Source organism: Mauremys mutica, chromosome 12 (genome assembly GCF_020497125.1).
Source record: "Mauremys mutica isolate MM-2020 ecotype Southern chromosome 12, ASM2049712v1, whole genome shotgun sequence".
NCBI lineage: Eukaryota > Metazoa > Chordata > Testudines > Geoemydidae > Mauremys > Mauremys mutica.
Genome location: NC_059083.1, coordinates 52,396,057 through 52,467,957, shown reverse-complemented (window position 1 = coordinate 52,467,957; position 71,901 = coordinate 52,396,057). Strand labels below are relative to the sequence as shown.

General features: G+C 44.7%; 3 protein-coding genes across 4 annotated transcripts; 2 read left to right on the top strand and 1 right to left on the bottom strand.

The window, feature by feature from the left end:
- The first annotated feature begins 20,824 nt into the window (after positions 1-20,824).
- Positions 20,825-21,772, top strand: LOC123346936 (olfactory receptor 14A16-like). The gene has a single exon (XM_044984374.1). The coding sequence runs from the start codon at positions 20,834-20,836 to the stop codon at positions 21,770-21,772; it is 939 nt and encodes a 312-aa protein (XP_044840309.1). The 5' UTR covers positions 20,825-20,833.
- A 17,519-nt stretch (positions 21,773-39,291) lies between these two features.
- Positions 39,292-40,245, top strand: LOC123346935 (olfactory receptor 14A16-like). Its single transcript, XM_044984373.1, has one exon. The coding sequence runs from the start codon at positions 39,292-39,294 to the stop codon at positions 40,243-40,245; it is 954 nt and encodes a 317-aa protein (XP_044840308.1).
- A 4,352-nt stretch (positions 40,246-44,597) lies between these two features.
- LOC123345328 (olfactory receptor 14A16-like) lies at positions 44,598-49,956 on the bottom strand. 2 transcript variants are annotated; one of them, XM_044982119.1, is made up of 3 exons: positions 49,490-49,956; positions 47,179-47,230; positions 44,598-45,670 (listed from the first exon to the last, which is right to left on the bottom strand). In XM_044982119.1, exon 3 carries the CDS (start codon positions 45,641-45,643, stop codon positions 44,681-44,683), a length of 963 nt encoding a protein of 320 aa, XP_044838054.1. In that variant the 5' UTR covers positions 45,644-45,670; positions 47,179-47,230; positions 49,490-49,956; the 3' UTR covers positions 44,598-44,680. The 2 variants fall into 2 exon arrangements, with proteins under 2 accessions (XP_044838054.1, XP_044838053.1); XM_044982118.1 differs by lacking the exon at positions 47,179-47,230.
- Between the last annotated feature and the right edge of the window lie 21,945 nt (positions 49,957-71,901).

The following is a 71,901-nucleotide window of genomic DNA, read 5'->3' as shown; positions in this document are numbered from 1 at the left end:
TAATATTGTGACAGGGTCAGACCAGACAGCTACAGGAGAGTGCAGGAAGGAAGATATGTTAGATTCAACCTGTTCGGATCCTGGAAGTGGGCGGGCTCTTAATGACCTTCCCCAGCCTAAAGGGAGGATCCACAAGGTCTTGGATCTCAATTAATTACGGGGAACAACTAAAGATATAACAGGCACAGGAGTGAGGTCACAGAGCTAAATGAAGGGAACCTGACAGGGACACCGAGGAGAGAACCCCAGACAGCTCCCACTGCTCCTCAAAGTCATTACGGGAGCCAGTAGACGCTGCCCAGAGGAACTCTGCCTGGATGCGTGAGGCCAGGGAGGAGTGGAAATAGGCCCCACAGTGGCAGAGCACCCCCTCATCCAGCATCTTCCTCCTGGTGTTGTAGATGGCTATTTTGGGTAGGGCCAGGAGGAGGTTGACAAGGAGGTCTCACGACTTAGTGGGGCCATGGATAGGGTGTGCAAAAATAAACAAATGTGGGGAAAAATGAAGCCAGAACCTCAGCAAGAGGTTCTGGAGGAGCAAGAATAGGGGCTGCAACCTGGTGCACTCCAGATACTCATGCGCCAGGGTCTCCTTCACGCCTCATAAGGGGCAGGTGTCCGGGATGGGGGTGAACTGTGCCAAGAACACTCCTGTGCTCAGGGCTCCGTGAAGGAGCCACCAACAGATATCCCCAGCGGACTTCAGCACCAGGGTGGAGTATAGGCTGGCCCACCATGGTTCCTCAACCTCTAGAGGTGGTAGGAGGTCCCACCACTTCCTGACGGGGCTGGACGTGAGGATAAGGGTGTGAAGGATGTGGAGCATGAGCGTGTACAGATGTTTCCTGTAGTGTACAGATGTTTCCTACAGGAGGTTGGACTAGATGACCTCCTGAGGTCCCTTCCAAACCTGAGATTCTATGATTCTATGATTCCTTGGCATGATCTGGAAATGAGCCGGCTTCAATTTGTCCAGCTGGCTCACGGTAAAGTGGTGGAATGGCTGGGTGGGTCCCTATTGGAGGAGCCCAATGAAAAGTTCCGGAGGGTCTGAAGGGACAATTAATAGTAGTATTTATGTATATCACGGCTGTGATTTCATGCCCTATTCAAGATCCCAGCCTTATTGTGCTCGCCAGGGCTTGCACACACAGGATGAGATGCTCCTGACTCAATGGCATTACAGTCTAAAGACATAAAGGAATCAAAAAGTGGGAAGAGAAACCAAGGCACAGAGAAGTGAGGTAATTTCCCCAGGCCACACAGTAGGTACATGGCAGACTGAGGTCACAAATCTACATCTCCAGTTCCTGATCCACCAGACCTTGCTGCCTCAGGCTAGGAAGGAAGGAGAACAGAGCAGCTATACTATCTAAATGCAGCTGCATGGCTGAACAGGGTCCCTGAGGAGAACTTAGCATGTATATTGTACTGGATGATTAATATGCAGTGAGAAAGAAGCAGCTACATTGTATAAAGGGGAAAGAAGTCAGCAGAACTTCTGCAGCTGCAAAGGGGCAGCCATACACTATAAAGACCTCTAGGTGGCTGCAGAATACAAGGGATAGAAAAGGAGCAGCGACAGGGTTAGATTCTCAGTTCTAGTGAGCTGATGTAGCTCTGATAATTTCAATGGGGCTACTACACCCATTTCCCGCAGCTGGGGATCTGGCCCTTTGACTCCAGTGGAGCTATGGCTGATTCCCAGCAGCTGGGTCTGCCCCACTGATCCAATGGAGCTACATCAATTTACACCAGAGGAGAATGTGGCCCACTTACTCCACTGGAGCTAGGTCAGTTTAAACCAGATGGCAATCCGGTCCGTTATCTTCAATGGAGCAACCTTATTTTACACCAGTGGAGAACGTAGCCAATTATGTTTTATTGGGGAGCAAAGGGAAAGGTTGATAAATGGGCGGAGCATATTAGCCAGTAGATATCAGCAGATGATACCTAATGTGAAAGAGAGATTTGCAGTAACCTCTAAATGGCAGCATTGTGTCCAGAACGAGTCATGGACTGCTAGTTCTTGAAAAAAAGGACGACTATTGTGCATTGTAATGGACCATTATCCCTCAGAAAGGTAAACTATGCTTCATCACAACGGGAATCATTTCCCCCCAGAGACTCATGAGGCTGTTTCACTAAATGCAATTACATTTGGGTAAAAACAACTCAAGTCACACCAGGCATTGGTAAGAGCAGAGCTCTGGAGACACAAAATTGTCCATAATAATAATGGGTTGGGTTTAAAAGCTTGGGACTCATTTGTACTTATGAAAATCTTTGTACTGGACAGGGAATAACAATCTCCCAGAATAAAGAAGATGTGGCTACACTTATTCTTTCCCCAAAACATCATATTATTCAGATCAGAGTGGGACAGCTTTCCTCAGAAAACTTACTGATGGAAATGCTTCCCTGTGGGAACCAGATGTGGACAATATACTGTGATGCATAATTGCAATAGACTATGTAGTTGCTCCTTTTGTATCCCTTGTTTTCTATAGACTATGCCAGGATGTTTACATTAATTGATGTGTGTACACACACAAATGTGCATGTGTATCCTTCAGCACAAACCACTGTTCTCTTCTGCCTGGTTTCAGAGGTTCTGAATTTGCTCTTTTTTACATTGTGTAGAACAGGTTTTCTTCAGCTCAAGTGATGGCCAGTACTTCCAAAGCCACTATAGAGTTGTCATCTGGCAACCAGGAAGGCTGGGGAAGGAAGCGAAGGGAAATAAGCACCCAAATCACAGTTGGACGTGGATGCCTAACTCCCTTAATCTCCTTTGAAAATCTCAGCCAGACTTCATATTTGGTCAAGGTTTAGTTCCAACCTTAGAGCCTCAGCTATGCAGTGTAATGATATTTCAGACTGAGAAGAGGGACTCAGTTCAAATATGTCTTCACAGATGCTTTACCCTCCCTCCAACCTTGAACACTTGGTCATGCACAAAGTTTTTTTCTGAGTGGTCTGCATTTTGGGAGGGGCTCTCTGCAGATAAAGCCGGGGGAACTATGGGAGAGGAGCATTCCATTTTGCAACCATGCCAAAAGTCTTCAAACACAGTTTGACAATAAGGGCCCCAATGATAAAAGTCCCTTCTCAAACTTCCTGCCTCTAACTTCAGAGGAATTTTTTCAGGCCCAGTGTTGTGAAATCCTGAGTGACGGTGGGGAAGAAGACAGGCCCAGGGAAAGAGATCGTTAATAAATCCAGTTAAGATTGTAGGCGATCTTCATAATTCTGTTGAGATCTGGGCTAAGTTATTTAAAGTGGCCTAAAGAAATTAGGCACTAATCTGCCAATGGGAGTTGGGTGCCAGATTTCCATAGACCCTACGTCCATTGCAATCACTTGGGCTTCTCTGATTTGTGAGAAGACACGTTGGCCAGACGGTGTGTGTTGTGAGTTTGATGTTTAATTCCTGGTTCTGCTGCAGACCCACTGGATGAAATTGGCCCCATTCACTTCTCCCTGAGTGCTTCACTCCGTGCATTGTCCTGTTACAAGCAGTACCGAGGCAAGAAATCTGGGACACCAAACCTTCTACCTCTTAAGCCCACATCATGAGAAGGGCCTTTTCTTTACAGATATTTCCTACCTGAACAGTGCCCAGAGCAATCGCTCAGGCACCCAATCCCCTTCTTTTGAAGCAAGGGGTATTAGGCCACATCTCATCTTTCATGACTTGAAATTGTTCCCCAGGATCCTTGTTGTTTGGAGCTGCAGTAGTTTCCTGATAGGTGACACTGTCATATGGCCATGCCAAAGGTAGAACTGGTTATGGGCTAGAGAAACCTCTGCCAACTCTCTGGTCTCTCTGTAAGCACCCACCTCAGGTGCTGAGCCTCTTGCCCTCATCAGTCTCAGGGAAGACTCTCACGCTCCTTCTACTCTCAGACCAGGATCTTGTTACTCTATCCCACATACCAACCACTTATCACCCTGCAGCTCCAACTTTGCTTCAGGCACCAGTGACCAGTGACGTTGACCAACACTCACCTTAAAACAAAATGTATTTTTTTAGCAATTGGAACAAACATTTAAAAGCAACAAACAAACAACGTACACATATCTAATCAAAGGACTTCAACTGGTTGCCTTCAACAAGGAGGATGGATGAGAACATCACTTGCACTCCAAACAATTTTATACTTCTTCCCAAAGCCACATAGTCTGCAGTGATCTGCTCAAGGTCATTCTTGGCAGTATTGTTGGTGCCCATGTGGATAAGTAGGAAGGAGTAGCAGACCAAGGGCTTGAGGAGTCTTGCCAGACTCTCAGTCACATCCTGAATTCTAGCTCCAGGCAAGCAGCACACTTCTCGGAATTCCTGGTCCAGATGGCAGATGGATGACTCTGTTCCCTTTAGGAAGGAGTCCCTGACCATCACCACCCTTCTCCTCCTCTTGGGAGTGGTGGTCATGGAACCCCCACCCTTAGGACAATGCATCAATGCCTTGTGGTCGACGGGGTCTCCTTCTGATCCCGTCCCTCAGATGACTTGGGAGGAGGGAGTTTGAGTTGGTAAACCCAGAGGCTGTCTCCAAAAGACAGAGAAGGAGAGTAGGAAGGAGTCCAGGAAAATATCTGCTCATTGTGGGAGCAAGCATACTATAGTTGCAGGCCTCAGTGTCCCTGGGCTGGAACCCAGAGTAGTGGGCAGGCCCGAGTTCCCCAACCAACTGCTGGTAAAGTGGCACAGGACCTGGCCTTGGAGGAGAAGACTGTCTGGATTGATATGGGGTAATTGATCCATTGGGACATTGATACCCTGGAAGAGATGGACTGTGCGGGGCCCTGGCCGAAGGGCTGAGTCACAGAGAATCCTGCAGAGTGAGGGAGGACATGCTGTGAGCAACCGTCAGAAGCAGGGTGTCAGACCTGAGTGGAGCTAATCCAAGACATAGCCACAAAGAGACACCCAGTGGTGAGTAATCCCCTTGACAGATGGGTTTCTCTCTTGTGTTACAAGAGAAGAAGCGACCCCACCCAACTCACAATCTCTCAGAAAGCCAAGAAGCTCCTGGGACCTCGCCTGCTCTCAGTTTCTCTCCATGACTCTGTCTCCCTCTCCCAGGGAAAAATGGGGGTTTTGAATGCTCCCACCCTCCCTGCATGTTCCCAATTACCACATTGTTCATGGTGTCTTTCAGATAGGACCCATCTGTGAAATCTTCCTTCTGTCTCAGTCTATTTTTCCCAGTTGGCCAGTGCATTTGGCCAGGCCATGTATGCCCCCCAGCTTGAATGCCCCATTTTTTGGCTGCTTGGACCCATTCATCTTTAATACCTTGCAATCAGTGGTTTTGTGACTGTCTGCAGCCTGTGGGTGAGGATGTTGGAACTGTCTGGAACAAACTTAACACACAAATTACATTTTGGCATACCGATTCATAACTATTACACACACGCACGCATGCACCAACATTCATGACAGCTGGAATATGGGGGATTTTCTGTGGAAAACTTCAATTTTTGTCAAGAAACTAAAAACAATAAAACTTGTTTTCTTTCGGTTTTTGACACGCAAAAACCAAAGATATTCATCTGAAAACCAAATAGTTTTGGATAAAAACCAAACTTTTTTATTGAAAACAAAAATAATAAATTGATGTGTTTTTTTTTAATTTTCAGTCAAAAAATATCTTTGTGTGTGTTTACAACAGACGTGCTGGCTGATTTACACATTTCACTGGACGATCTTAAACCAGGAGGCAGACCTGACTAATTGACTTCTGCTGGGAACCGGATTATGAGAATCCACACTGCTGTTGCAAAGGACTGGAAGGAGGACTCAGCAATGGACATATTTTATTTTATTTTATTTTATTTTATTTTATTTTTTCAAGAGGGTTGAGATGAGCCAGACTTTTTAATTAGACTGTGTATCTTTGGTTAGGAGAATACGACCAGTTGGGGAACTGGAACTCTTAGGACTTGGCTTCACTTGTAAGTTACAGTGCATTAAAGTAACCCTGGGTGCTCTAACTCCCTATGTGTCCACACTGGCAAGGCATGTAGAACGCCTGGGCTCTGCAGCTGGAGCGCTCCTGGTAATCCATCTCCATGAGAAGTATAAAACTTGCTGTGCCCCACCTAAAATGCCCCATGCACTGTGATTGGCCTCCGGAAACATCCCATAATCCCCTTAAGTCAAGTGACCATTCTTCTCATTGTTTTGTTATCGGCTGCAGGAATGTGGATATCTCCTTTGAAAGCTCTGTGTCTGACAGCCGGCTGCTTATCTGCTCCAGGACAAAGCAACCATTACTGTGAAATGCTGCTTGCTGTGAATGTGTGTGAGAGAGTGCTGGGGGTGAGGGTAGTCTGCTGCTGTCTGGACTTACAAGATAGCATGCTGACATGCTCCCAGCAACACAAAATACCCACACACAACACACTCCCTGTTACACTCTGCCCCACGCTACCCTTTCCCCCAGGGAATCATTTATGTCCTTGGTCCTCAGACTCTAATAATTGTGGAACCACAGAACAGAACAGAACAAGGCAGCCAGCAGGGCCTGATACAGTGAGGCTATTGAGGTGGGCCCCAAGTGGGTGTACATCATGGGGCTCATAGGAGTGGGGCCCAAACTGGGATGTTGGTGTCAAGATTCAATTGTGGCTCAAAGTCCCATCTTCCTCCCAGTTCAAGGGAGGGATAATGGAGTCTTGGGTTTTAGGTCCATAACCTGTCCCCATATAAGAGAAGCCCAATTCCTAAGCTCTTCCCCATTGACAATTCTGTGGCTCCGCAGTTCCCACCACTGCAATGACTGAAAGGAGCCACAGACAGACAAAACCTTCATTGCAAGTGAAACCCACTTGCCAGTGTGTGTAGAGCATCCCCCTCTGTCCTCCATCCCTGGAGGTTATGAACCTGGTACAGGGAGTACTAAAGGGCATTGTCCCTTTAGCTTAAGCTGGAGAAGCTCATGTGTTTACATCTGGAGGTTTCCTGTTTTGGGCCTTGGTATGTCAACCAAGATGGTGGCCATCAAATAAAGATACTGAGGAGTGGGTCGGGATAGTTTCTGAGAAGGGAAGGATCTTCTCTCCAATTCTAAATAATACATCTAATTAATATGAGTGAGGAGGAGGAGCTGTGTGGTTATACCTGAGTTTGACACTCCTTCTCCTTATAAAGAGGTGGATGTAGCTCGAGAGCCCAGGCTGACGACAGCTGTGTGTCAGTAAGGAATGGATCAGAGGCAGTGTCTCAGGTGGGCCAGGCTCAGGCCATGTCAGCTTTATAGGTCATACCTACAGCAGTGCAAATAAGAAACGTCTCAGTTCGGTGGCTGAACCAAAAGATTTAAAAAAAAAAGTCTTAGGTCAAACAGAAGGTTTTGCTTCTCTCAAAATGCAATTTAACAAAGAAAAGAAAATCGACGCAAAATTCAAAACCAAAAGTCATTTCAAATGTACAAATTAAACATTTTGTTTAGAAAATGTCATTTTTTCCCAGCTTAAACAATTCAGCAAATTTGACACAAATTAGCAACATTTTTTAACAACCTTAACATGCATTTTTTGGGAAAGGGAAGTTTTGTCTGCAAAATTTTGGCCAGCTTTATTCAGAACCAACTCCTTAAACCTTACCGTGAGACCGCTGGATGCTTTAGACCAAGAGCCATCATTTTAGAAATGATTGGTGAGAACTTCAGAACTGCTGGAGGGATTTGGATGCTCAGTTCCTATTACAATCAATAGGACTTGGGTGCTGAACTCTCCGAGGCAGCTCTGAAAATCCCAAGCCTGAAGATTTAATAAAGTTTCAACCACTTGGGAAGGATTCCAGGATCAGATTCTGTTCTCATTGGCCCCCTGCCATGCAAACCTGCAAGTCACTAAATTGAGTTTGGCCATTACATATATTCAAGGCTAATCTCACCCCCTGATCTGGGCCAGGCAGGTGACTTTGGTTCAGAGTTGGCTCTAACCTGTACAGGACAGGAGCAGACTCTTGCACGGTTCAGCACAAGTTAAACAGAGCTGAGCAGGGTGGGAAGTGCTGAAGATTTTGATCCTGCTTTAATAACAGGCTGCTTCATGGCTCCCTAAGCATCTCCATCCTAGCAGTAGGGGTGAGGCCTGGGAAGGAAGCACAAAACTAAGCATCTCACATCTATGATGTGCATGATGATGACCAGGGAAGCCAGGAACTGACAGATTATTGGACTCACAATGAACACACCGACACAGCACAATGTAATAGACATAGAGACACCTTCAGTGTTGAGGAAACACACAGATCCTCTGCACATGGTGATCCTGGCTCCCAGCCATGAGCTCAGCCAATGAAGTCTCCCTGTCTCACTTGAGTTTTATGAAACAGCAGAAACTCCCAGAGAAGTTAACTTTTGCCTTTGAGCCTCCGCTTCTGAGCCTGAACAGGGCTCAGGGGAGTGACTCACCAACCATCCTTAGAGAACAGACATGGATAAATCTTCTGCCCACAGCAGTGAGCAAGAGGTCTGTGTTTATTGATATCCAATCTCAGTGAGAACAATGAAAGGGCTCTTCAGTAGCTGAGCATTTGGCATCCAGATACTACAGTGATTTGGGCCTTAGTTGTAGACAGATAGATTAGACAGAAGCTTCAATGATCATTCCTTTTGCAACTAGGAGTTTCCTGAAGTTGGAAAGCAAACACAACATCAATTGGGTGAAAGCCACACTTCACAGCACAGTAAGTTGACTGCTGTCATTAAATCCCTGAGCTTTTTAAGGGTTTGAATTTAACCATTTAAATGTGAATGAAAATGTCATATTTTACTGTGAATTAAATCAGCCCGGTATAACTAATTTCATTGTACCCAGAGACAAACTCATTTTGATAATTTGTACCTTTTTTACATAATGAGAAAGGTGGGATCTGAATGAAGAGCTTGGTCCCACTTTCTGCACTGCCAATGTCTTGCTCTGTGACTTTCGGCAAGTGACCGAAAGTCCCATGTCCCTCCATGGGATCCATGTCCCTCCATTCCCCAGTTTGTAGAATGGGTGTAAAGCAGGAACAAGCTCAGGGAGTTGGTGGGATTGGGCTGGTGTCAGTGAGGTCAGATTTTGTCTCTCGCAGACACTTAGGGACAGTTTTTGAAAAGTATTTAGGCACCTAGTGGGATTCTCTAAAGAACCTATGGCACCTAAAACCCATTAAAATCAATGGATGTTAGGCACCTATATGCTTTTGAAAATCCCATTTGTCACCTTTTGCCTTTAAAAACCTGGCTTTCATTTTTAATCCACCACATGGTCCAGTGAAAGGAAGAACTTAGCTCCAGTTAGAGCTGGTTAGGAATTTGTCAGTGAAATGCTTTTTGGTCAGAAAATGCAAATTGTCAAAACCAAAGCGTTTTGCCAAAATGTATCATTTTCAATGCAACTTTCATCGGGAAGGTTTTTCATGCCAGGGTGGAATTTCTGCTCAGAATAAGAGAGCGATCTACCCCAGAATTGCCCAGCGGTTAAAGCTCTCAGCTAGGATGTGAGAGAACCAACTTCATGTCTCTCCTCTCAATCAGGCAGATCAGGAACACAAAGGCTATGTCTGCACAGTGTTAAAAGCCCCATGGAATGGCCATGGCTGGTACTGCAGGTTTTTTATTGCTGTGTAGACATATCCAAACTGCCCACATCCCAGGTGAGTTCCATGGCTATCAGATGATTGGCTATTATGCAGCAAGCGGGTCAATAGGTCTCTCTCTTTTTTTGTTTTGTGGAAAAAAACAAAAGGTCTCATTTTCATTGCACATCTCAACCAAATCAAAGTTTGGGATTCTCATTTTCTGGGCAGCCCTAGCTCTGCCATGTCAGGATGTTGTCTAACTATAGGCACATCAGTTCATGTCTTTGTGCCTCACCATTCACAGAAAACACAAACAAAAACGAGGATTACTTGTGGCACCTTAGAGACTAACACATAGACTCATAGACTTTAAGGTCAGAAGGGACCATTATAATCATCTAGTCTGACCTCCTACACAATGCAGGCCACAGAATCTCACCCACCCACTCCTGTAACAAACCCCTAAACTATATCTGAGTTATTGAAGACCTCAGATCGTGGTTTGAAGACCTCAAGGAGCAGAGAATCCTCCAGCAAGTGACCCGTGCCCCACACTGCAGAGGAAGGTGAAAAACCTCCAGGGCCTCTGCCAATCTGCCCTGGAGGAAAAATTCCTTCCCAACTCCAAATATGGTGATCAGCCAAACCCTGAGCATGTGGGCAAGACTCACCAGCCAGCACCCAGGAAAGAATTCTCTGTAGTAACTCAGATCCCAGCCCATCTAACATCCCATCACAAACCACTGGGCATATTTACCTGCTAATAATAAAAAATGAATTAATTGCCAAAATTATACATCATCATACCATCCCCTCCATAAACTTGTCAAGCTTAGTCTTAAAGCCAGATATGTCTTTTGCCCCCACTACTCCCCTTGAAAGGCTGTTCCAGAACTTCATTCCTCTAATGGTTAGAAACCTTTGTCTAATTTCAAATCTAAACTTCCTGGTGTCCAGTTTATATCCATTTGTTTTTGTGTCCACATTGGTGCTAAGCTTAAATAATTGCTCTCCCTCTATGATATTTATCCCTCTGATATATTTATAGAGAGAAATCATATCTCCCCTCAGCCTGCTTTTGGTTAGGCTAAACAAGCCAAGCTCTTGGCACATTTATTTGGGCATAAGCTTTTGTGGACTAAAACCCACTTGATTGGATGTGTGCAGTGGGGAATACAGTAGGAAGATATATATACACAGAGAACATAAAAAAATGGGTGTTGCCATACTATCTCTAATGAGACTAGTCAATTAAGGTGAGCTATTATCAGCAGGAGAAAAAAAAACTTCTGTAGTGATAATCAGGATGGCCTGTTTCAAACAGTTGACCACAAGGTTTTGCTTTGCAAACAGGGGCTGCTAACAGGGAGTTTTGCAAGGGAGTTCTCCAGGTGAAGGAGGAGCAAATACAGCATCCTAGGGGTAAGTGACTGTCTGTAGGTTGTGTTTGTTTGTGGTTGGGGGTTACTTGCTATGTGCTGAGCATGTGTTTGTCAGTCTGTTTGTTTGGTTGGTTGTTTGAAGGACTGTGTGCTGTGGCTGGCAGTTGGAGGCTGTGAGCTTCAAAGGAGAGTCTGAAAGCTAGAAGCCTCTAGTAATTGGCTGAGCCTTAATCAGTGGGCGGGGCATTCACACAGGCCAGGGCTTTATAAAGCCATGCACAAGCGACCAGGGGCTACTAACAGGGAGTTTTGCAATGGAGTTGGGAAGGGAGAGGGGGTCCATTGCTGGTGTTATCTGTTTCCCTTTATTCCCCTTAAAACCTAGAAACCAAACTACATTCAAAACTTCTTGCTTTAAACAACCCTATCATTAACTAGGAGACAATGCAGGCAGAAGCCAGCTGCAAAGTGAGGGCTATCCAGTTTATTGCACTGAGTGTTGCATGTATGATTACCTGCCCTGTGGGTGGGTGGCGTATGTGTGCAGTCGGTACAAGGAGCTCCTGGCCCTCAGAGACCATGTACGGACATTGGAGGCCAGGGTTGCGGAACTGGAGGCGCTAAGAGAGGCAGAGAGGTATGTTGATGAGGCTTTCTGGGACACTGTAGAATTGTCCCACCTCCGCTCAGACAGCTCCTGCTCTGTTGAGGCGGATGAAAGGCCCGGGGAAGCAGAGCAGTCAATGGGAGCAGAGGGAAACCTTCCCATAGTTGGGACCCTCCTTCCAGATGGTGCTGGGGTTGCCTCTCGCACTGAGGTTGCCTCTCTGGGGGAGACTCCAGTTGCTAGGAAAAGGCAGGTGTTAGTAATGGGAGATTCGATCATTAGAAACGTAGATAGCTGGGTTTGTGATGACCAGGAGAACCGTATGGTGACTTGCCTGCTTGGTGCGAAGGTTGCCGATCTCTCAAGGCATCTAAACAGACTTATATGTAGTGCTGGGGAGGAGCTGGTGGTCGTGGTACATGTAGGTACCAATGATATAGGGAAGGGTAGGAGAGTTGTCCTGGAGGCCAAATTTAGCCTGCTAGGGAAATCCAGTACCTCTATGATGGCATTCTCAGAAATGCTCCCAGTTCCACATGCAGGGCCAGGTAGGCAGGCAGAGCTTCAGAGTCTCAATGAGTGGATGAGACGATGGTGTAGGGAGGAGGCGTTTACATTCAATAGGAACTGGGGAAACTTTTGGGATGGGGGGAGCCTATACAGGAGAGATGGGCTCCACCTAAACCAAAGTGGAACCAGACTGCTGGCACTAAACATTAAAAAGGTTGTATAGCAGTTTTTAAACTAGGAGATGGGGGAAAGCCGACTGCTGCAGAGGAGCATGTGGATCGGACAGAGACTTCTCTTAGGGGAGAGTCTATTGATAGAGAACCTCCAGGTTATAGTCAGGAGCAGAGGAAGGAAGAGGATAATGTAAGGGCCAGATCAAATGATAAACATTCAAATAAAAAAGAATCTGGCACATCAGAAAAGGGCAGACAAATAAACAGGGACAAGTTTTTAAAGTGCTTGTACACAAATGCTAGAAGTTTAAATAATAAAATGGGTGAACTAGAGTGCCTTGTGATAAAGGAGGATACTGATATAATAGGCATCACAGAAACCTGGTGGACTGAGAGCAATCAATGGGACACAATCATGCCAGGGTACAAAATATATCGGAAGGACAGAATAGGTCGTGCAGGTGGGGGAGTAGCATTATATGTGAAAGAAAATGTAGAATCAAATGATGTAAAAATCTTAAGTGAATCCACATGTTCCATAGAATCTCTATGGATAGAAATTTCATGCTCTAATAAGAATATAACATTAGGGATCTATTATCAACCACCTGACCAGGACAGTGATAGTGATGATGAAATGCTAAGGGAAATTAGAGAGGTTATCAAAATTAAGAACTCAATAATAGTGGGGGATTTCAATTAACCCCGTATTGACTGGGAACATTTCACTTCAGGATGAAATGCAGAGATAAAATTTCTCGATACTTTAAATGACTGCTTCATGGAGCAGCTGGTACAGTAACCCACAAGGGGAGAGGCAACTCTAGATTTAGTCCTGAGTGGAGCACAGGAGCTGGTCCAAGAGGTAACTGTAGCAGGACCGCTTGGAAATAGTGACCATAATACAGTAGCATTAAACATCCCTGTGGTGGGAAGAACATCTCAACAGCCCAACACTGTGGCATTTAATTTCAAAAAGGGAACTATGCAAAAATGAGGGGATTAGTTAAACAGAAATTAAAAGGTACAGTTACTAAAGTGAAATCCCTGCAGGCTGCATGGGTGCTTTTTAAAAACACCATAATAGAGGCCCAACTTCAATGAATATCCCAAATTAAGAAACACAGTAAAAGAACTAAAAAAAAGAGCCACCGTGGATTAACCACCATGTAAAAGAAGCAGTGAGAGATAAAAAGACTTCCTTTAAAAAGTGGAAGTCAAATCCTAGTGAGGCAAATGGAAAGCAGCATAAACACTGCCAACTTAAGTGCAAGAGTGTAATAAGAAAAGCCAAAGAGGAGTTTGAAGAACGGCTAGCGAAAAACTCCAAAGTACATCAGAAGCAGGAAGCCTGCTAAACAACCAGAGGGGCCCCTTGATGATCGAGGGGCAAAAGGAGCGATTAAAAACGATAAAGTCATTGTGGAGAAACTAAATGGATTCTTTGCTTCAGTCTTCATGGCTGAGGATGTTAGGGAGATTCCCAAACCTGAGCCGGCTTTTGTAGGTGACAAATCTGAGGAACTGTCACAGATTGAAGTGTTACTAGAGGAGGTTTTGGAATTAATTGATAAACTCAACATAAACAAGTCACCGGGACCAGATGTCATTCACCCAAGAGTTCTGAAAGAACTCAAATGTGAAGTTGCAGAACTATTAACTAAGGTTTGTGACCTGTCCTTTAAATTGTCTTCTGTACCCAAAGACTGGAAGTTAGCTAATGTAACGCCAATATTTAAAAAGGGCTCTAGGGGTGATCCCGGCAATTACAGACCAGTAAGTCTCACGTCAGTACCGGGCAAATTAGTCGAAACAATAGTAAAGAATAAAATTGTCAGACACATAGAAAAACATAAACTCTTGAGCAATAGTCAACATGGTTTCTGTAAAGGGAAATCGTGTCTTACTAATCTATTAGAGTTCTTTTAATGGGTCAACAAACATGTGGACAAGGGGGATCCAGTGGACGTAGTGTACTTAGATTTCCAGAAAAGCTTTGACAAGGTCCCTCACCAAAGGCTCTTATGTAAATTAAGTTGTCATGGGATAAAAGGGAAGGCCCTTTCATGGATTGAGAAATGGTTAAAAGACAGGGAACAAAGGGTATGAATTAATGGTAAATTCTCAGAATGGAGAGGGGTAACTAGTGGTGTTCCCCAAGGGTCAGTCGTAGGACTAATCCTATTCAACTTAATCATGAATGATCTGGAGAAAGGGGTAAACAGTGAGGTGGCAAAGTTTGCAGATGATACTAAACTGCTCAAGATAGTTAAGACCAAAGCAGACTATGAAGAACTTCAAAAAGATCTCAAAAAACTAAGTGATTGGGCAACAAAATGGCAAATGAAATTTAATGTGGATAAATGTAAAGTAATGCACATTGGAAAAGATAACCCCAACTATACATACAATATGATGGGGGCTAATTTAGCTACAACGAGTCAGGAAAAAGAACTTGGAGTCATCGTGGCTTGTTCCCTGAAGATGTCCATGCAGTGTGCAGAGGCGGTCAAAAAAGCAAACAGGATGTTAGGAATCATTAAAAAGGGGATAGAGAATATGACTGAGAATATATTATTACCCTTATATAAATCGATGGCACACCCACATCTTGAATACGGCATACAGATGTGGTCTCCTCATCTCAAAAAAGATATAATGACACTAGAAAAGGTTCAGAAAATGATTAGGGGTTTGGAGAGGGTCCCATATGAGGAGAGATTAAAGAGGCTAGGACTCTTCAGCTTGGAAAAGAGGAGACTAAGGGGGGATATGATAGAGGTATATAAAATCATGAGTGATGTTGCGAAAGTGGATAAGGAAAAGTTATTTACTTATTCCCATAATACAAGAACTAGGGGTCACCAAATGAAATTAATAGACAGCAGGTTTAAAACAAATAAAAGGAAGTTCTACTTCACACAGCACACAGTAAACTTGTGGAACTCCTTACCTGAGGAGGTTGTGAAGGCTAGGACTATAACAGCGTTTAAAAGGGAATTGGATAAATTCATTGAGGTTAAGTCTATAAATGGCTATTAGCCAGGATCGGTAAGGAATGGTGTCCTTAGCCTCTGTTTGTCAGAGGATGGAGATGGCTGGCAGGAGAGAGATCACTCGATCATTACCTGTTAGGTTCACTCCCTCTGGGGCACCTGGCATTGGGCTAGATGGACCTTTGATCTGACCTGGTACGTCTGTTCTTATGTTCGTACATAAGGTGTGAGTAACAGTAGGGGGGAAGCTTTCAGAGTAGCAGCCGTGTTAGTCTGTATCCACAAAAACAACAGGAGTACTTGTGGCACCTTAGAGACTAACCAATTTATCTGAGCATAAGCTTTTGTGAGCCAATGAAAGCTTATGCTCAAAAAAAGATTGTTAGTCTCTAAGGTGCCACAAGTACTCCTGTTCTTTTAGTATGGGGAAAATTAGCATGGGGAAATAGTTTTTACTTTGTGTAATGATCCATCCACTCCCAGTCTTTATTCAAGCCTAATTTAATGGTGTCCAGTTGGAAATTAATTCCAATTCTTCAGTTTCTCATTGGAGTTTGTTTTTAAAGTTTTTTTGTTGGAGAATTGTGACCTTTAGGTCTGTAACTGAGTGACCAGGGAGGTTGAAGTATTCTACGACTGGTTTTTGAATGTTACAATTCTTGATGTCTGATTTGTGTCTTTATTCTTTTGCGTAGAGACTGTGCAGTTTGGCCAATGTACATGGCAGAGGGGCATTGCTGGCACATGATGGCATATAGCACATTAGTAGATGTACAGGTGAACAAGCCTTTGATGGTGTGGCTGATGTGATTAAGTCCTATGATGGTGTCCCTTGAATAGATATGTGGACAGAAATGGCAACAGGCTTTGTTGCAAGGATAGGTTCCTGAGTTAGTGTTTGTGGTGTGTGGTTGCTGGTGAGTATTTGCTTTAGGTTGGAGGTCTATCTGTCAGTGAGGACTGTCCTGTCTCCCAAGATCTGTGAGAGTGAGGGATCATCCTTCAGAATAGGTTGTAGATCCTTGATGATGCGCTGCAGAGGTTTTAGTTGGGGGCTGTAGGTGATGGACAGTGGTGCTCTGTTACTTTCTTTGTTGGGCCTGTCCTGTAGTAGGTGACTTCTGGGTACTCTTCTGGCTCTGTCCATCTGTTTCTTCACTTCAACAGGTGGGTATTGTAGTTTTCAGAATGCTTGATCTTGTTGGTGTTTGTCTCTGTCTGAGGGATTGTAATGCCATTTAAAAAAAAAAGGCTCCAGAGGTGATCCTGGCAATTAAAGACCAGTGAGCCTTACTTCAGTACCAGGCAATTTGGTTGAAATGGTAGTAAAGTACAGAATTATCAGACACATAGATGAACACAATACATTAGGGAAGAGTCAACATGGCTTTTGTAAAGGGAAATCATGCCTGATCAATCTATTATAATTCTTTGAGTGTGTCAACAAATATATGGACAAGGGTGATCCAGTCAATATAGTGTACTTGGACTTTCAGAAAGCCTTTGACAAGGTCCCTCACCAAAGGCAATTAAGCAACGTAGGCAGACATGGTATAAGAAAGAGGGTCTTCTCATGGAGCAGTAACTGGTTAAAATATAGGAAATAAAAGGTAGGAATAAAAAGTTAGTTTTCACAGTAGAGTGAGGTAAGTTGAGGGCCCCCCCAATGATTTGTACAGGGACCAGTGCTGTTCAACATATTCATAAATGATCCAGAAAAAGGAGTAAGCAGTTATGTGGCAAAGTTTGCCAGTGTTACAAAATTACTCAAGATTGTTAAAGCCAAAGCAGACTGTGAAGAGTTACAAGGAGAACTCACAAAACTTAATGACCAGTCAGCTTAACTTCAGTATCTGGAAAGATAATGAAGTAAATAAATAAGCAATCAATTTGCAAACATCTAGAAGAGAATAAGATGATAAGTAACAGTCAGCATGGATTTGTCAAGAGCAAATAGAGTCAAACCAACCTAATAGCTTTCTTTGACAGGGTAATAAGGATTGTGCATAGTGGGGAAGTGGTAGATGTGGTATATCTTGACTTTAGTAATGCTTTTGATGTTGTCTCGCATGATCTTCACATAAACAAACTTTGGAAATTCAACCTAGATGGAGCTACTACAAGGTGGGTGCATAACTTGTTGGAAAACCATTCCCAGAGAGTAGTTATCAGTGGCTCAAAGTCATGCTGGAAGGGGATATCAGGTGGGGTCCCACAGGGATCAGTTATGGGTCCGGTTCTGTTCAATATCATCATCAATGATTTAGATAATGGCATAGAGAGGACACTTATAAAGTTTTCGGATGATATTATGCTGGGAGGGGTTGCAAGTGATTTGGAGGATAGGATTGTAATTTAAAATGATCTGGACAAACTGGAAAAATGGTCTGAAGTAAATAGGAGGAAATTCAATAAGGACAGATGCAAAGTATTCCTCTTGGGAAGGAACAATAGGTTGCACACATAGAAAACGGGAAAGGACTGCCTTGATAGGAGTACTGCGGAAAGGGATCTGGGGGTCATAGTGGATCACAAGCTAAATATGAGTGAACAGGGTAACACTGTTTCAAAAATGCAAACATAATTCTGGGATGTATTAGCAGGAGTGTTGTAAGCAAGACACAAGAAATGATCCTTCTGCTCTACTCCGTGCTGATTAGGCCTCAGCTGGTGTATTGTGTCCAGTTCTGGGCCCCACATTTCAGGAAGGATGTGGACAAATTGGAGAAAGTCCATAAAAGCGCAATAAAAATGATTAAAGGCCAAGAAAACATGACCTATGAAGGAAGATTGAAAAAATTGGGTTTGTTCATTCTGGAGAAGAGAAGACTGAGAGGGGACATGATAACAATTTTGAAATACATAAAAGGTTGTTACAAGGAGGAGGGAGAAAAATTGTTCTTCTTAACCTCTGAGGCTAGGACAAGAAGCAATGGGCTTAAATTGCAGCAAGGGTGGTTTAGGTTGACATTTAGAAAATCTTCCTAACTGTCAGGGTAGTTAAGCACTGGAAAAAAAAATTGCATAGATTGGTTGTGAAATCTCCATCATTTTTAAGAGCAGGTTGGACAAACACCTGTCAGGGATGGTCTAGATAATACTTAGTCCTGCCATGAGTTCAGGGGATGCGACTGGATGACATCTCGCGATCCCCTCCAGTCCTATGACTTTGGCAAGAAAATGGCAGATTAAATTCATTGTTAACAAATGCAAAGTAATGCACACTGGAAAACATAATTCCAACTATTCACACAAAATGATGGGGTCTAAATAAACTGTTACCATTAACAAATAATAATCTTAAAGTCATTGTGGATAGTTCTCTGAAAACATCTGCTCAATCTGAAGCATCAGACAAAAATGCTAACAGAATGTTAGGAACCATTAGGAAAGGGATAGATAATAAAATAGAAAACATCTTAATGCCATTATATAAATCCATGACAGACCCACACCTTGAGTACTGTGCAGTTCTGGTCAGTCTATCTCAAAAAAGATATATTAGAATGGGAAAAAGTACACAGAAGGGCAACAAAAATTATTAGACTTGTGGAACAGTTTCCATATGAGGAGAGATTCAAAAGACTAGACCTGTTGAGCTTTGAAAAGAGATGAATGGGGGAGGGGTTTGATAGAGGTCTATAAAATCATGAATGGTGCGGAGAAGTGAATAGGGAAATATTATGTACCCCTTCAGAGAACACAAGAACCAGGGGTCATCCAATGAAATCAATAGGCAGCTGGTTTAAAAGAAAAGGAAGTGCTTCTTCACACAATACACACCCTATGGAACTTGTTGCTGGGCACGTCGTGAAGGTGAGAAGTATAACTGAGTTAAAAAAAGAACTGGCTAAATTGAGGGAGGATAGGTCCACTAATGGCTATTAGTCAAGATGGTCATGATGCAACCCCATACTCTGGGTGTCCCTAAGCCTCTGACTCTGCTCTGTTCTGTTCATTCCCTCTGAAGCATCTGGCACCAGCCACTGACAGGATACTGGGCTAGACGGACCATTGCTCTGACACAGTATTGCCATTCTTATGTTCTTATGTTCAAATAGACAGGTAAAATAACCTCTCTGCTCCTATTCAAGTTTCTCCTCTTTATTCATCCCAGGATCGCATTAGCTCTCTTGGCCACAGCATCACACTGGGAGCTCATGTTCAACTGACTTATTCATCACAATCCTGAAATTTTTTTAGAGTCACTGCTTCCTAGGACAGATTTTCCCATCCTATAATCATGGCCTATGCTTTTTGTTCCTAGGTGTATTTTTTTACCTTTAGCCGTATTAAAGCACATATTAATTGCTTGCACCCAGTTTACCAAGTGAGCATATCATATCTCACCTTTGTTTAAATTCACCTGAGTTAGCTCAGCTTGGAACTGGTGAAAGCCATAACCACCAGCCTATAGAGTGATTCTTGCCCTCTGTATATTTGGCCCAATTCACTTTCAACATTTTATACCCCGTGGAACAGTTTCAGCACAACAGATTGAAGACACCCTGCCTGGAATATCCCATAGCCCAGTGACTAAGGCCCTCTTCCACTTGACCAGAGACTCAACTTCCTTTTCTAGAGTGTGGAGAAGGGAGTATTGAATCCAGGCTTCCTACATCCTGAGTGAGAGCTTTAACCGCTGGGCTATACACCATGTGGGGAACCCTGTCTACCTTTGTGCTGAGTGTGTTCAGGCATGTCCTGGACTACTGGATTGGGCCTTACAGCAGAAGTGGGCAGGGTAACACCTAGTTTGAGGTCCTTCTGGGTCTGAGGCCTAAACCTGGATGCCTAGACTGAGGCAACTCCTCGGCCTTCTCACCAGCAGGTTTTTAGATGCCCAGAGGACTTTATCAGTGAAAAGTTTGGCACCAAGACCCAGATGTTTAAAGGTATTTAGGTGCCTAATGGAATTTTAAAATGCACCTGGTAGCCTAACACCCACTGAAATCAATGAATTTTACACACCTAGAGACTTTTGAAAATCCCACCCGGTGCCTAAGTACATTTCACAATCTGGCCCCAATGGACTGTAGCCATCTATGGGGTAAGGGAGCAGCTGAATGAGGGTTTTGGGATTTCCAGTGGGGCACAATTACTGGACTGAACTCCCTAAAATGACACTTAGGGGCCTAAGACCCTTTGTGAGTCAAGGCCTTAAGAACATAAGACTGGCAATATTGGGTCAGACCAATGGTCCATCTAGCTCAGTCTCCTGTTTTCCGACTGTGGCCCATGTCAGGTGTTTCAAAGAACAGGCAATCATCAGATGATCCATCCCTTGTCATCCACTCCCAGATTCTTACTCAGTAAAATAACCAGAGAGGGCTTAAAATAAACACAAGCAATAGGTCCATTGAATAAGAAGCTGCCAATAAATTAGAGCCCCATGAACCTGCATTGTAAACATTGTAATTACATAGTAATGGCAAAGAAAGGGAAGGATCTTGTTATTTTCCTGAGCTGCCACATGTGTCCTGCAGAGTAATAAATAAAACTAGTCTCCATCTATCTTCTGTTTCTCCTTCCATAACCATTGCCCACTGGTCTTCCCTCTGCAGTGTACATCTACAGAAGAAATGTCCAACCAAACCATTGTGACTGAGTTCCTTCTCCTGGGATTCTCTGACATGCAGGAAGAGCAGATTTTACACTTCCTGGTGTTTCTAGTGATTTACCTGGCAGCCATTGTGGGGAATCTTCTCCTCATCACCGTCATAGCCCTCGACCAACACCTTCACACCCCCATGTACTTTTTCCTGGGCAACTTATCCTTCCTAGACCTCTGCTACATCTCAGTCACAGTCCCCAAGTCCATGGCTGACTCTGTAACCAACAACAGACTCATCTCTTTCTCTGGATGTGTCACCCAAGTCTTTCTGGTTGTAACTTTTGCAGGAGCAGAGCTGGTCTTTCTCACGGTGATGGCGTATGATCGCTACATTGCAATCTGCCGACCTCTACATTACAAGGTGATTATGAACAGAGGTGCATGTGCCCAGATGGCAGTGAGTTCATGGATCAGCAGCATGATCTGCTCTGTATTACAAACAGCGAATACCTTTAGGTTACATTTCTGTAGGTCCAACATTATCGCTCAGTTTTTCTGTGATATCCCACAGTTGCTAAAGATCTCTTGCTCTGATACACACGCTAATGTAATTGTCTTGATTGTCCTTGTGTCCCTTGGAGATGTGGTCTGCTTTGTATTGATAATTGTGTCGTACATTCATATCTTCTCCACGGTGATGAGAATCCCCTCTGAGCAGGGCAGGTACAAAGTCTTCTCCACCTGCATCCCTCACCTAATTGTGTTTTGTTTATTTATCAGTACAGCATCATTTACATACATGAGGCCCAGGTCGATGTCTTCAACATCTCTAGACCTGATGGCTGCTGTGTTCTATTGTGTGGTGCCACCACTAATGAATCCAATCATTTACAGTCTAAGAAACAAAGAGATAAAAGGGTCTCTATGGAAAATGATAGGCAGGATATTTTTTTCTCAAGAGAAATGAACTCCTCACACTGAAGTCTTAGAGTCCACCTGGAATAAAATATTTCCATGTTGCATCTTTTATAATATCTCTGACTGACTTTGTTTGAGGACCAGCCTATGTTCATGTTAGGATCAGAACCTGACATTTTGCATTTTCTGATTTTGGCTGACATTTTTTTAAATCTGACAGAAATATGGTCTATGGCATCCTCAGGAGCCAAGTCCCATTTTGAAACAAGACTCAGGCACTTCTGAACATTTTACTCTTAGTTGCTCAACTCCCAATGAGTTTGGGCCCCTTTGAAAATCCAAGGAAGAGCTAATTGCAATTTTTACATTTTCTAGTTTGAAATATCCACTTAAAATGATTTTTTTATTTCAAAATGTCATTTCCAAATGAGTAATTCCAAAATTTTGAAAAATTGAAATATTTTGAATGGTTATTTTGAATTAAAATGTCATTTTAATGTTATTTTAAATCAAACCGACAATTCGTAATGATTATTTTCATTGTTGTTTTGTAGCCGTATCGGTCCCAGGATATGAAAGAGACAAGGTGGGTGAGGTAATATCTTTTATTGGATCAACTTCTGTTGGTGGAAGAGACAAGTTTCCAGGGTATCTGAAGAAGAACTGTGTAGCTTGAAAGCTTGTCTCTTCCATCCACAGAAGTTGGTCTAATGCATAATGATATTTTTCATTTTCAGCTGACATTTCTAAATAAAAAATTTTCATTGGAACGTCAACACATTTTATTTTGGTTAAAAAAAATAAAATAAAAATTTACATTTCCCAATCACATTTTTAAGAACTTTTCATTCAGTGAAAATTTTTGATGTTTCTATTTTCACCCTATCTAAGATGAAAACAAACATCAAAGGACCAGAATTTCTCACAAAAGTTTCTGTTTTATAACTAGCTGTAAACCCCAGGCTTTTACACACACAACATTTTCACTATGACATTACAAGGAGCAGGCTGCTGATCTCTCCACACCTCAGGAGAAAGGTCTGAGGAGGGAAAAGGGGCCAGTGGGGACAACCTGGCTGAGGCCTGCAGCTGGCCTTATTTACACCCCTGCTCTAGCACCTCATCACGCCCCACAGGGGAGGTAGGTGGTTGTCTACAGATCTCCCCAGTCTATCTATTGAGCAATGAGAATTTTTTGACTAGAGCTGGGCAGAAAATGTCTTTTATTTCTTTAGAAAATTTTGACTTCATGACAAACAACCCCTCCCCACAACTTTCAACTGAATATGTAAATTTCTATTCGGAAATACCACTGCCGTGTCTCATGGGAGTTGCAGTTCGTGTGCCTCAAACTCCCGTTCTCTATGGGACAGGTTCCATGGGTGGATATCTGCACCACAGGATTCCTTTTTCCTAAGCCACTGTGGTGCATCATGGGAGTCCCACTGCTGCAATGCAGCATGGCGGGATGTAGTCTGGCTAGAGAGTCCAGCCCATAAAGAAGAATATGATCACAAGGTAAGCAAACTGCATCTCCCATGGGACACTGAGGTGGCATTTCCAAGTAGACAGATTTTCCAGATTTTCCAGTTTTATGTGGAATAAAACTGGTTGAATTTTTTTTGTCAAATCTGTTTTTTGATGGAAAATTCAGTTTTCAACCACACAGATCTTTTTGTAAAAAATGCCTGCTACCTCTGGAAAACCAGCACCCCAACCCACAACACTTTGTCTGAAAATTTGAAACTTTCAGGTGAAAAGTGAATCTGTCTACTTGGAAATGCCACCTCAGTGTCCCATGGGAGATGCAGTTTGCTTACCTTGTGATCATATTCTTCTTTATGGGCTGGACTCTCTAGCCAGACTACATCCCGCCATGCTGCATTGCAGCAGTGGGACTCCCATGATGCACCACAGTGGCTTAGGAAAAAGGAATCCTGTGGTGCAGATATCCACCCATGGAACCTGTCCCATAGAGAACGGGAGTTTGAGGCACACGAACTGCAACTCCCATGAGACACGGCAGTGGTATTTCCGAATAGAAATTTACATATTCAGTTGAAAGTTGTGGGGAGGGGTTGTTTGTCATGAAGTCAAAATTTTCTAAAGAAATAAAAGACATTTTCTGCCCAGCCCTAGTCAAAAGATTCTCATTGCTCAATAGATAGACTGGGGAGATCTGTAGACAACCACCTACCTCCCCTGTGGGGCGTGATGAGGTGCTAGAGCAGGGGTGTAAATAAGGCCAGCTGCAGGCCTCAGCCAGGTTGTCCCCACTGGCCCCTTTTCCCTCCTCAGACCTTTCTCCTGAGGTGTGGAGAGATCAGCAGCCTGCTCCTTGTAATGTCATAGTGAAAATGTTGTGTGTGTAAAAGCCTGGGATTTACAGCTAGGTATACAGCAGCACAGAGAGACATTAACCAGAAGGTTTGGTGCTCCATTTTCTGCCTTTAGCTGGAATAGCCATGGGAAGGCATTAGTCCTCTCCCTCAGCCATGTGTCCAGAGGAGATTGGGGATTATGAAAACAAAACTCACTGGTTTCTTCTCTCGCTGATGATCAGACAGGAGCCATGGATATTGGAGAAGGGATTCTCCTGTCACCCACAGAAGGGGTTCCTGCATGGCAGGACTGGTGTACATTGGCAAGGAGCAGGAGGATGTGGAAGAAGTGTAACTAGCCACAATCTCTGCTACTACATGTTCTTTTGAAAAATAGTTTTTCAAAATAGTGTTGAGGTTTTCAAAGGATCCTAAGGGATTTAGACACCCAACTCCCACAGTGTTTCAGGGAGAGTTGAGCACTCCTGACTCCTTTGAAAAGTACAGCTCTCTACCTCTTGGGCTGCTGATCTGACTGTTTGACGAAGAAGGAAAACAGAACAGGCAGGGGAGGGGGCATGGAAGAAAGCCCTTTGTCCTCAAAAGCAGGTCATTCAGTGTTATCAGTGTATAAAATGCAGCCTATAAAATGTCTTGTTTCAGCCCTGAGTGTACAATATGCTACATACAATTTCCTCCATAAGCCCACAGAGCCAAATCCATTCCTGGTGTAACTCCCTGGAATTCAGTGGACTCTCACCAGATGAATTTGGCCCAATCTCAAGTGGTTTTCTGCTGAATCCTCTGCAATGCCCACTGAGGATAATCACAGCTCTGTGCTCCCAATGGTTGCTGTGTCCGTGGAATTCTCCACTTGGCCTGTGTGCTCTACTTCCTATTGACACCTGAATCCCTGGGCTGACGTTACAGCCTTTGCACACTCTGCAGAATTTAAACACGGGGACATGAATGGGAAGAGATTGTGCCTGAAAAAGTGTCCTGAGGAATGATGACATGTCCTGATATAAACCTCCACTGGGTAATGGAGGAGATGAGGAGTCAAATGTGGAAAACTGTCTAAAGTTTTAGGTCTTTAGACACCTAAATATTCAGCTAGGTTCCTACTGGGGTCCTCAGATGTGCCTAACTCCCATTGATTTCATGATTTCCACTCATCTGAGCTGTCAGTAATTATCTCCAACTGGGAAGTCTTCTGAAGGACCAGTCAGATAGCTCGGACCTGTGATGCCCATCTGGACAGTGCAAAGGAGAATTCAGTCTCCAGAACACATTCATGACCTGCATCTCCAAAGTGATTGTGCCAACCAGCAATGGGGACATTGTCTGCCCATCCAGCTAGTGGTGGGTTTTGTAGTGACAGGGCAGATCCAGGACCCCAGATCCAGAAGCTCCTCTCTTGAAAGTTGAGGAATTTGGGAGCTCAGCATGGATTAGAGTCTTGGTTTGGGCCCATCTCTACTTTTCTGTCATGTGGACACATTCCTACTAGGGGAATGTTTTGTCCCTCAGCCCGAGTACGCCCAGATGCTATACCCCAGCTATACCCCAATCTTCTTCCCACTGGAGTCCATTGGCTCTCCATGAGTTCTGGGTACAGCTGGTTGGGAATTCTCCACTGGAACAATTTTCTAATGTAAAATTCCCTTCACAAAATCAAACTTTTCCATGAGAATATTGAGGTGTTCAGTGATCCCTCTGTGCTGAAGGAGCCTGCAAGAGCTGTGCATCATTCTGTGTCCAGTTCCAGCTGGCTGAGCATAACAATAAGAGCTTCTCAATGTGCCTCTTCTCCCCATACTCTCCATTTGGGAAGCTCAGCCCCTATGGGCGCAGCCTCCAATACCCTCTAAAATTTCAAAATGGGAAAATACAATTGATTTTCCATCAGGAACATTGCAATGACGGCTCCCTTCCAGCCTGCCTGCCTGGAAGGCCCTTGCCAATGTTTACATTTACTCTGTAGCTAGAAAGTGTAATTAGCAAGAGCATTCCAGGTGGGCTGCTGGAGAACTCAGAAATGGCAAAACATTTCATTCTGATCAAAACTAATGTTAGTCAGAACCCAGAATTCCTGTTACATGGTATTTTCTAAGGTTTCCTCTTTATTATTATTATTACTCTGAATCAGAACAAAAAATAAATAAACACTTCAGAACATCTTCCAGAACAAAATTCTGAAATTTCATAGATAAAAAAGCCAGCCAGCCAGCCTGACTTGTTTCCTTTAAAAGTTTTAATGGAATCAACATGTTCCTATGGAACTGTTCTGTTAGAAAATTTACAATCCATTCTAGTTCCAATGTTTCAAAATGAACTATTTCATTTCATAATGTCAATTCAAAATGAAAACAGTTCATTTTCAAGTGACATTTCGACTGGGTTCTAATGCCATCAATACACTTGTTAATTGTTGGACCTTGAACAAGCCACATCCCCTTCCCGTGCCTCACTTTCTCCATCTTGAAATGGAGACAATGACACCAGCTGAAATTTGTTGGGAAATGGAATTTCCAATCCATGCAAACTCCAGAAATGACCTTTCATCCCTAATCAGAACCAAACATTAAAATTTACTGAGTTTTTTCCTAACATATTTCATTTCAGAATCATCAGAATTACCTTATTGAAACAAAACGTGTTTATAAGATTCAAATGTCTCTTGTTGCCTTTATCATTATATTACATTATGTTATACATTATAGTATAATATATGCAATATATTATACTATAATATATAATATATTATAATATAATTATATATATATATTATACTACATTATAATATAACATAAAATTCAAATGATAACTTTAAAATGAAACATTTTGACCAAATTGAAACAAATTGTTTTGCTAATTTCCTCTAAAAAAATCAATCTTTTCCCAGGAAAAGTGTTTATTTCATTGAACTTGAAGTTTCCAACTGAACACAGTTCCACTGAAAAGTTTTCAAAAAGCTGTAATATTAAGCTGCTTTGAAAAGTGCTTTCAGATCTATGTGTGTATGTATGTAAAATCGATGACCCTTTCATTTAGAATTTCGCACCTAACACCAAAATGGGGGGACACGAGGAGTTGTTCCTTAGGGCTGCATTTGCTTTTTACAGTTATGTGCCTATCATGGAAGGAGGTCACTAGAGTAAGGGCCTAGGTGAATTCCATGGAATTTATGGTGAAAAGTTTCAAAAGTGTGTAAGTGATGTAGGAGCCTAGGTCCTATTTAAGTTGGTGGGACTCTTAAATCATTTAGGGGCAGTTTTTTAAATCTATTTAGGTGCCCAGGGCCAATTTTTTTAAAGATATTTAGGCACCTCGTTGGATTTTGAAAAACATCTAGTAGTGTCAAAATGAAGCATTTTGTTTCATCCCAAGAAAATTTGGTTAAACTTTCAGGCATTTTGACAAATGCCAAAGGATTCAAAAAAGGTGGAGGAGGAACAGGTGTTCATAGTGGTGTTGCCTCCCTTTTAAGCTTTAGGCCAGTTCTCAGGGCACATTTCTACAATGTGAGAGTCCTAACCACTGAGCTAAACTTTCAAGGGACGTGGCGCCTTCTTTAGCCATTTTGTGAATTTAGTCCTCCTTCTCCTTGCTTTTGTCAAAATTCCTGAAATTCAAAACATTTGATGGGGGGCGGAACGGGCGGGTGAAAATAAAAAAAAAGTTTTATTTTGCTTCAATTTTTTTTCCTATTCAACAATTTTTTTAAAATGTTATTTCTTGTTTCACCTGAAAATCCAGTTAAGCTTGAAGCAATCATCATAATTCTATTGAGATCTGGGCTAAGTTATTCAAAGTGGCCTAAAGAAGTTAGGCATTGATCTGCCCATGGGAGTTGGATGCCAAACTTCCATAGGTTGTTCTGAAATGACAGCCTAAATCATGCCTAAATTCTGTAGCACAACTTTTCTGAAGGTCCCCTTCACCTCTTTGTTCCTCAGACTGCAGATGATAGGGTGGAAAGTTTCTGGTAGGCCCCCTTTTCCCTGTGTTTCATATTATTAAGGACTCAGCTCCTTCCCAGGGGTACATTTATTGGGCTCAGATGGTGGAGTCCCAAATGCCCTAGTGAAAGTCCCTGTGTCCATTGCAATCACTTGGGCTTCTCTGATTTATTAGAAGACTTGCTGGCTAGACCATGTGGGTCGTGAGTTCGATGTTTAATTCCTGGGTCTGCAGCAAACCCACCAGATGAAATTGGCCCCATTCACTTCTCCCTGAGTGCTTCACTCTGTGCATTGTCCTGTTACAAGCAGTACTGAGGAGAGAAATCTGGGGCACCAAACCTTCCATCTCCTAAGCCCACATCATGAGAAGGGCCTTTTCTTTCCAGACATTTCCCAGCTGAGCAATGCCTAGAGCAATCGCTTAGGTGCCCAAACTCCTCCCTTTGAAGTCAAGGGGTATTAGGCCACATCTCATCTTTCATGACTTGAAATTGTTCCCCAGAATCCTTGCTGTTAGGACCTGCAGTAGTTTCCTGATAGGTGACACTGTCATATGGCCATGCCAAGCGTAGAACTCATTATGGACTAGAGACACCTCTGCCTCCTCTCTGGTCTCTCTGTAAGCACCCACTTCAGATGTTGAGCCTCGTGCCCTCATCTGATTCAGGGAAGAATCTCATACTCTTTCCACTCTCAGACCAGGACCTAGGTACTCTATCCCGCATATATCCCACATGCCAACCGCTTATCACCCTGCAGCTCCAACTGGGCTTCAGGCACCAGTGACCAGTGACATTGACCAACACTCACCTTAAAACAAAGTCTACTTTTTTAGCAATTGGAACAACCATTAAAAAATAGATTTCAAAGCAACAAAGAACCTACACACATCTAATCAAAGGGCTTCACCTGGTTGCCTGCTGGTGATAGGTAGGACTTTTTCCCCCAATGCACAGTTGGTCTGATGGATTCTGTTTCTCTTCTCCCCTTCATTTGAAGCATCAGATATTGGCCTCAGCTGGAGCTGGGGCACTGGATGGGGTGGGTCAGTGCTCTGAGGTGGGCCAGAGAATCATTCTTTCTAGATGCCTGGCTGGTGGGTCTGGCTCTCATTCTCCAATAACTATTAATCACCTGATTTGGGGTGGAGAAGGAATCTCCCTAGCTCGGATTGTCAGGCACCTTCTGGATTTTGCAGACTGCTCTGTTGCTTTTCCTCTTGCCTTTTTAATGTAGTTGTGATTTCTAGTCCCTTCTCCAGAAATTAGCCCCTTCCTCTTGTTATGATTACTTGAGCCTAGATGCACATTGGCTGGATTTTTGTCACCATCCCCCATAGGATCTAGTTTAAAGCTCTCCTTATTAGGTTAATCAGACAATGTCCAAAGATGTTCTTCCCAGTATTTTATAGATGGAGCCCATCCCGGCACAGTAATCCTCTTTCCTGTAACATCAGCTCCTTGTTAAAGAAGCCAAAACCCTCGTGCGACACCACCTGCGTAGCCACACATTTACTTCCATGAGTCGATGGTCCATGCCCGGGCCTTTTCCTTCAACAAGAAGGATGGATGAGAACATCACTTGCACTCCAAACACTTTTATCCTTCTTCCCAAAGCAACATAGTCTGCAGTGAACCTCTCAAGGTCATTCTTGGTAGTATCATTGGTGCCCACATGGATAAGTAGGAAGGAGTAACAGACCAAGGGTTTGATGAGTCTTGCCAGATTCTCAGTCACATCCTGAATTTTAGCTCCAGGCAAGCAGCACACTTCTCGGAATTCCCAGTCCACACAACAGATGGATAACTCTCTTCCCCTTAGGAAGGAGTCCCTGACCACCACCACCCTTCTCCTCCTCTTGGGTGTGGTGGTCAGGGAACCCTCATCCTTAGGATAAGGCATCAATGCCTTCTGGTCGACAGGGTATCCTTCCGATCCCTTCCCTAGATCACCTGAGAGAGGGAGTTTGAGCTGGGGAACCCAGAAGCTGTCTCCAAAAGACAGAGAAGGAGAGTAGGAAGCTATTAGAGCCTGAGGACCAAGGACATAAATGATTCCCTTGGGGAAAGGGTAGTGTGGGGCACAGTGTGGCAGGGAATGTGTTGTGTGTAGGTATTTTGGGGTGCTGAGAGTCTGTCAGCATGCTGTCTTGTAAGTCCAGACAGCAGCAGACGCCCCTCATCCCCACCTCTCTCACACACCCATTCACAGCAAGCAGCATTTCACAGTAACGGTTGCTTTGTCCTGGAGCAGATAAGCAGCCGGCTGTCAGAAACGGAGTTTTGAAAGTGGATATCCGCATTCCTGCACCCGATAACAAAACAATGAGAAGAGTGGCCACTTGACTTAAGGGGATTATGGGATGTTTCCAGAGGCCAATCACAGTGCAGTAATGCAACACCTCATTCACACTGATGCTGGGGCGTTTCAGCCGGGGCGCAGCAAGTTTTATGCTTCTCGTGGAGATGGATTACCAGGAGCGCTCCAGCCACAGAGCCCAGGCGCTCTACGTGCCTTGCCAGTGTGGACACATAGGAAGTTACAGCACCTGGGATTGCTTTAGTGCACTGTAGTTTGCAAGTGTAGCCAAGCCCTAAGGGTTCCAGTTCCCCAACAGGTCGTATTCTCCTAACCCAAGATACACAGTCTAATGAAAAATTCTGGCTCATCTTAACCCTCTTCAAAAGATAAAACAAAATAAAATATGTCTGTTGCTGAGTCCTTCTTTCAGTCCTTTGCAACAGAGGTGTGGATTCTCATAATCCAGTTCCCAGCAGAAAACAATGAGTCAGGTCTGCCTCCTGGCTTAAGATCTTTCATAGAAATCTGTAAATCAGCCAGCAGGTCTGTCGTAAACACACACAAAGATATTTTTTGACTGAAAATTAAAAAAAACAGATATCAATTTTTTTCAATAAAAAAAGTTTTGTTTTCAGCAGGTTTTATAAAAAAAATATTTGGTTTTCAGATGAATATCTTTGGTTTTTGCTTGCTCAAAACCGAAAGAAAACAAGCTTTATTGTTTTTAGTTTCTTGACAAAAATTGAAGTTTTCCACAGAAAATCCCCCATATTCCAGCTATCATGAATGTTGGTGTGTGTGCGTATGTAATAGTTATGAATCAGTATTCCAAAATGTGACTTATGTGCTAAGTTTGTTCCAGACAGTTCCAACATCCTCACCCACAGGCAAGGACTGAAACAGGAAACCTCCAGATGTAAACACATGAGCTGCTCCAGCTTAAGCTAAAGGGACAACGCCCTTTGGTACTCCCTGTACCAGGTTCATATCCTCCAGGGGTGGAGCACAGAGTGGGATTCTGTCTCCAAAAGACAGAGAAGGAGAGTAGGACTAATTGTTTTCTGCTGGAAACCAGATTATGAGAAACCACACCTCTATTGCAAAGGACTGAAAGGAGGACTCAGCAATTGACATATTTTATTTTGTTTTATCTTTTGAACCACAGAATAGAACAAGGCAGCCAGCAGGGCCTGATACAGTGAGGCTATTGAGCTGGGCCCCATGTGGGTGTACATCATGGGGCTCATAGGAGTGGGGCCCAAACTGAGATGTTGGGGTCAAGATTTAGTTGTGGCTCAAAGTCCCATCTTCCTCACAGTTCAAGAGAGGGATAATGGAGTCCTGGGTTCTAGGTCCATAACCTGTCCCCATGCAAGAGAAGCCCAATTTCTAAGCTCTTCCCCATTGACAATTGTGTTGCTATGCAGTTCCCACCACTGCAATGACTGAAAGGAGCCATAGACAGACAAAACCTTCATTGCAAGTGAAACCCACTTGCCAGTGTGTGTGGAGCGTCCCCCTCTGTGCTCCAGGAGGATATGAACCTGGTACAGGGAGTACTAAGGGGTGTTGTCCCTTTAGCTTAAGCTGGAGAAGCTCATGTGTTTACATCTGGAGGTTTCCTGTTTCAGTACTTGGTATGTCAAGCAAGATGGTGGCCATCAAATCAAATACTGAGGAGAGGGTGGGGATAGTTTCTGAGAAGAGAAAGGATCTTCTCTCCAACTCTAAATAATAAATCTAAATGACGTGAGTGAGGAGGAGGAGCTGTGTGGTTATACCTGAGTTTGACACCCCTTCTCTTTATAGAGTGGCGGATGCAGCTCGGGAGCCCAGGCTGAAAACAGCTGTGTGTCAGTAAGGCACGGGTCAGAGGCTGTCCCTCAGGTGGGCCAGGATCATGCTATGTCAGCTTTATAGGTCATACCTACAGCAGTGCAAATAAGAAATGTCTCAGTTCGAATCGAACCGAAAGATAGGACTTTTTTTTTTAATTTTATGTCAAACAGAAAGTTTTATTTCACCGAAAATGCAGTTTAACAAAGAAAATAAATTTGAAGCAAAATTCAAAACTAAAAATCATTTCAAATAAACAAATCAAAATATTTTGTTTAGAAAATGTCATTTTTTCCCAGCCAAAAAAAATTAAGTGAATTTGACACAAATTAGCAACATTTTTTAACAACCTCAACAAGTTTTTTTGGAAAAGGGAAGTTTTGTCTGCAAAATTTTGGCCAGTTTTATTGAGAACCAACTCCTTAAAACTCACCATGAGACCGCTAGATGCTTTAGACCAAGAGCCATCATTTTAGAAATTATTGGTGAGAACTTCAGAACTGCTGGAGGGATTTGGATGCTCAGTTCCTATTACAATCAATTGGACTTGGGTGCTGAACTCAGAGGCAGCTTTGAAAATCTCAAGCCTGAAGATTTAATAAAGTTTCAACCACTTGGGAAGGATTCCAGGATCGGACTCTGTTCTCATTGCCCCTGTGCCATGCAAACCTGCAAGTCACTAAACTGAGTTTGGCTATTACATGTATTCAAGGCTAACCTCACCCCCTGATCTGGGCCAGGCAGGTGACTTTGGTTCAGAGAGGGCTCTACCATGTACAGGACAGGAGCAGATTGTTGCACGGTTCAGCACAAGTTAAACAGAGCTGAGCAGGGTGGGAAGTGCTGAGGATTTTGATCCTGCTTTAATAACAGGCTGCTTCATGACTTCCTAAGCATCTCCACCCTAGCAGCAGGGGTGAGGCCTGCAATGGAAGCACACCTCACATCAGCATGATGATGACCAGGGAAGCCAGGAACTGACAGATTATTGGACTCGCAATGAACACACAGACACAGCACAATGTAATAGATATAGAGACATTTTCAGTGTCGAGGAAACACACAGATCCTCTGCACATGGTGATCCTGGCTCCCAGCTGTGAGCTCAGCCCATGAAGTCCCCTTGCCTCTCAGTCTTTGGTCTCACTTGAGTTTCATGAAACAGCAGAAGCTCCCAGAGAAGTTAACTTTTGCCTTTGAGCCTACACTTCTGAGCTTGAACCGGACCCCAGAGAGTGACTCGCCAACTGTCCTTAGAGAACAGACATGGATAAATCTTCTGCCCACAGCACCAACCCTTTGCTGCCGGAGAGACCCAGAGCCAGCCACACAGCTCATAGGCAGCAAGCAAGAGGTCTGCATTTATTGATATTCAGTCTCAGTGAGAACAATGAAAGGCTCTTCAGTAGCTGAGCATTTGGCATCCAGATACTACAGTGATTTGGGCATTAGCTGTAGACAGATAGATTAGACAGAAGCTTCAATGATGTAATTCCTTTTGCGAGCGGCAGTTTCCTGAAGTTGGAAATCAAACACAACATCAGCTGGGCAACAGTCACACTTCTCAGCACAGTAAGTAGACTGCTGTCATTAAATCCCGGAGTTTTTTAAGGGGTTGAATGTAACCATATAAATGTGAATGAAAATGTCAGATTTTACTGTGAATTAAATCAGCCTGGTATAACTAATTTAATTGTACCCAGAGACAAACTCATTTTGATAATTTGTATCTTTTTTACATAATGGAAGAGGTGGAATCTGAATGGAGAGCTTGGTCCCAGTTTCTGCACTGCCAGTGTCTTGCTCAGAATAAGAGAGCAATCTACCTCAGAATTCCCCAGTGGTTAAAGCTCTCAACTAGGATATGTCTCTCCTCTCAATCAGGCATATCAGGAATAGTGATAAAAGCCCCACGGAATGGTTGTGGCTGGTAGCTGCATGTTTTTTATCGCCGTGTAGACATATCCAAACTGCCCACATCCCAGGTGAGTGCTGCAGCTGTTATGCAGACATTGACAGTGGGTCAATGGTTCTCTCTCCTTTTTTGTTTTTTGAAAAAAACAAAAGGTCTCCTTTTCATTGCACATCACAACAAAATCAAATGTTTGGAATTCTCTTTTTCTGGCCAGCCCTAGCTCTGCCATGTCAGGATGTTGTCTAACTATAGGCACATCACTTCATGTCTTAGTGCCTCACTATTCACAGAGTCATAGATTCCAAGGCCAGAAGGGAACATTGTGATTATCTAGTGCAGTGATTCCCAAACTTTTTCTGCCGCTTGTGCAGGGAAAGCCCCTGGTGGGCTGGGCCGGTTTGTGTACCTGCCACGTCCGAGCCGCTTCCAGCAGCTCCCATTGGCCCAGAGCAGCGAACCGCGGCCACTGGGAGCAGCAATCGACCAAACTTGCAGAAGCGGCAGGTACACAAACTGGCCCAGTCTGCCAGGAGCTTTCCCTGCACAAGCAGTGGGACAAGTTTGGGCACCACTGATCCTGTGTGACCTCTTGTATAACACAGACCATAGAACTTCCCTAAAATAATTCCTAGAGCAGATTTTTTAAAAATATCCAATCTTGATTTAAAAATTGTCAGTGATGGAGAATCCACCACGACCCTTGGTAAATTGTTCCAATAGTTAATTACTTTCACTCTTAAAAATGTACACCTCATTTCCAGACTGAATTTTTCTATCTTCAGCTTCCAGCCATTGAATTGTGTTAAACCTTTCTCTGCTAGATTGCAGAGCTCATTATTAAATATTTGTTCCCCATGTAGATACTTAGAGACTCTAATCAAGTCAACCCTTAAGCTTCTCTTTGTTAAGATAAATAGATTGAGCTCTTTGAACCTATCTCTGTAAGGCATGTTTTCTAATCCTCTAATCATTCTTGTGGGTCTTCCATGAACCTTCTTCAATTTATCAACATCCTTCTTGAATTGTGGCACCAAAACCTGACACAGTATTCTAGCACTAGTCACACCAGTACCAAGATTCACTCAAGAGTTCTAAAGGAACACAAATATGAAATTGCAGAACTACTAACTGTGGTATGTAGCCTATTGCATAAATCAGCCTCTGTACCAGATAACCGGAGGATGGTTAATGTAATGCCATTTTTTAAAAAAAGGCTCCAGTGGTGATCCTGGCAATTAAAGACTAGTGAGCCTTACTTCAGTATCAGGCAATTTGGTTGAAATTGTAGTAAAGTACAGAATTATCAGACACATAGATGAACACATGTCACTGCGGAAGAGTCAACATGGCTTTTGTAGAGGGCAATCATGTCTGATCAATCTATTATAATTCTTTGAGTGTGTCAACAAATATGTGGACAAGGGTGATCCAGTAAGTATAGTGTACTTGGACTTTCAGAAAACCTTTCATAAGGTCCCTTACCAAAGGCAATTGAGCAACGTAGGCAGAGATGGTATAAGAAAGAGGGTCCTCTCATGGATCAGTAACTGGTTAAAAGATAGGAAATAAAAGTTAGGAATAAAAGGGTCACTTTTCACAGTAGAGTGAGGTGAATAGAGGGGTCCCCCAATGATTTGTACTGGGACCAGTGCTGTTCAACTTATTCATAAATGATCCAGAAAAAGGGGAAAGCAGAGTTTACCTGTGATACAAAATTACTCAAGATCGTTAAATCCAAAGCAGACTGTGAAGAGTTACAAAGGGAACTCACAAAATTTGGTGACCAGTCAGCTTAACTTCAGTATCTAGAAAGATAATGAAGCAAATAATTAAGCAATCAATTTGCAAACATCTAGAAGATAATAAGGTAATAAGTAACAGACAGCATGGATTTGTCAAGAAAAAAATAGTGTTGAACCAACCTGATAACTTTCTTGGACAGGGTAACAAGCATTGTGGATAGGGGGGAAGAGGTAGATGTGATATATCTTGACTTTAGTAAGGCTTTTGATACTGTCTTACATGATCGTCCTATAAACAAACTATGGAAATTCAACCTAGATGGAGCTACTATAAGATAGGTGCATAACCATTCCCAGAAAGTAATTATCAGTGGTTCACAGTCATGCTGGAAGGGGTTATAGGGTGGGGTCCAACAGGGAACAGTTCTGGGTCTGGTTCTGTTCAATATCTTTATCAATGATTTAGATAATGGCATAGAGAGGACACATAAAGTTTGCAGAAAATACCATGCTGGGAGGGGTTGCAAGTGCTTTAGAGGATAGGGTTATAATTTAAAATGATCTGGACAAACTGGAAAAATGGTCTGAAGTAAATAGGATGAAATTTAATAAGGAGAAATGCAAAGTATTCCTCTTGGGAAGGAACAATCAGTTGCACACATATAAAATGGGAAAATACTGCCTAGGAAGTACTGCAGAAAGAGACCTGCTAAATATGAGTTAACTGTGTAACACTGTTGTAAAAAAAGCAAACATCATTCTGGGATGTATTATCAGGAGTGTTATAAGCAAGACACGAGAAGTAATTCTTCTGCTCTACTCTGTGCTGATTAGGCCTCAGCTGGAGTATTGTATCCAGTTCTGGGCATCACATTTCAGGAAGGATGTGGACAAATTGGAGAAAGTCCAGAAAAATCCAACAAACATTATTAAAGGTCTAGAAAACATGACATGTGAAGGAATATTGAAAAAAATTGATTTGTTTAATCTGTAGAAGAGAAGATTGAGAGGGGACACGGTTTTCAAGTACATAAAAGGTTGTTACAAGGAGGAGGGAGGAAAATTGTTGTTCTTAATCTCTGAGGATAAGACAAGAAGCAATGGGCTTAAATTGCAGCAAGAGTGGTTTAGGTTAGACATCAGGAAAAACTTCCTAACTGTCAGGGTGGTTGAGCACTAGAATAAATTGCCTAGAGAGGTTGTGGAATCTCCATCATTGGAGATTTTTAAGAGCAGGTTTGACAAACATCTGTCAGGGATAGTCTAGATAATACATGAGTGCAAGGGATAGGACTGGATGACCTCTCAAGGTCCCCTCCAGTCCTACAGTTCTATGACTTTGGCAAGAAAATGGCACATTAAATTCAATGTGAAGAAATGCAAAGTAATGCACACTGGAAAACATAATTCCAACTATTCACACAAAATGATGGGGTCAAAATGAGCTGTTACCATTAAAAAATAATAATCTTAAAGTCATTGTGGATAGTTCTCTGAAAACATCTGCTCAATCTGCAATAGCAGACAAAAATGCTAACAGAATGTTAGGAACCATTAGGAAAGGGATAGATAATAAAATAGAAAACATCTTAATGCCATTATATAAATCCATGATAGACCCACAACTTGAGTACTGTGTGCAGTTCTGGTCACTCTATCTCAAAAAAAGGTATATTAGAATGGGAAAAAATACACAGAAGGGCAACAAAAATTATTAAGAGTGTGGAACAGTTTCCATATGAGGAGAGATTCAAAAGACTAGAACTGTTGAGCTTTGAAAAGAGATGAATGGGGAAGGGGTTTGATAGAGGTCTATAAAATCATGAATGGTGCAGAGAAGTGAATAGGGAAATATTATTTACCCCTTCAGAGAACACAAGAACCAGGGGTCACCCAATGAAATTAATAGGAAGCAGGTTTAAAACAAAAGGAAGGGCCAGAAGTATAAACAAATTTTAAAAAGAACTAGCTAAATTCAGGGAGGATAGGTCCACCAATGGCTATTAGTGAAGATGGTCATGACGCAACCCCATACTCTGGGTGTCCCTAAGCCTCTGACTCTGCCCTGTTCTGCTCATTCCCTCTGAAGCATCTGGCACTGGCCACTGTCGGATGACAGGATACTGAGCTAGATGGGTCATTGCTCTGACACAGTATGGCCATTCTTATGTTCTTATGTTCAAATACACAGATAAAATAACCTCTCTGCTCCTATTCAAGTTTACCAAGTGATCCACATCTTATCATATCTCACCTTTGTTTAAATTCACCTGAGTTAGCCCATTTTGGAAATGGTGAGAGCCCTAACCACCAGCCTTTAGCATTATTCTTGCCCTCTGTGTATCTGGCCCCATTCACTTTAATAGACCATGTAACAGATTCAGCAGAACACCCCTCCTGGAATACCTCATAGCCCAGTGGCAAGGGCCTCTCCCACTCAAACAGAGACTCAGCTTCCTTTTCTATAGTGTGGTGATGGGAGTATCGAATGCAGGCTTCCTACATCCTGAGTGAGAGCTTTAACCATTGGGCTAAACACCATGTGGGGAACCCTGTCTACCTTTGTGCTGGGTGGGTTCAGGAATGCCCTGACAGAACCTGCTGGATTGGGCCCTGCAGGTGAGATAGGCAGAGAAACATCTAGTTTGAGGCCCTACTGCGTCCAAGGTGTAAACCTGGATGCCTAGACTGAGGCAACTCCTCTCTCTGCTCACCAGCAGGTTTTTAGATGCCCAGAGGACTTTACCAGTGGAAAGTTAGGCACCTAGGTCCAGATTTTTAAAGGTATTTAGGTGACCAATGGAATTTTAAAATGCACCTGGTAGCCTAACACCCACTGACATCAATGAATTTTACACACCTAGAGACTTTTGAAAATCCCACCCGGTGCCTAAATATATTTAACAATCTGGCCCCTGGCCCCGATGGACTGTAGCCATCTACAGGGTAAGGGAGCAGCTGAATGGGGGTTTTGTGATTTCCAGTGAGGCACAAATACTGGACTGAACTGCCTAAAATGGCATTTAGGGGTCTAAGACCCTTTGTGAGTCAAGGCCTTAAGAACATAAGACTGGCCATACTGGGTCAGACCAATGGTCCATCTAGTTCAGTCTCCTGTCTTCCGACTGTGGCCCATGCCAGGTGCTTCAAAGGGAATGAACAGAACAGGCACCATCAGATGATCTATCCCCTGTCATCCACTCCCAGCTTCTTACTCAGTAAAATAATCAGAGAGGGCTTAAAATAAGCACAAGCAGTAGGTCTGTTGAATAAGAAGCTGCCAATGAAGTAGAGCCCCATGAACCTGCATTGTAAACATTGTAATTATATAGTGATGGTAAAGAAAGGGAAGGATCTTGTTATTTTCCTGAGCTGCTGCATGTGTCCTGCAGAATAATAAATAAAACCAGTCTCCATCTATCTTCTGTTTCACCTTCCATAACCATTGCACCTTGGTCTTCCCTCTGCAGTGTACATCTACAGAAGAAATGTCCAACCATACCATCGTGACTGAGTTCCTTCTCCTGGGATTCTCTGACATGCGGGAAGAGCAGATTTTACACTTCCTGGTGTTTCTAGCGATTTACCTGGCAGCCATGGTGGGCAATCTTCTAATCATCACCGTCATAGCCCTCAACCAACACCTTCACACCCCCATGTACTTTTTCCTGGGCAACTTATCCTTCCTAGACCTCTGCTACATTTCAGTCACAGTCCCCAAGTCCATGTCTGACTCCCTAACCAACAACAGACTCATCTCTTTCTCTGGATGTGTCACCCAAGTCTTTCTGGTTATAACTTTTACAGCAGCAGAACTGGCCTTTCTCACGGTGATGGCGTATGACCGCTACATTGCAATCTGCCGACCTCTACATTACAAGGTGACTATGAACAGAGGTGCATGTGCCCAGTTGGCAGTTGGTTCATGGATCAGCAGCATGATGTGCTCTGTATTACACACAACTAATACCTTTAGGTTACATTTCTGCAGGTCCAATGTTATCTCTCAGTTTTATTGTGATATCCCACAGTTGCTAAAGATCTCTTGCTCAGATATACGTGCTAATGTAATAGTCATGACTGCCCTTGGATCACTTCTAGATGTGGTCTGCTTTGTGTTGATAATTGTGTCGTACATTCACATCTTCTCCACAGTGATGAGAATCCCCTCTGAGCAGGGCAGGTACAAAGCCTTCTCCACCTGCATCCCACACCTGGTTGTTTTTTGTTTATTTATCAGTACAGCATCATTTACGTACATGAGGCCCAGGTCGATGTCTTCAACATCTCTAGACCTGATGGCTGCTGTGTTGTATTGTGTGGTGCCACCACTAATGAATCCAATCATTTACAGTCTAAGAAACAAAGAGATAAAAAGGTCTCTATGGAAAATGATAGGCAGGAATTTTTTTTTCTCAAGAGGAATGAACTTCTCACATTGAAATCTTAGTGTCCACCTGGAATAAAGTATTTCCATCCTCCGCCTTATGTAATGGGTCAGACTGACTTTGTATGAGGACCAGCCTATGTTCATGTTAGGATCAGAACCTGACATTTTGCATTTTCTGATTTTGGCTGAGAGTTTTAAAAATCTGAAAGAAATATGGTAACAAATTAAAGCATCTAAGTTCCTCAGGATCCAAAGTCCCATTTTCAAACAAGGCTCAGGCACTTCTGAAAGTTTTACTCTTAGGTGCTCAAATCCCAAAGAATTTTCAATAAAATGTGGGAATCTTATTATGTTTTGGCCCCTTTGAAAATCTCAGGAAGAGCTAATTGCAATTTTTCCTTTTTCTAGTTTGAAATATCCACTTAAAATGAACTTTTTTATTTCAAAATATCATTTCCAAATGTTATAAAAAATGAAATATTTTCAATGGTCATTTTGACTTAAAATGCCATTTTAATGTTATTTTAAGTCAAACTGACAATTCATAATGATTATTTTCATTGTTGTTTTGTAGCCATTTTGGTCCCAGGATCTGAAAGAGACAAGGCAGGTGAGATAATATCTTTTATTGGATCAACGTCTATTGGTGGAAGAGGCAAGTTTCCAAGGTATCCGAAGAAGAACTGTGTAACTCGAAAGCTTGTCTGTTCCACCAACAGAAGTTGGTCTAATTCCTAATGACATTTTTCATTTTCAGCTGACATTTCTAAATGAAAGAATTTTCACTAATCCGGTCTCCAGGGCTGTGAACCCAGCTCTGATCTCACTGTGCTAGATGGACCATTGGTCTGCCCCAGTATGGCCATTCTTATGATCTCATGTGTGTTTGCTCATATGCTCAGGGTCTAACTGTTCACTGGATTTGGGGTTGGGAAGGAATTTTCTCCCAGGTAGGACTGGCAGGGATGTTGGGTGTTTTTCACCTTCCTCTGCAGCGTGGCAATTCTCTGCTATTGCAGAGACCTGGGGTATTGGTGGCTCCTTGGTCACTCCTGTTCTCTGCCTGTGGCACACAATGGTTTAGTCTCCCAAAGACTGAAATACTGAGTTTAACTAAGTCATTTGGCTCAATGCAGGGGTATGTGGGTGAAGATTAGTGGGCTACCACATACAGGAGGTCAAAGTGGATTATCTAACGGTCCATTCTGGACTTAAACTCTATGAAGCTGTGAACACTGGATCATTGCTTTCAGAGATGACTTAGGGTCAGCTGGGGCCCTGGGCCGGAGCAAGTGGAGGGGCCCCAGCACCAGAACCATGGCCCCGTTCCATCCCTTCCACCCATGGCCCCACCCTGTTCCACCCCTTTCCCCATGGCTCCGACTCCTACTCGCTCCTTTCCAGGAGCGCCCCCCCCGCCCCCTGCAGCCATGAGACTGGAGAAGCTCTGTGCCAATGCCACGACAGGGAGCGAGAGTTCCTCAGGGCCACAGCAGGGAGGGGATTTTTCCAGGGGCTCCAGATTGGCCATAATCTGCCATTGATTGCTTTCACAATATATTTAAATTGTATCCAAACCCCTGTTATATGGTATATATATAACCCTGTATATATATGGTGAAAGCTGGAATATGCCTAATTTGTGGTTGCCTACACAGCCCCCCAGGCATCAACGTTGTGCCCTGTGTGAGGAAGGGATGCTTTAATGAAAACAGCACAATACAAACTACCCCCATTGCTCAAGTGTAATTGAAGATGCAATTTACAACTGGCTTTAGATCATAGTTGACAGAACTGCAGCTGACTTTCCAGGGTGGTGTCGTCTCCACAGTACTAATGGAAATACAATTCAATAGGTATGAATGACACTGAGTATACACTTTAGGACAGATTTTGCCACAGATTTGACCACCTTTCATCATGTTGGATTTTAATGGGACTGCCCATGGGAAAAGGAAATTCTCAGCATGAATAATGGTGTCAGACTCTGTTGGTTAGTGTATAAAAAGAGATACATCTTCACAACATCATAGCACTGTTCTCTGTACACCATTCACACTCCGTGCTCAGTAAAGAGAACTGTCAGAACCTGAAAAACAATAGCACTTATGTCTGGTTAAACATTTTCCATCGAAAGGTTTATGGTGGCAAATTGGACTTTTTACTAAATGATTTTTTTTTTAGAAAGTGTCTAATTTTCTCAAGAGAATTGATTTTTCACTGGAAAACTGAAATCCGATAACCGAAATTTTTGAGCAAAAAAAAAGAGATTTTTTAAAGTTTGTGGCAGATTTGACTTCAAAAAATTTGGCTTGGGATTTCAAACAAGCAAACAAACAAAACTGTTATGAGGTTTTCTATGAAAAGTCTAAATTTTTCATGAGGAAATTATACACACACACACACACACGACAATTTGTGACCAGCGCTAGTATCAGATAAAGGAGACAAAACTGGTAGGTGCCATCACAAGCAGAGGAATGTGAGTTTTGATGCATCCTGAAGCTACCAATCAGTTCCCATTCACATCTAGCTATCTATACACCATATACTAACCACTAGGCTGCAGAGTTATTCTTTCCTCTCTCGCTCTCTCTCTCACCCAATGACTCCTTATATATTTATCTAAAGTGTAACAGGCTCCATGGGAGAGACTGGGGAAGAATACCCCACAGCTCAGGGGTTAGACACTCCGTGATTAGGACACAAACCCAGATTTTGAATGGGAATAGATTCAATGGGTGGTCTGTGAGCGCACCTACCGAATCAGGTTCCACACATGAGTTAGGCAGACAAACCCTTATCTTCCCCCAGTTGGTGAATTGCTCTGGGGCTGAGGTGGGAGACAGGTGTCTGGTCACCTAGAGTGTGGCTGTAGTTTTATTTTAGGTTTAATATAATTAAAAGACACCTATCCAAGGCCCGAGGTGCCCTAACACGTCATTACTAATACAATACAATCCCAGCTGCATTAAAAGGATCATTTCAGCAGGAACTCAGTCCTCCAGAGAGCTACAGAACTCTTTTCTGCCCATACATCACTGTGGAAAGCAAACCTTCAGATCTCTCAGAAAACCCAGTCAAAGAGATAACACATTGGCCTCCCGAATACATGACAAACTACTGAAACACCCATGTAACCAATCATTTCCCTTCCCCCGAAAAAGGGGAAAAAACACCCTAAAACCGAATTGACCACCTGATAAAACCAAACAAAAGCCAGACGAGCTAGCTGTTACAATCTGGCCCGGTACCCAGTTATACAAGCATCCATCTCGTGAAAGTGGATCCAATCACTGGGTGCCACGTACTTCCAAGGTAATTGCGCCTGGGTAGAGTCTCATCGTCACTAGCTCTGGGGCTCTTGGAAACACTGCCAGTCTCAGACCTCTGGTCTGACGCTCTTCCTTTGGCCATTGGAGGCCACCGTCCAGCTGCCTTAGAGCTCAAAACCAGTGTCTGAGTTCCCCCAAGCTCCCAGACACCTACACACACTCTGCCAGAGCTTCACCTAGGCTAGGAGTCTAATTGAACCACTGTAAGAACATTTTGAGAGGAAGGCAAGGAACATGGGTTTAGCAAAGGGATTTCTTAACCACAGAAACTTTATGCATTGAGCCCTCGAGAGTTCCAGATCTTCAAAAACAAGACAGTCCTGAGACACCCTCTCCCCTAGTCTGATCTCATCCATTCTGTAAGTCCGAGGTTGCAGGCTGAGAAGAATCCCTCCTGCCCTCTTGCTCCTGCAAGTCCTTCCTATGTGTGGGCATGGTTGGCCCCTCTCTGCACAGAGCGGAACCGCACTGTTAAATAGGTCCCTGTCTCTGCATCAGGGGTTCAAACTCTGAAGTTCCATCCCCGACATTCATGCCTGTGGGCCCCCTGTATAGAAAAATCATTTTCCCTTGGGGGGGAGGGGAAAGTAGACGAGACACAACAAAATTCGATAGCCCCAGACTCTAGTCTTGATGCATCTCCATGATGGTGTCAAGCACCTTTCCCAGGCAGGGCAGCTGTCTGGAAAGCAGCTCAACAGGCTGCCATTGAGCCAGGCCAGACTTGTGCTATCACTGTGCCAATATTTCTACACATACTACAACAGAGTTCACAGTTTGACACCATCATACCCCACTCTGTCACACAAGCAAACAATTAGCCAAAAGCCATGGCACCCCAAGAAGAGTTTATGCCCCCACAAAGGAGAAGACATGAAGTTCACTAGGAACATGATTATGGCTACTCATTTGAGGTGGAAGGTGCTCAGAGAGAGTGTGGTGTTGAGTGGCAGTACAAAAAACATGATAGGTAGAGTCTGATCTTATTTACACTGCTGTAAAACTACAGTAACTCCATTGACTTGAGTGGTGTTTGTTTGCATTTTTATCAGTCTAAACACACCTTTCTGCATAAGCAGATTGCAAAGCATGTTCTCATGGAGACAATAATGTCATTGGAGGATTACATTTATAAAGAAACACGAAATGAAATCACAACCAAAGGAAAAAAATGGACAGCTTATTTCTGGTGAATAATCTCGACACTATCAGTTTCCTCAATGCAGCTTTGATCTCCTTGTTCCTCATGCTGTAGATGATTGGATTCATTACTGCTGGCAATACGGAATAGAGAACAGCCACCACGAGATCCAGACCTGAGGCTGAGCTGGAGGTGGGATGACTGTAGGCAAAGGTGGCAGTGCAAAAGAACAAGGACACCGTGGTGAGGTGAGGGAGGCAGGTGGAGAAGGCTTTATGCCGGCCCCGTTCAGTGGGGATTCTCAGCACTGTTTTGAAGATCTGAACATAAGACACAATTATAAAAACAAAGCAGCTTAAGCCTAAGCACACACTAAAGGCAATAGCCCCAGTTTCACTGAGGTACGTGTCAGAGCAGGCAAGCTTGAGGAGCTGGGGGATTTCACAGAAGAACTGATCAACTATGTTGCCTCCACAGAAGGATATTGCAAATGTGATCCCAGTGTGCAGTACAGAGTAGAGAAAAACACTGATCCAGACACCAGCTGCCATTTGGACACAAGCTCTCCTGTTCATCACTCTCTCATAGTGCAATGGTTGGCAGATGGCAACATATCTGTCATATGCCATGACAGTCAATAAAACGAGATCAGCTGAAACAAAAAAGACAAAGAGAAAAACTTGGGCAACACATCCAGAATAAGAAATTGACCTGATGTTCATGAGGGAGTTGGCCATGGATTTGGGGACAGTGACAGAGATGGAGCCGATGTCTAGGATGGACAGATTCATCAGGAAGAAGTACATGGGGGTGTGAAGATGGTGGTCAAGGACAACGACTGTGATGATGAGAAGATTCCCCATCAGGGCTGCCAGGTAAATCACTAGAAACACCAGGAAGTGTAAAATCTGCAGCTCCCGAACGTCAGAGAATCCCAGGAGAAGGAACTCGGTCACGGTGGTTCGGTTGGACATTTTCTTCCTCAGTACATCGTGTGATGGCTGTGGAGGGAAGGAGAAGGGCAATGGTCAGGATTAGAGTGACAGAGGAATTGATCCTGATTCTCTCTGTGTAATATCTCATAATGTGAATGTCAAGGGTGCACACACTCAGTACTTCCATTGATGAGGAGTCACGAGTGCTCCTCACCCATCAGTCAGAGCACTAATTAGATGCATTATCACATTAGTGAAAACTGGATTATTTCACTTAAAGTCAATGGAGCTGGGTCAGTTTACACCATCTGATGATCTGTCCTTAGATAAAATGCAGTGTGAAGGATGGGACAAAGTACAATCCAAATCCAACAATTCTAGCCAAGGTGGTTCCCTATTGTGACAAACAGCAAGCCCACAACTTGGGCATGAAACTAACATACTAAAATGACAACACAGCCTGATTCCCACTTCCTATAGAAATATGACACTTATTCACCCAGCTTCCCACGTGGCAGCTCGTCTGCGATGATTCCTTCACATAGATGGCTTTCTACCTATTTATAGATTGATTCATGGCACCAGTTCTAGCTGCACTTCCATCTCTGTGTGATGATGGGCTAGGAGCGTCGCTCAGTTTCTGCTAGGTTGTATCGTTTCCCTTTGTGTCTGTGCTGGGCAGGTCAGTGGCAGTCAGGAGACTTGGATTCTGTTCTTGGTTCTGCCAGTGACCTTGGGCCAGTCACTTCCCATCCCTGTGCCTCTGTTTCCCCTGCCTCCCTTTCTCTGCCTTGTCCATTAGGACTGGAAGCTTTTAGGGTGGTGGACTGTGTCTTACTATGTGTATGTTCTGTGCATCTCTCAACAGCACTGCCATTTAGGTGGCAGCAATATAGGACTGCAGATATGGTCCTAGAGCAGAAGATCTGGGTTCTGATCTCATTGACCTTCTGTCTGTCCTTGGGCAGGGTCAAGATAGAAAGGTTTTGTCTGGGGGCTTCAACTCTCGCGGTGCTTAAAATATATTCTGTGGGCTGTCAACTTTGCTTTATTCAGTTTAACCATCCTGGAGCTATCCCTTTGGAACAGCTGCAATAGAGCGAATGGATTTGAAATTGTGATATTAGTGGAAAATCTTAATGTTTTCCCCCTTGGTGCAAAGCTGTTTCCCTTTCCAGGAAGACAGACATTTTCTGCTTTAATTATTGCAAAGGCAAATTGGGTTTTCAGTTGAACACATTTTCATGGAAAGTCTCTGCTATCCTCGATATATATTTTGTTTTTCCCAAGGACAACAGAGGCTAATTTTTTTCAGTTTTTAACAGCTTTTAGTTAAAATTGTTTTCTTCTCAGTTGCCACAATGAAACAAAGGTTTGAGTTTTCACAATTTTTATGAACAGTCCATTTTTGCTGCTGAAAAAATAAACAAATAAAAAGCTCTGACTGGTTCTAGGTATTTGATTAAATAGATAGTAAAACTCTTCATGAGTGCCAGTTGTCATGCATATTTATGTTCTCACATGTGCCCTGTATAGCAATACCCTAACATATTTAATTGAAATAGGAAACTTACTGTGCTGGTCTTTGTGGACTTTTTCCCAACTTGTGATGCATTTGATCCTCCTCTGTTAGAGAGATAATGTTCAAATAATCCTATCTGTCTATCATGCACCCATTACTATATTATCCAGAAGCAGTTTCCTGAGTTGCCGGTCTCTCTGCAGTTCCTAGCAGACAGCAGACTCCACAGATGGGCGCTCCCTGCTTCCCTCCTTGGACATGGCTGAGAGGTAATGGACTAAATGGGATCAGAGACTGAAAGCCCCTCTCAGCTTTAGAGCTGATCCTGGTTTGTGCAGGCACCAGATGTGGTCACAATGTAGGATGTCCCTGTTCTGGGGCTAAATAGCTTAATCCGGTCTCCAGGGCTGTGAACCCAGCTCTGATCTCACCTCTGGAGCAAACCACCCTGACAACCTGCCCTAGATGAACTTAACCTCAGGTAACCAGCACCCTCCCTGGATCTCACACAATGGCAGCATCCCTAAAGGACCCTTGGCTAAAAATAAGGGCGGGCTGAGGTTCAAAGGCTGTTCCAAAGGGGTTGCAGAATAAATATGTATATTTATAGTACAGACATGTGACCTACAACTGGTAAGAGCCTAGTGGCACCAGAAGCTCAGCTGGCCTGAAATAGCCTGTTCCTTCATTAACTCCACATAATTACCTCTGGGTGAGCAGAGATTTCCCCCCCTTCCCTTTTCTCCTGCATTGCATCAGTAGCTCTTGGAGAACTGCCACCAGGTGAACCCACAGCTCAGAGTATCTGAGCTTTCACTTCTATTGGGATGAATGGCCCAACTTTCTTTCTTTCTTTCTTTCTTTCTTTCTTTCTTTCTTTCTTTCTTTCTTTCTTAGCAATTACATTTTTTTTCTTACTGCATTCAACACTATAATAAAAGGCTCATTGGGCTGCAGGTGCAAAGCTGCAAGACATTTACAAATGTTTAATTCACATTGGTTGTAGGTATGTCAGGGAGATTGATGTCAGCTGGTGTAAATTGGCATAGTGCTATGGAGCTGTGCCAGTTTACATGAGGTGAATGTCTATACTGTGGGCCTAGTTTGATGCTTTTTCCTCTATTTAACAGCACAATCCCATTTTAATGCTCATGGAATATTCCAAGATCATGGTTTATAGACAGAAATCTGAAAGATGGGTACTTAGCCAATACACAAACTGATAAATATTATAGTGACGCAGCAGTGCTAGTATAACTAAAGTTGTGTTGTGACTACCATTTAAAATCGGCTTTCAAAGGCCTCTAATATTGACATGCTTAGTCAGATTCCTTTGAAAATTGGTGTGCTTCTGGAGGGTGCAGGTTAGGATTAATAAATTGAATTATTGGTCATTTGAGCAAGGAGTTATGGAGAGATGAGCCATGAAATAAATAGATTTTTTTTCCAAAAACACATTTGAGCTAGGGGTTGCAGAGATAAAAAGGGGTTTACTAGGTGGGTTGTTTTGTGAAATGCTAGAGCTCAAACTATTGATGTGATGAGGGTCAAAAACGTCTCAATTTGTCAACTTTATTCACTCTATCTTCAGGGGACCTAAACTGAATTTCAGAAAATGTTGCTTTGTACAGAGTGCACGCACCAATACGGAAAAACAGCCAGAGGGTTTTCATTCCAGCCATTTTATATGCTTTAAACCTTAAACTTTGTAAGTGCTTTAAAATCCAAACAGTCACTCAGATTGCTTTGAAGTTTGGTATCCCTCACGGGGTCGCAGGGTAGTGTTAGCGATCCAAATCTGGAATCATTTGACCAAGGCGTTTCCTGAGTTATAACCAGTGGTGCAAGTAGAAATCATTTCTTGCCAGTACTGCACTCATGGGAGGGACGCAAGGCGGGGCATGTGATCTCCCCATGTGACTCCTCCTTGCCCCCAGCCCAGGGCCCTGACACTCTTCCCATCCCCTCTGAAACCCTCCTTTGTATATACAAATATCAACATGATTAACTACTCACACACCCACATATGTAGTATTCAGTCTGTTTATAACTTCTTTAGGGTATTGTACCCAACATTGCATTTCAGTGCGGGATTCAACTTCCTTTACAGGAACCAGGGGTGGCTCTAGACATTTTGCCGCCCCAAGCACGGAAGGTCCGCTGGTCCCACGGCTTTGCGGGAGGTCTGCCGAAGTCGTGGGACCAGCGGACCCTCCACAGGCAAGCTGCCGAAGGGAGTCTGCCTGCCTCCCTTGCGGTGACCGGCAGAGCACCCCCCGCGGCTTGCCGCCCCAGGCACGTGCTTGGAGTGCTGGTGCCTGGAGCCGCTATTGACAGGAACAGAACATACTCCTGAAACTTACCAGTCCACAAAAGTGGTCCATAGTCATACAAATAGTCTTCAGTGGGATTGATAAAATGATTAAGGCATTATAGGATTTGGTTCCAAGTTTGTAAATTGTTCTGGATGAAACTGACAATGCCTGAGCTGTCAGATCAGAAGGAGCTCCAGTTGAATAAAGGTGGGCAGATGTGTGATAAGTCTTAGCTCTGTTGCTACGATGAGGAACATATTTTCAGCAAAGTTCTTGGCAGATTCCTGAGGCAGCTGGCTTAAGGCCATCAGTGTCCAGCATTATAATCTTCACTTATAGTTCTCTCACCCACAAAGCTGGAAAATGAGGCATTTGTTTTCTTTGTTTTGCTGCTCCAGTTCCAGTTAACAAAATGCATGTTAGACTAGTTTGAAGAATTCTAGGTATACTGGGGACAACACCTGATTCCCATCAGGTGGCAGAACTGGGCTGACAACAGAATCCAAACTTCCTCTGGTCAGTGCAAGCAGAGACATTCCTCTGATGATCTGGACTGGATGTAATGCAGTATGGATTGTTGTGTATTTGGTTGTCATGGTTTTTGTTCCTATGGCAACTGAGTTAGATTATTAGGGGATAGCTCAGCCAGCTTCGGCCAGCTGAGTGAGCTCTGTGTCTGTAAATAAAATGGTAGTTTTGTTAGCTGTCTGCTCTCTGGCCTCAAGTGATTTCTTCCTAAACCGGCTGCCCACAAGGATATAACAAGGATGTCATGGATAATTCAGACCCAGGGGGAGAAACAGAATAAAAAACACTGTTTAAACACCTTCCGTCCACGTCAGCCCTCCCCACTTGAGGATTCCTGACCAATGTAACAGCACAAAACATATGATAACAAACTTAAACAAAGCCTTTGTTTGTTAGCCTATGTATTGTGCTGCTAAAGCCATTTAAATAATGAATGTCCTCCCTAGCCACATTCTGCTCCTTTAAGGAGCAGAGCACGGCTCCCCCACTCTAGAGGCGGGGGCTAGCCCCAAGTCTTTCTGGTACCCTGTACCCGCTATGATTCTCTTGTCGGCACTGCGTACTGGCGAGTACCGCCCTACTTGCACTCCTGGCTATAGCCCCCCCAAACAGTTTCCTGCCTTATAAGTATTAAATGGAGAGGTACTTATAAGTGGATGAATCACAGACCTCGTTGAGACTGATGTCTGTGAATTCACCCTTCAGTTAACATAACTAAGGATAAATTAAGTGCTAAAGCTCGTGGCAGGATGACAGCTGGCTCTTCAATCCTTGCCCTTAGCAGTTCCCTGCAGCGTCCAGGCACCAAAGCACACAGTGTGGAGGAAAGGAAAGGCTCCCCCCGCCCAGAGGGGCCATGGACTCTCCGCTGGAAGGAAGGGGCCCTCACTGCCATTCTACTATGTCCCCAGCTCATTCTCATCTCTTCTCATGCCACCCCAATCTTAGCAGCTCCATCAAGCCAAGGGAGCTGGGCTAGGGGCCACTCCTGCTCCTGGCCCTGAGCAGTGGGATGGTGATATACATCGATGTGGGTGTTCTTCTTTCTTTCTCTTAGTGGATTGAGGTCCTGGCTCTTCACTGAAGGCCAGGTTTGCAGAGGTGTTGAGGGCTTGCAAACTGCACTGCCTGGAACTAGAGTTTTGGTGGCTGTGGCATCTCTGCAATTTAGACCCTTAGTCCATCCTGCTCATGGAGTTGAATTCACCTCTAGCCACGGGCACCTGCTCTGACTCATTCACCTTGCTGCTTCCCAGACACCAAATGGCGATGGGATGGAACGGGAATGACTTTCCGGGGCCTAGAGGTCACAGGCCCTGGGTCCCACCCCCAATCACCTGAGCCTTATCCAGCCTCTTCACCTTGTCCCCGTCAGTTGGGCACCTTCCCCCAGGATGGCTAAGGCTAGGACCACCAGCCCAGGTGCAGCAGTGGTTCGTAGATGGCCAGCAGCACCACCTGCAGGAAGGATCTTCTCTGCCCCTGAGAGAATCTCTCTCCAAAGACCTAAAAGCAGCAGGGCACAAACCTTTGGCAGATTCACAGAGCCAAGCTCAAAATCCTGGGGCTGGGACGGTATTACCCTATAGTAGCCCTGGGGGAGGTCTCAGGTACCACTCCCCACCCCACTGATGTTGCCACCAGCCTTTCATAGGGTGCAGTAATGAAGCCCAGGGTAGGAGCTCACCGTGTGCCTGACCCAATGCCCAAGGCAGGGCTGTTCTGCTTCCTGACTCACGATGGTGCTGGGAAACCCTCACACCCACTCTGTGCTCCCACAGGGGAGCCAGGAATCCATCTGGGATCTGATCAGACAATAGCTGAGTGAGTGTTTCCCAGCTCACTGACCCAGTGGCTCCCCTCTCAGACAGTCAAGGATCAGTCAGGGAAATAAAGGCCGGATCTCTTGAGACACAATCCCGCATTGACTCACCCACCCAGGGGATTCCCTTTGTGCCATGTAGCGATGGATCCCTGTAACGCACACAAGTCATGGCCACTAGTGAGGCTCCAACCCAGGCCTCTCATGTTCTGTTAAGCACCAACCACAGGGCACCAGGCTGCCTTGGGGATCAAGAACCTCTAACCCCTGTTAGACCCAGGAGATGGCCCTGAGAAGAACACTGGCTCCTCCCAGTGGAGGAGGGCCCTTGGGGAATTGACCCTTCTCTCCCATGGGCACAGATTATTGGAGAGGGGAAGGGAATTGTCCTGAACCCTCCCTTCACCCCATAGAACTGCAGACATGGGCAGGGATTCGGAACCCCTGAATGATGAACAGAATGTCAGGAAGGAGACATGTCAGCCATGACTGACCACCTATCACCGCAACCTCTGATCTAGTGAGACAATTACAGGACATAACCCAAAGGACATGGACAGAATCCTGAGACCAGCAAAAGCCCTTCAACAGCTCTAAAATCAGGGAGTCCCATACTCCCCTGGTCACTGAGTCTCAGCCCCATGGGGAGGGGAAGGAGCTCGTTTTTACAGAACATTCACCTATCGATGGACCATGACCTGCCTCCTTCTCCCACAGCACATTGGCTTTAGTCTGACCTCCTGCACATTGCAGGCCACAGAATCTCACCCACCCACTCCTGTAATAGACCTCTAAACTCTGGCTGAGTTTCTGAAGTCCTCAAATCATGATTTAAAGACTTTAAGTTACAGAGAATCCACCATTTACACTAGTTTAAACCTGCAAGTGACCCGTGCCCCATGCTGCAGAGGAAGAAGAAACCACCCCCAGGGTCTCTGCCAATTTGACCTGGGGGAAAATTCCTTCTCCATCTCAAATATGGTAATCAGTAAGACTCTGAATGTGGGCAAGACCCACTAGCCTGACACCTGGGAAAAAATTCTCTGTAGTAACACAGAGCCCTCCCCATCTAGTGTCCCATCACCAGCCATTGGATATATTTGCTGCTAGTAGTCAGAGATCAGCTACATGCCATTATAGGTAGTCTCATCATACCATCCTTTCCATACACTTATCAAGCTCAGTCTTGAAGCCAGTTAGGTTTTTTGCTGTTCCAGAACTTCACTCCTCCTCTGATGGTTAGAAACGTTCACCTAATTTTGAGCCTAAACTTGTTGATGGCCAGTTTATATCCATTTGTTCTTGTGTCCACATTGGCGTTTAACTTAAAGAATTCCTCTCCCTCCCTGGTATTTATCCCTCTGATGTATTTAGAGAGGGCAATCATATCTCCCCTCAGCCTTCGTTTGGTTAGACTAAACAAGCTTAGTTCGAGTCTCTTCTCATAAAGTAGGTTTCCCATTCCCTGGATCATCCAAGCAGCCCTTCTCTGCACCTGCTCCAGTTTGAATTCATCTTTCTTAAACATGGGAGACCAGAATTGCACACAGTATTCCAGATCAGGTCTCACCATTATCGGTGAGATGTGAGTCCCTCAATTCCAGGGGTGGCACAACCCATTAGGCAACCTAGGCGGTTGCCTAGGGCACTAACATTTGGGGGCAGAGACCACGGAGGCCAGATCTTCGGCTGCCCTGGTTGTTGGCGGTATTTTGGGGGTGGGACCTTCCGCCACCTAGGGCACCAAAAAAGCTGGCAGTGCTCCTGCTCAGCAATAAGGGTATTTCATTGCAGCAAATGGGGAAAATTTAATGTCTGACGAGACAATTCTTAAAAGCCAAATGCAGGTGAGACAATGAAAATCAGCTTGGCCCGGTTCTCCTCTTAGCCTTGTTCAGAAAATGGGGCTGAGCTAGGGTAGCAAGCAGGAGAATGTCACTCAGTGTTTGTTTTCACATTAATTTTGTATTCAGTGGCTGGTCTGGGAGATGAACTTTTTCCATCTGTGCCCCTGATTCTGAGCCCTGCAGGGCTCCAGGGTACCTACCCAAAATGCCCTTGGGAGAACGTAATTTAATACATTCCCTTGGCAAAGCTTCAGTTGCTCAAAGGCTTGATATTCAGTGGGCCCCCAGTGTAAGCAGCTAGAGCAGGTCTCAAGCTATTTGCATACCCAGTAGTGTTTCTGCAGCTCTGGCAGGGTGGGAAGAGCCTGTTTTAATCTAGATGCAGTATGAACTTCACCCACAGCTCCTAATGAGCTCTGAAAGCCCTTTGTTATAAGTCGTTGTCCCCTCCATGTTCTCAGATAGTATCAGCTCCCACTGACGGTCTCAAGAAAAAAAAGTCACAGGGTTCATTGAGAGATTTTTACCAGACCATAAGGATCAGAGGACATCTTGACTCAGAAGACACCAACTCACCCGTACAGGTACGTTTACTAAGGTGTAACTGACCAGGGACTTGGTTCTGAGCTCAGTGTGAGCTCTGAATTGTGTTCTCCCAGATCTCTTTCCGTTCTAAAGAATCCTGGAACCTGGTCAGAGCTAGTAATTTGTCCATTGCCCACAAGGGGCTACACATTCTGATGTATTTCTGGGGGTTGGGGGAAAGGAAGGATGGTCAGAACATATTTTAATTTATTTATTTAGCTAGGTTTTTTTCATGGAAAATTTTGACAAGAATGAAGAGAGACAAGGCGGGTGAGGTGATATCTTTTATTGGCCCAACTTCTGCAGGTGAAAGAAACAAGCTTTCAAGTTACACAGAGCTCTTCTTCACGTCTCAGAGTAAGCTTGAAAGCTTGTCGCTTTTACCAACAGAAGTTTGTCCAATAAAAGATATTACCTCACCCACTTTGTCTCTCTAATATTCTGGGACCACCACGGCTACAAGAACACTGCCAGCGACAAGGATGGGAACATTTTTATTTGTCAATTTTTTCAGTGGAAAATTTCAATTTTTGTAGGAAAAACAAAAACGCTGAAAATGTTTGGCCAAACCTGAAAAAAAAATGGTTTTTGGGCCAAAACATTTGGTGTTGGGAGTTTTCAGTTTTCTGACAACAAATGTTTGAAGACAAGCCAGCACTTTTAGTGAAGATTTTAATATAGCAGAAAATCGAGTTTTCCACTGGAAATGAGTTTCAATGGAAAAATGTTGACCAGCCTCAGTGAAAATTCCAGGAGCTGACAGAGCTGGTGCCAGGTGCAGCTGGGCAGCACTGTGTCTCTTGCTGCGTGTGCAATGGCTGAAGCAGGGAAGCAGCTATGAAGAAATAGCTGCCGTGTCTCTCTCTCCCTCCCACCCCCTGCCCTGCTGCTGCAGCTATAATGGGAGAACACTGTGAGAGGAGGCTTAATGATAGAAACATGCCATTTCCTCCAGGCAGAGACTCCAGAACAATAACACATAGTTCTTACTTAGCACGTTTCATCAGTAGAATTCAAAGCACTTCACAACCTTTATTTATCCTCTCAGCACCGCTATGTGGTAGGGATGTGCTATTTGCCCCCATTGTAGAGATGGGAAACTGAAGCCCAGAAAGGCTAAGTGATTAAAAGTTTGGTCAATAGAGGTAATATACTTAGACATCTGTAAGGCATTTGATTTGGTACCACACGACATTTTACTTAAAAAACCTAGATTGATATAAAACTAACATGGCACATGTTAAATAGATTAAAAACTGGCTAACTGATAGATTGCAAAATGTAATGATACACAAGGAATCATCACAGAGCGTGTGTGTTTCTAATGGAATCCCACAGGGATCGGTTCTTTGCCCTACGCTATTGAACATTTTTATCAGTGACCCAGAAGAAAATATAAAATTATCAGTGATAAAAAGCTTGCAGATGACACAAAAATGGGGATAGTGATAAATAATGAAGAGGATCAGCCAACTGATTCAGAGAGATCTGGATCATTTGGTAAACTGGGCTTAACCAAAAAATATGTGTTTTAATACAGCTAAATGTAAATGTATACATCCAGGAACAAAGAACGTAGGCCATACTTCCAGTAGTTACGGCAGAGAATTCTTTCCCAGGTGTCAGGCTGGTGGGTCTTGCCCACATGTGCAGGGTCTAACTGACTGCCATATTCAGGGTCGGGAAGGAATTTCCCCTTGGTTCAGATTGCCAGAGACCCTGGGGTTTTTCGCCTTCCTGTGCAGCATGGGGCACAGGTCACTTGCAAGTCTAAACTAGTGTAAAAGGTGGATTCTCTATAACTTGAAGTCTTGAAATCATGATTTCAGGACTCCAGTAACTCAGCCAGAGGCTAGGGGTCTATTACACGAGTGGGTGGGTGAGATTCTGTGGCCTGCATTGTGCAGGAGGTCAGACTAGATGATCATGATGGTCCCTTCTGACCTTAAAATCTATGAGACTCTGAAAAAGATTTGAGGGCCATGGTGGAATGGTATAAACAGAGGAATCACGAGGAGGAGTGAGAGGTTATTTTACCTCTGACCTGGTCACTGGTGCAATCGCTGCTGGAATACTGTGTCCAGTTCTGGTGCCCATAGATCAGGAAAGATGTTGATAAACTGAAGAGGGTTCAGAGAAGAGTCACGAGAAGGTTTAATGATTGGAAAACATGCCTTATAGTGATAGACTCAAGGAGCTCAATCTATTTAGTTTAACAAACAGAAGGTTAAGCAGGGACTTGGTCACAGTCTGTAAGTACTTACATGGGGAACAGATACTTAATAATGGCCTCTTCAGTCTAGCAGACAAAGGTATAACATGATCCAATGGCTGGACATTGAAGCTAGACAAAACCTGACTGGAAATAGGGTGTACATTTTTAACAGTGAGGGTAATTAACCATTGGAACAATTTACCAAGGGCCATGGTGAATTCTACATCACTTGACAATTTTAAAATCAACTGGATTTTTTTTTCCCCAAAAGATCTGATGCAGGAATTATTTCCATGCAGTTCTCTAGCCTGTGTTATGTAGGAGGTTAGAGTAGATGATCACAATTGTCCCTTCTGGCCTTGGAATATATGACTTGCCCAAGGTCACACATGCAGTCTGTTGCAGAGGAGGGAAATTGAACTCAGGTCTTCCACGCCCCCAGTAAGCACCCTAACCACCGGCCATTCTTCCTGGCCATGTGGGCTATTACATTACATGTGTGTGGTATTTTTGTGTGACAAACACCAGCCCCACACATGCTCAAACAGGCATAAGAATTGCTCAGATTCCTGAATGGTGTTTTTAATAATGAATAGCTGTTTAACCTGACCAGAATCAAAAGGTGCCAAATTGAGCATTGGGTGGATACCTCAGAGCTGAATCTGGCCAGTGAGTTGATTCATCTCTAAATTAGAGTGTGGAGAACAGTTTCCTTCCCAGCTTGTACCTTCCCCTGAACAATCTGCTTCGGACCATGGCTGGAGACCAGACAGACCATGTCTCTGATCCACGATGGCAAGTCCCGTGTTCCTCTTAAACCGCAAACTGCAAAGACACAAGTGAAACTAACTTGCCAAAATTCAGCCCTAGCACAAGTGAGGTGAAAAGAACAGGAGTACTTGTGGCACCTTAGAGACTAACAAATTTATTTGAGCATAAGCTTACGTGGGCTACAGCCCACTTCTTCGGATGCACAGAATGGAACATATATTGAGGAGATACATATACAAATACAGAGAGCATGAAAAGGTGGGAGTTGTCTTACCAACTCTGAGAGGCCAATTAAGTAAGAGAAAAAAACTTTTGAAGTGATAATCAAGATAGCCCAGTACAGACAGTTTGATAAGAAGTGTGAGAATACTCACAAGGGGAGATAGATTCAATGTTTGTAATGGCTCAGCCATTCCCAGTCCCTATTCAAGCCTAAGCTGATTGTATCTAGTTTGCATATCAATTCCAGCTCAGCAGTTTCTCGCTGGAGTCTGTTTTTGAAGCTTTTCTGTTGCAAAATTGCCACCCGCAGGTCTGTCATTGAATAACCAGATAGGTTCTCCTACTGGTTTTTGAGTGTTATGATTCCTGATGTCAGATTTGTGTCCATTAATTCTTTTGCATAGTGACTGTTCGGTTTGGCCAATGTACATGGCAGAGGGGCATTGCTGGCACATATCACATTGGTAGATGTGCAGGTGAACGAGCCTCTAATGGTGTGGCTGATGTGATTAGGTCCTATGATGATGTCACTTGAATAGATATGTGGACAGAGTTGGCATCGGGCTTTGTTGCAAGGATAGGTTCCTGGGTTAGCGTTTTTGTTCCGTGATGTGTAGTTGCTGGTGAGTATTTGGTTCAGGTTGGGGGGTTGTCTGTAAGTGAGGACAGGTCTGTCTCCCATGCCCCTCTGCCATGTACATTGGCCAAACCGGACAGTCTTAAAGACTGCTGGAAAACTGTTCCCATATCTCTAACAGTAAGGGTATGTCTCCACTACCCTCCAGATTGGTGGGCAGGGATCGATCCAGCAGGGATCAATTTATTGTGTCTAGTCTAAACGTGATAAATCGACCCCTGAGCGCTCTCCCGTCAACTCCTGTACTCCAGTGCTGCGAGAGGCTCAAGAAGAGTCGACGGAGGAGCAGCAGCAGTCAACTCACTGCAGCGAAGACACTATGGTAAGTCGATCTAAGTACGTTGACTTCAGCTATGTTATTCACGTAGCTGAAGCTGTGTAACTTAGATTGATCCCCCCTCCTAGTGTAGACCAGGGCTAAGCAAATGATATTTAGGGAGATTTATAAAAAATACACAGTCACTTTCACCTTTCAAAGTCCAATATTATTATTTTTTCCTGCAGAGCAATAACTTTAATCATATTTATTTCTATCTTCTTCCTTTCATAACCCCTGTCTCCCAGGCAGGAAATGTCCAACCAAACCACGAGGTCTGAGTTCCTTCTCCTGGGATTCTCTGACGTTCGGGAGCTGCAGATTTTACACTTCACAGTGTTTTTAGTCATTTACCTAGCAGCACTGGTGGGGAATCTTCTCATCATCACAGTCATAACCCTCGACCGCCACCTACACACCCCCATGTACTTCTTCCTGGGCAACTTATCCATCCTAGACCTCTGCTACATCTCAGTCACTGTCCCTAAATCAATGGCCAACTCCCTAACCAACACCAGACGGATCTCTTTCTCTGGATGTGTCACCCAAGTCTTTTTGGTTGTGTGCTTTGCTGCTGCAGAGATGGCCTTCCTCACGGTGATGGCATATGACCGCTATGTAGCCATCTGCCTTCCTCTGCGTTACAGAGAAATCATGAACAGAAGTGCATGTGTCCAGATGGCAACTGGTTGCTGGGTCAGCAGCACAATCTATTCATTGCTTCTTACTGTTGATACCTTCAGGCTGCACTTCTGTGAGTCCAATGTGATCGGTCAGTTCTTCTGTGACATCCCACATCTGCTAACGGTCTCCTGTACTAATATACGTGACCATGAAATTTTGCTTCTTGTCTGTTGCTCAGTCTTTGGCTCCATGTTCATTATTTCCATATTTGTGTCCTACATTCACATTTTCTCCATTGTTCTGAGAATCCCCTCTGCACATGGCAGGTACAACGCACTCTCCACCTGCCTGCCCCACCTGATTGTGTTTTCTTTATTTATGAGCACCACCATGTTCACCTACATGAGGCCAGAATCAATGTCCTCACTGTATCTGGACCTGCTGGCTGCCGTGTTGTATTCTGTGATGCCACCACTATTGAATCCCATGATTTACAGCCTCAGAAACAAGGCGATAAAGCATGCTTTGGGGAAAATGATAGGAATGATATTTGGCATGAAGAAAAATTAATCCCTCTCCTCTTGCTCCTAGAGATTGTCCAGATAATACACTTGATGGAATAAAGCCATTCCCATGTTTTACCATGACTGATTGACCATTTCAGATCCTCATAGATTACAAGGCTATAAGGGCCTATTATGATCATCTAATACATAACACAGAACAGAGAATTCCCCCCAGTGATTCCTGCATCTAGCCGATATTTTGTGGTTGAGGTAGAACATGTATAATTTAGAAAGACATCTTTGTTAATCTGTATCCCTACATGTGATTTAGGAGCTGTGTGTGTTGTTCTACGAGAAGGGTTCAGATAGTTCCAACACCTTCCTCCACAAGCCAGATATATTCACAAAATCAGTGATTGCAAGCCATTAAAGCTGAATGGGTCAAACCACCCAGAGAATGCCCCAGCCTTCTTAGGCAGAAGGAAGCTTCCACACCATTGAGCAATACCGTACGTGGGTCCAGATGCACAGGGAGGATGGGGACTTTCAAAACCCCCAGATTTCTCTGGAAGAGGGAGACAGAATCACAGCGAGAATATGAGCCCAGGATGGGCCTCAGAAGCTTCCTGGCTTCCTAAGAACATGTGAGTTGGTTCATGTCTTCTCCTGTCACTCAAGAGGGACCCATCACACTCAGCTTGCAGAGAAGCGTACGTTTAGATGGGACTAAATACAGTGTCATAGTTCCAGAGAGTTTAAGGCCAGAAGGGACCATTAGATCATCTGGTCTCACCTACTGTATGACACAGGACATAAAATTATACTCGGTTATCCCTGTATTGCGCACTATAACATGGGTAAGACTAAAGCATTTCAGACTTCAGCAGACTGACCTGTTATGAGCCAGTGATGAAGTAGGAATTTTTGCAATGTTTTCTATAAAGCTTGTGTGTGCCTCAGTTTCCCCTATATGCTGCATTGTTACCTAGTGGAGGGGAAAGAGTTGGCTGCTGGATGAAGTCAGGGTTCTCATCTGGGATCTGACCAAAGAGAAATGGAGAGAGACAAAGAGCTTGAACAATGGAGTTCACTACAGCTTGGCAGGGCTCTGGGCTAACCAGAAGGGACTTGAACTATGTTTTAACCCTCAGTTCTATGTGTTAACCTAAGGACCTCCTATGCTGCATTCCAGATCCTACTTTGTTGACAACACTGTTTGAGTGTCACTGCAAATGCTTGGTGAGGTACATTAATCCCTGAAGAGTGGACAAGTCTCTACCAGGAGCCTGTCTCAGAGGGACTTGCTGAACAGAGCTCTCGGTGTGGAGCAGGAGGGCTGAAGCCCCAGAGGTTCATTCAAGGAGGCGATGAGGCTTAGCCTATGCAGGAAGAGCGAGACCTCTCGGGGGTCTGGCACACTGAAGATGTTCCTCCTAGAGACTGTTCCAAAGCTGGGGGCATAGCACCAATCCTGTGGATCCATGACAGAGCCACAGGTGGAGAACAGGAGAGACTGAGGTGTTACCAATGCCTGAGACCTCATCAACGGCAGGGAATTGATTAGGTGCAATGTGCCCAGATGATCCCAAGAGGTGACCCGGACCCCATTCTGCACAGGAAAGTGAAAATCCCCAAAGTCCCTGACAATCCGAGCTAGGAAGATTCCTTCCTCACCCCAAATCAGGTGATCAATAGGGCTTAAAGTATGTGAGTCAGACCCACCAGCCAGGCATCTAGAAAAAAGGATTCTCTGGGCAACCTCAGAGCACTGGTCCATCCCATCCAGTGCCACAGCTCCAGCTTTAGAAGAAGATGTGTGTGTGTGTGTGTGTGTGTTGGGAGGCGGGGGGGATGGATGGACAGAATCCATCAGACCAATAGTGCATTGCGAGGGAAAGTCCTACCTGACCACTGTAGGTAAGCAGCTGAAGCCACGAATTAGATGTGCATAGGCTGTTTGTTGTTTTGAAATATATTGTTAAAGGTTTGTTCCAATTGCTAAATAAAATACTTTGTTTTAAGATGGGTGTTGGTCAATTTCACTGGCCACAGGTTCCTGGAGTGAGGAAACACAGGTGCTGGAAACCCACTTGGACCTGCAGGGTGATAAGCAGTTGGTATGCAGGATAGAGACCTAAATCCCAGTCTGAGAGTGGGAGGAGCATGAGATTCCGCCCCGAGACTGATGAGGGCAAGAGGCTCAGCACCTGAGGTGGGTGCTTTCAGAGAGACCAGAGAGGAGGCAGAAGTGTCTCTAGCCCATAACCAGTTCTACCCCGGCACGGCCATATGACAGTGTCACTTATCAGGAAACTACTGCAGGTCCTAACAACAAGGATCCCAGCCAACACTTTCAAGTCATGAAAGATGAGATGTGGCCTAATACCCCTTGACTTCAAAGGGAGGAGATTGGGCGCCTGAGTGTTTGCTCTAGGCACTGCTCAGCTAGGAAATGTCTGGAAAGAAAAGGCCCTTCTCGTGATGTGGGCTTAGGATGTGGAAGGTTTGGTGCCCCAGATTTCTCTCCTCAGTACTGCTTGTAACAGGACAATGGACAGAGTGAAGCACTCAGGGAGAAGTGAATGGGGCCAATTTCATCCAGTGGGTCTGCTGCAGACCCAGGAATTAAACCTAGAACTCACGACCCACATGGTCTAGCCAACATGTCTTCTCACAAATCAGAGAAGCCCAAGTGATTGCAATGGACACAGGGACTTTCACTAGGGCATTTGGGACTCCACCATCTGAACCCAGCAAATGTACCCCTGGGAAGGAGCTGGGTCCTTAATAATATAAACACAGAGAAGCGGGGGGGGGGAGGGCTACCATAAACTTTCAGAAGTTATTAGTGACTTGGGGTGACACAAACTAGGCACCCCCCAGAAAAAGAGACACCATGAAATGAGCCTGATTTTCAAAGACCAGGTTCTCAGCAGTTTCTATGGGTCAGGAGCCATTAAAGGGGTGTCACCCTGGACACCCAAAATCTCCAGTCACTTTTGAAAACTGAGACCAAAGTGCTAATAAGAGCCCCTGGCCTACTCACTGAGTTTTGGGTGGGCTGCTGAAATGAACTGAACATCCCAGTCAGCTCCTTGTGGGCAGAAGGACATACCATGCAAACTGGCCCATTCTCTGCAAGGCTCTGCAGCACGCTGGTCAGTCTGTTAAGAGAGATCAAGGATTTAATATGAGACTCAGAACAGATTTCTCAGGGCCCCTCTAGGAAATGGCTGAAGGTCTTTGCACAGAGTGGGATAGGGTAGGGTGAAGTCGCTGCCAGAGCTTTACATTTTTGTTACTTAAATATATAAACATTCACTTTCTGGGCTGGCTGAAACTTTCAGGATGAGGGAAAGACAAGCAGATGCAGAGCACCTGGTAGGCATCCCAAGGCCCTAAAAATGTAGGTCAAGATTAGGACCAACGCAAAATCAGTTTGATCATTTTACATTATTTGGCGCATTATTTCAGTTACAGTTCCATAGGGCACAGCATAGTCAATTACATTTTCTTCCATAGACCCATGGGGGCCAAATGCTTTCCTGATGTAACTCTGCAGAGGTAAATGGACTCCTGGAAGGGATGTGTCTAGCCCATTCTATTGAGTTATTTCCTCCTGAATCCACTCCAGTGACCCACTGGGGATAACCAGAGCAGTGTGCTCCCCTTAGGCGGCTCTCAGGGAACCCTAGTGTGACCAGATGTCCCGATTTTATAGGGACAGTCCCGATTTTGGGGTCTTTTTCTTATATAGGCTCCTATTACCCCGCACCCCGTCCCGATTTTTCACACATGCTGTCTGGTCACCCTAGACCCGCACAGTCTGTTTGTTTTAGTTGCTATTGCTACCTGCGTTCCTGAGCTGTTGGGATGGTCCTTGTACACTGTGCAGAAGCTGAACATGGGGGCAAGAATTGTGAATAGATGGTGCTTCAGGGTGTCCTGAGAAAGTGTCACAGTTCTTGACTTTAACCCCACACTGGCCATTGGGAAGCAAACAAGGTCTCATTTCACACCACAGTCACCTGTGGCTATCATAGAAAGTTCATCATAGACAGGGAGCGGCTGGCTTGGGGCACAGGGAATGAGGTAGGTCCCTTAATCGTTAGAAACCTTCTTCAGAGCAGTCAAATAGAGTAGTGTCCAGAAGCTGCCCACTTTCTGACCCCTGTGAAAAGATGTTGTGCAAAAACACCAGAGCACATACCCCCAGCCAATCCATATGAGCTAATTGGCTCCTTTGGGAGGCTCAGCAAAGACCCAGGATCAGCCTTGACTCAGAGAGACCATCTCACAGCACGAGAGGGGAACTCAGTTCCCAGCTCCCATTAAGTCATTGACCTCTCTGTGGAAATTGTACCAACCAGCAGATGGGAGCAATCGTGGCAAACATGGCAGGGGCGGGGTTCCTAGAGATGGACTAGAGCCAGAACCCCAGAAAACAAGCCCTTCTTGACCCGAATGGCTCAGGTTGGGCCCATTTCTGGATATTTCAGTCAAGATTATCCATCTTCATTCTGCTGAACTAAAGAAGGAAGTGATGAGTTATGCTCCCATTGGAAGCATTGGGAGGGGGGAGGGGGCTCATTATATTAAAAATTCAAAAAAATTTGGCAGAAGGAAAATCCGCTATTCTGGCCAGCTCTTAGCGAGAGAGATTATTTTCACCCTCCTTCTTTGTGTGTTTTGACAATAACATTTTTGAGAAGTGAGGCCTGATCAAGCTCTTCTAAGCTTCAGAAGAAGTTCAGAGCATCATGGAAAACCTCCAGTCCCGTTCCTCTCTGCATTGTCACAGTAACATTCAGATGTGGGACAGGGTTCCAAAGAGGAACAGGAGAGCTTGTGTCCAAATGGCAGCCACTGCCTGGATCAGTGAGATTTTCTACTCTGCACACTGGGAACACATTTGCAATATCCTTCCCCAGATGCCTGGTGGTGGATCCCTTCTTCTGTGAAATCCCCCAGCTACTCAAGCTCACCTGCTCTGACACATACTGTAGTGGGGTGGTTACCCTCTCCTGCCCTGTGGGGCTTGAAACAGCCCAGGAGGGGGCTGTGGCTGGGGCAAGAAGCCTGCGCTGATTGGGGAAAGTAGGATCAGCTGTGGCCATGCCCCAATCAGGCCCAGCTGGCCCTTCTAAGAGGCAGTCAGTCTCCCTCTGCTTGTAGAGGGAGAAGGGCCAGGCTGCAGGGACCTAAGCAAGACACCTAGATTGGGAGCAGGGCTGGAGATTGGCCAGAGGAGCTGGGAGCTCTGGCCTGGAAAGTCCCAGGCTGCAGGCCTGACTATAGGACGAATGGGTGCAGGGCTGCCATTGGGCAGCCCATGGATAGGCAGAGGCAGCAGGTCCGAACCCCTTTGCCTGTGATGAGTGGCTTATAGAATCATGGAATATCAGGATTGGAAGGGACCTCAGGAGGTCATCTAGTCCAACCCCCTGCTCAAAGCAGGAGCAATCCCCAGACAGATTTTTGCCCCAGATCCCTCAATGGCCCCCTCAAGGACTGAACTCACAATCCTGGGCTTGAATTGCAAAAGATCCTAGCAGGAAAAAAACTACTCAACATGCATCCATCAGCAAATCTGAACACATCATGACAGGTGTCACATCTTTCCTTTAAGACCTGGGCAGATATCAGCCAGTCCACCCAGGAACCTAATTAGCACCCTCTAAATTAACTATTTGGTTCTCATACCACCCACTGCGATGGTGCGGCATGTGCACACCATCGCTCTACTCATTCCCTGTCCCCTCTTGCCCACCTACACCACAGCTGCTTCTATTCCTGTGTGGCAGGTAGCCAGGACAGGCTGTAAGGAGGCACCTTACACAGCAGCTCTCACTCTGTGCCCCCCCTCCACACACCATCGGCAGGTATGGGTTGTCTCTGCACAGCAGTATGATGAGTCTAAGCACATTGGTGTTTGTGAGGTGCTCAGACAGTGCAGTGATGGGGGCCAGAGAAGGACCTGCAATCGCTAGAAGTGTAGCTGTTTCCTGTCACATCAACTCACAAAAACATCACACTGGCGTTGTCACAAACTTTCCTGATTTCACACTGACTCTTTCACTAGCTGATGTTTCTCTTAACACCCCAGCTCCTGGAATCCTGTGATTAACTGACAATCTCAGCTCTCACTTTAACAAAGGTCAATTTCTTGCTTTCGTGGCTGAGAAGAAAAAGTTGAGAACATGGCAGCTCAGAAACAAACACACACTCCAGAATGTAATTTTTTAGAAGAAAACCCTCATGTTTCCTTCAGCCAACCTCAAGACTTTGGATGACATGGTGCTGACTGTACTGCCTTTGCAGTGATCAGTTTGTTTTCAGCCTCTTGTCTCCAGCAAAGGCTCTAAGGACCTACATATAAATATGAACATTCTAATTTCTCTCTTTAGTTCACCCCCAATACAGGGGGGCTGTGCTCATTTGCTGCTTGGCCCCACAGCCCAGCTCCATGCGCATTCCCACACCTTGCCCTCTCTGTTACTTCCTTTCTATTAACTGTGCTGTTCTAGATAAATGATGGCACTAAATTAGGGGGGTCTCCAGGGGTAGCAGATAGAGATTTAAGGCCTGAGTTCTCAGTGACACAGGATTGCCAACCCCAAACTTTGGAAAATCATGAGTCAGGACCCCCAGAATGACGCAACTGCCTTTTATGAGACATAAAAATAAAAAAGATAATAAATGTTGAGTTCTTTCGGTTTGCCTTCTGGCTTCTCAGCCCTTTAGGCTGCACTGAGATCACCTTTTTATAGCTTTTCTCTGTAACCAAGAAACTTCCTTTGTTTAGGAAACAGAAGCCAAGAGTCTCACCTTGTCACATGCTTCCAGGAGCTGGGGCTTTAACAAACACACCAAATATCAGGCAAAACCATGCTCTGAAGTGTCCCTAGCCTCTGTTTGCCAGAAGCTGGGAATGGGTGACAGGGGATGGATGGATCACTTGATGATTCCCTGTTCCATTCATTAGCTCTGAAACACCTGGCATTGGCCACTGTCGGAAGACAGGATACTGGGCTAGATGGATTATCGGTCTGACCCAGTGTGGCCGTTCTTGTGTTCATGAGACTCATTATAAAATCCTGAGTGTTGGCAACACTTTTGATACTGTGTCTCCTTTACACTGAGGCAGAGCTGCCTTAGCGTATGTCAGAATCAGGCCTTTGAAACATTGATTTCATTTAATCAAATTTTTGGCCTGTGAATTGAATATCTCTAGACTCAGAAGGATTAGATTTTATCGGTAGATGTCAGTAAATGTTGATTTCACTTTGCGCACACAAACTGATGAAAAAACATTTCCGTTGATAAGAACTGAAGTTGACAAATAGGCACAGTAAGAAAAATGCTGCTTGAGAACTTACTAGAATATAATTTAAGGAGATTTACTTCTCATGTTTTGACATGAGATGTTGACAATTTGTGTTTTAACAATTACACTTTTTAAGTTTTTGAATCTCCGTTTCCACTGTCCTAAAATAATTATTGTCTGACTAAAATATTATCTGAACCCCCGCCCCCAATTTCCCACAACTGTGAACAATATTGATAAAAACTGAAACTTTGAAAGTTTAAATTGATAAATACAAAAAAACTTACAAATAAATATTAATCTTATCTGTCAAAATTACATATTAAATCAAATGAATTCTGCCAAGCCTAAATATCACTCCTTGGACACACAGTTCTGTAAACTCATCAGGACAAGGGGAAGCTGATGTCCATGTGAAGCCCCAGTGACCCCCACACACCAGCAGAGGATCAGAGCCTTGTTGCTACATTTCTCACCAAAGCCCCCAGGGCTGGAATGTTACCAGTGCTCTGGCTCCAGTTAAGGGAAACACCCAATTCCTGCTGCTTCAGGCGGGGCATATTTCTGAGCTCAGGAAAGTAAAACTAACCCTGTGTCACTGTCCAGAGGGAGCCATGGCCACAGACAACCCTGTGGAAAGTCTCCAGGAGGAAGCTACGTGCCCCATCTGTCTGGAGTATTTTAAGGACCCAGTGACTATAGACTGTGGGCACAATTTCTGCCGAGCCTGCATCGCCCAGTGCTGGGAGGGATCAAATACAGACATCTCCTGCCCTCAGTGCAGAGAAACTGTGCAACAGGGAAACCTCAGGCCAAACAGGCGGTTGGCAAATGTTGTAGAAATAGCCAAATGGCTGAGTTTACAGGCAGCAAAGGGAGCAGGAGAGGAGAGGGTGTGTGGGGAACACCAGGAGACTCTGAAACTGTTCTGTGAAGAGGATCAAATTTCTGTCTGTGTGGTTTGCCATCTGTCCCGGGATCACAGAGATCACAGGGTAGTTCCCATAAAGGAGGCTGCCCAGGAGTACAAGGTAGGGAATTGCTGTCAAGTTTAATGGGTAATAACTTTGGATTTTAATTACAGGCTGATTTCACTGAAAGTTGCCTGTCATGGGTGTGCTGCATCATTCAGCTCTGTAAAGCCTTCATTGTACGGGAGCTGCTATAACAAAATTAATGATCTGGCAGTGTGGCGACAGAATCAGAATATCAAGTCTTAAAAGATACCTGATGTGGGAAACTTTTCTCTGAGATTCTGAATGTTTTTCAAACCCAGCTTCCACTGCTGAAATAAGGGGACTTTTTACACAATGGGCAGTGTTAACAATCAGTGAGGTTTAAATCACAAAAGCTGCAGGCCAGTCTTTGCGAGTGTGTTACCATCAGACTGGAGAACTGATCATTTAAATATCAACACTGTTAATTATTTTGTTCCCCTGTGAGAGCGGAGAGGGAGAATTATAGCTCTGCACCATTTATTGCCAGTGTCGCCTCCTTCCAGTGCCAGAAGCGGGTGATGTTTGGGAGATGCCACCTCTTATTTCCCTACAGTAAAGGAGGACCAGGCCCAGAGAGCCCAGGGGTACATTCTAGCCCCATGAGGGGAGTCCGGCCCCTTGGAGCCAATCAGCAACTCCATCCTGTGTTGAACATTGCACCATATGAACAGATCACGGTGTCTCCTTTTGGTGATTCATGTGGGTGGAGCTTATTTTGTGGGTGGAGCTTCAAAGAATCCAGCCACCTTTGTTCCCACCCCCCTTCTGATCCCTGCTCATTGATGAAGCTGTTCTGCTGGATGCAAAGGCCGCTTTTCCGCCTCCTGTCTCTCACTAGCCCCTGCTGGCTCCCTTCCTCACTGCTTCCCTGCAGCAGCACTGCAGAGGTGTCACCGAACAGCTACCTGGGAGCTTTCATCAGCAGCAGGGGCTGAGGGGAGGGTCCTTGGGCAGAGGGGAGGACAGAACTCGAGGGGTCAGAGAATTGAGAGAGTGAAATGGGGCAATTTCTAGGGAGCTGCCGGGGGTGTTGCACAGAGCAGGGCTCACAGGGCAGGAGCACGTTGCTGTGCTGTGTGAATGAATCACATGCTGTCCAAGGGGAAGAGAGCCCTGGGTTATTACAGCTCTGGAGCAGTTATAATTATGGGTGGCACATTCCCCCAGACTGAGTGTGTTCCCTGTTCCTCACTGACCTCCGGCCACATCACAGCTTCACCCTGTGCAGTTAATGGGACTGCGCTGGCTCAGGTGCTCAGCTGCTGCCTGTGGGAGGCCACATGGGAGCCTGGACAGAGGAGAGCACCGTGGGGTCTTGTTCCTGGCCTGGGTCTGGGTACAGTGCAGCGAGGTGCTGCCCCAACCTCTTCACTGGCACCGGCAGGAGGGATCCTTCAGAACCTTCCCAGCTATTTCCCCTCTGGCCTGTGCTCAGTAATGTGAAGCTGTTGTAAACAGATAGTTAAGGGTTAATGTCTCTTTTACCTGTAAAGGGTTAAGAAGCTCAGTAAACCTGGCTGACACCTGACCAGAGGACCAATAAGGGGACAGAATACTTTCAAATCTTGGTGGAGGGAAGTCTTTTGTTTGTGCTCTTTGTTTGGGGGTTGTTCGATCTTGGGACCAGACATCAATCCAGGCTCTCCAAATCTTTCTGAATCCGTCTCTCATGTTTCAAACATCTAAGTAATAGCCAGGCAATGCGGGTTAGTCTTATTTTTGTTTTCTCAACTTGTAAATGTTCCTTTTTGCTGAGAGGATTTTAACTCTGTTTGCTGTAACTTTGAACCTAGGGCTAGAAGGGATTCCTCTGGGCTATAAGAATCTAATTACCCTGTAAAGCATTTTCCATCCTGATTTTACAGAGATAATTTTTACCTTTCTTTCTTTAATTAAAGGCTTTCTTTTTAAGAACCTGATTAATTTTTTTTCCTTGTGTTAAGATCAAAGGGGATTGCATCTGGACTCACCAGGAATTGGTGGGGGAAAGGAGAGGGGAGGGTTAAATTCTCCTTGTGTTAAGATCCAAGGGGTTGGGTTGGTGTTCACCAGAAACTTGGTGAAAAAGCCTCTCAAGGCTGCCCAGGGAGGGGAAGTTTTTGGGGGGACAGAAAGTGATCCAGACACTGAAATTTCTGGATAGTGGCAGTGTTACCAGATCTAAGCTAGTAATTAAGCTTAGAAGTGTCCATGCAGGTCCCCACATCTGTACCCTAAAGTTCAGAGTGGGGGAGGAACCTTGACAGAAGCTTTAGCTCAGACACAGGCTCTGAGAAGTCCTGAGTGTCTGCAGGAAGCACAGCCCCTGCTCTGAGACTGGTGTCTCTGCTCCCATGAGGCCTTTGGGGCTGGCAGAGTTGAGTCTGCTCCTCGCTTCCAGTGTATTTACTGCTCATGTGTGAAATGCCAATATGTACAGTACTGTCCACCCATCGGACAGGCAGACTAATGGCTGTTTATCGTACGCGATGCCCCTGCAGGTGAAACTCCAGGGAGCCCTGGGCCCTCTGAGGAAGGAGCTGGAAGAGGCCCTGGCTCTGATGTCTGAAGAGAGGAGGAGAAAACCACAGAGTGGCAGGTGGGTGTCCGGGTTTATTCCTCCCTGAGCCCTTCCCCCTGCAGTGTTCCCAGGAATGCCGGGGCTGTAAAACTCCAGGAGGAGGTTATGAACCTGCTCTGGTTGTTTGCTCCATTGCACAGGCTTGGTGCTGCCCATGGGCAGCGCATGCCTCCAGCATTTGGGGAGGCCGGGCATGAGTGCGAGAAACTCCTCGGCACCCAGATCATTGCCCTGCCCATTGCTCCACCCCCATCTGTCCTCCTCTCCCCGAGGCCCCGCCCACTCTCCCCTCCTACTCTGCCCCATGCCCCGCTCCCACTCAGCCCCCTCCCCAGAGGCTCCCCGCTCACCGTTCAGTTTTGCAGCTCGCTCCTCTCCCGCAGCTCCTGTAGGCGGAGGAGGGGGCAGTTCCTGGCCCTTGTACAGTGGTGCAGACCCACCCTTGAGATCTCTGATACGGGCAAATTCTCAATATTGGGTGCAGTGTTTTCACTATTACAGGGCCCCTGTTTCCCTCCTGCAGATGGGGATGGTGTGTCGGCTGCTACAGCCATCGGTTTTCAGTTGCCTCCATGAAAAGCTCTGCAGCTTCTCTGCAGCCTGGAGGAAACAGATTGTTCCTTCTTGCTCTGCATCCACAATCCCTGCAGTGAATCTGCCCAGTGCCTGGGCCAGACACTGGAGCTGGGAGGATGATTTGTCCCCTTGGGTGAGGTTCAGAGTCACTGAGCCAGCTGGGCTGGGACCATGCTGGGAGCTGAGCTCTTCTGAACATCAAACCCAGTTGTGGGTGTGGAGCTCTGTGGAAAATCTGCCCCCAGGGTGCATCTGCATGGCCCCAACAGCCAGCTGCAGGCTAATCACTGAGTAACACCCGGGGTCTGGGTGGGCTTGTACAGCCTGTGCTGCTGCAACTTCATAGCTACGAGTACCCGAGCTACCCAGATCAAAGCTAGCCCGGGTGTGTCTACACACGGTGCTGTCACACCTTCATTGCAGTGGGGACACCCCCTGAGTGAGCAGAGCCAGGGGCAGGTCACCGTCAAGCCTGGCAGCGCTCGGCCACTTCACAGCCCCTGTTGCCATCACGTGGCCACTTCATCCCAGTCACCTGCTACTGTCACTGTGACTTTACCTGTGCTTGTCCATGGCCAGGCAATGAAGCCATGGGAAAAAAATTCTGTTCAGATTCACTTGCCTCTTACAGTGAAACCCCTGGTGGGAGCATGGGGTGTGTGAGGAAGACGCCAGCAGCAGGGACAAGAGGAGAAGTAGGTGCCCCACTAGTCAGATAAAAATGGCCATTTACAAGAGCTGAAGTGCTCAGAGCTGGGTGCCTCTGGTTCTGCATCTGAAGCCGTATTTAGAGCCCGGCAGAAGTGGGCTGATTTCCAGAGGACAGAACCGCAGCAGCTCCCCCTGCCCGCACCGGAAGCAGCTCGTGCTCAGTTCCTCAGACAATAGGGATTTAGGTGCATAACAATTAACAGCCAGGTTTGAAT

Bases quoted from the DNA above. Each gene is read 5' to 3' on its own strand.
- LOC123346936 (XM_044984374.1), top strand. From the start codon at position 20,834: ATGTCCAACCAAACCATTGTGACTGAGTTCCTTCTCCTGGGATTCTCT.
- LOC123345328 (XM_044982118.1), bottom strand. From the start codon at position 49,516: ATGACTATGGACCACTTTTGTGGACTG. The intron at 45,671-49,489 runs GTAAGTTTCAGG...TTCCCTCCACAG, and splicing joins TGGACCACTTTTGTGGACTG to CCATCACACGATGTACTGAG.
- LOC123346935 (XM_044984373.1), top strand. From the start codon at position 39,292: ATGTCCAACCATACCATCGTGACTGAGTTCCTTCTCCTGGGATTCTCT.